General features: G+C 38.9%; 1 long non-coding RNA gene and 1 other non-coding gene across 3 annotated transcripts; both read left to right on the top strand.

Moving 5' to 3' along the window:
* Positions 1-27,811: 27,811 nt before the first annotated feature.
* Positions 27,812-27,918, top strand: LOC127098965 (small nucleolar RNA R71). The gene has a single exon (XR_007793645.1). It is a non-coding gene; the product is annotated as a small nucleolar RNA R71 (small nucleolar RNA).
* Positions 27,919-61,717: 33,799 nt separating this feature from the next.
* Positions 61,718-63,678, top strand: LOC127097792 (uncharacterized). Of its 2 annotated transcripts, none has more exons than XR_007793175.1 (4): positions 61,718-62,115; positions 62,537-62,681; positions 62,758-62,871; positions 63,414-63,678. It is a non-coding gene; the product is annotated as an uncharacterized LOC127097792 (long non-coding RNA). The 2 variants fall into 2 exon arrangements; XR_007793176.1 differs by lacking the exon at positions 63,414-63,678 and adding an exon at positions 63,118-63,403.
* Positions 63,679-72,089: the final 8,411 nt, after the last annotated feature.

Genomic DNA, 72,089 nt, shown 5'->3' with positions numbered 1-72,089 from the left:
TGGGCCAAATATTGAACTGGATAAGGATGACACGGTTTATGCCTTGTGTTCAATATAGACATAAGGGCAAAAGTGTAATTGTACACATAAGTATTATCATAAAAGGATTTGTCAGATCATATGATATTTTCGTGTCTTGGATAGCAGTGATGTGTTGCTAGATACCGCTCACTGTTTATTATGTTAAATATATGATTTAATATAATTGCTAATGTCGCGAAAACCTACAGGGTCACACACAAAAAGATGGATTGATGAGAGTTAGAGTAACTAAGGAACACCGTAAGGTACGATGTACTTAAATAGAATACGAAATATGGTAAGGTACCACACGCTTAAGTGATTTTGGCATATCATAAAATATGGGCCACATACACTTAAGTGGGTTTTTTAGCTTATAGCCCACGCAAGTGGTTCTATAAATAGAACCCTTGTGTAGAAGCATTTGTGCAGTTGTAATTTCGTTTCTCTCTCTCTCTCTCTCTCTCTCTCTCTCTCTCTCACTCACTCAAAGCCTTCATTCGTAGCAGCTAGCACTGAGATTGAAGGAATCTATTCGTGTGGACTGAGTAGAGGCGTTATCACCATTCAACGTTCGTGATCGCTCCATAGATCTGCATCAAAGGTTTCAATCGCAACAAGAGGTAATGATTCTATCACTGATCATGTCCATTCGTAAGGATCACTAAAGGAGATTTTTTTTTAAAATTTCGCTGCGTTTTGGATCGCTATTCTCCTTCAGTGGTATCAGAGCCACTTACGAAACCATGCATCTGATAGTTGTTTATTTTCTGTATTTTTTGTATTAATACGATTAAAAGACAGAATGAATCAAAGAATAAACGAGTAATTAAATTTGGCATCATGTGTGTACAATTTGGATGATTGATGTTGACTATACTTCGGAATCCGACGTTAGTATGGTGAAGCAACGATACATCAATCGTCCATAGGTTACGCAATTGAGATTGATAAAGTTATATATATGATATAAGTAATCCTGATGCAAAATACAATATATATGATATACTATTTCTGTTTCGTTCATTCAAACACTTAATGGTTGTTTTCCTTTGAGCGATCAATGGTCATTTGCTTCTTGATCCGACATTAGTATGGTGAAGCAATGACGTGTTGATCAATCATACTGAATTAACAATCGAGGTGTGTTTGACGGTCTGAAATTGGTGCATTAGGAATCATGACGGTACAAGGGTTGTGCTGTCAATGAGTTATGCAATTAGGGTTGTGACTGCGTAAGAGTTGTGCTTCAAAGTATCAATTGTTTATGCGAAAATCGACGTCGATTTCAAATGAATTATTCATTAAAGTTTTGCATCGGGGCGCTGCCCCCTTGACCCTCGTCCGCTAAACTATCAGCGGAACCACCGTCCGCTGACCGGGCAGCGGAACCCCCGACTAACTCTGCATAGTGTGATCAGTCGCCGAAATTTAATTTGGTTTATTTAATTAACAGAATTTAAATTAATAATAATAATGTGTTTATTATTATTGTCTTGTGGTGATCGGTTATGGCCTTAGTTTTTCTTTTTTTTTTAGATTTTAAAATACGACCTGAGTGTCGTGCCTCTCTTTTAATCTCTTAATGTAACTTCTTTTCTCATCTCACTCCCTCTTATGTAAAACGAGTTTCTTTTATGTAACGTAATGTTATGAAGAAAGAGAAGAATACAATATCAAAGGAGGACAACCTTGAAGATCTTGCTTGGAGAAACTTAGATCGTTATTAGGTCAGCTTAGGTTCTCTCATTGGCTTGGGAGAACAATTGCGCTAGCGGCCATAACTATTTCATTTAGTATGTATGTTGATGCATGTGAATGTATGTTGATGCATGTGAGAGACGATTTATATGATAAATAAGCCGACGAGATCAAAATAATTGCAAATTCCCTCAAATTAAATATTAAGTTTATGCTTTCCAAGTTTTAGCACTCATCAAGACTAGTATCGAATAATGTAGGTTTCGCCTACGCGAGGTGCATATTCTATATTAGTAAGGCACGATGGGATAATTGTAATATCCAATTTCTAAAACAATGGGTCAAACTTAACTAAACAAATTATAATAAGATTATATATGTTTAGAAGCAAGAGTTGGAAATGATCCATATGATGGATTAGAATAAGGAGTTATTCACCCAACTAAAATATTCGAGAGTTGTATTAGATACAATTGGAAGGAGTTCCTACCTAAATAACTTAGTTTTGTGTAATCCGCCTACACGGACTTAAAACAAAGTGAAATGTGGATCTCGATCCACTAGAAAATCTTCCAACGGGATTTTCCAAATCAAATGGTGAGGGTCATTTGTTTTGAGTAAAATAGTGGGAGCATATTTAATTAAATGCCTAATTAAATATGTTATTGATACTTATATTTTCATTATTTTCATGTAGATTACCATGACAGCAAACACCTCTAACAACATTTCGCGATCAATCCTTGATAAGGAAAAATTGTCTGGGACAAATTTTCTGGATTGACATCGAAATCTGAGGATTATCCTCAAACATGATAGAAAGTTGTATGTCTTGGAGAAACCTGTTCCTGAAGAGGAACCTCCTAGTTCTACGCTTAAGGAAGAAAGAGATGCTTATAAGAAGCATGTCGATGATGCCAATGAAACTGCTTGCCTCATGCTTGCTACCATGAACTCAGAGTTGCAAAAGTAACATGAGAACATGGCAGCGTTCGATATTATCAAACACCTGAAGATGCTCTATTAAGAGCAGGCAAGGCATGAAAGGTTTGATGTTTCAAAAGCCCTTTTTCAAGGAAAGTTAGCTGAGGTAGCCCCTGTAGGTCCCCATGTGCTCAAGATGATTGGGTATGTGGAGAACCTTGAAAGGTTTGGTTTTCCCCTCAGAAAGGAACTTGTGACTGATATGATCTTGCAATCGTTGCCAGATAGATTCAGTCAATTTGTCCTTAATTTCAATATGAATGATATGGAAAAATCTCTTCCTGAACTGCTAGCAATGTTAAGAACTACTGAGCAGAATCTGAAATCAAAAGGATAGTCCATTCTGATGATCGGAAATGGAAAGAGACAGAACAAAAGACCCACCAAGCAGGGTGATAAAGGGAAAGGCAAGGAAGTTGCCAAACCCAAACCCATTGCTCCTTCTTTGAAGCCTAGTGGAGGCATAGCAAAGGAAGGCACTTACTTCCATTGCGGTAAGACCGGACACTGGAAGAGAAACTACCCAAAGTACCTGGAAGATAAGAAGAATGGAGTAGAGACTTCAACTTCAGGTATTTTTGTTATTGAAATTAATTTATCTACTTCTGCATCATGGGTATTAGATACTGAATGCGGTTCTCACATTCGTACCAATGTGTAGGGGCTAAAAAGGAGTAGAGATTTGATAAAAGGTGAAGTTGACCTACGAGTTGGCAATGGATCAAAGGTTGTTGCTTTAGCCGTAGGAACTTATGTATTGACTTTACCTAGTGGTTTAATAATTCAGTTAGAGAAATGTTATTATGTACCTGCAATTAGCAGGAATATTATTTCCGTTTCTTGTTTGGACAAGTTTGGTTTTTCATTTATAATAAAGAACAATTGTTGCTCCATTTATTTGAATGATATATTCAATGCTACTGCACAAATGAACAATGGACTATATGTCCTTGATCTTGAAATGCCTATTTATAACATTAATACTAAAAGGATGAAACCTAATGAGTTAAATCCAATTTACCTTTGGTATTGTCGATTAGGCCACATAAATGAGAAACGCATTTCCTAACTCCATAAAGATGGACTCTTGGACTCTTTTGATTATGAATCATATGAGACATGCAAATCTTGTTTAATTGGAGAGTTGACAAAGTCTCCATTCACAGGAAAATGTGAAAGAGCTAATGGTCTTTTGGACCTCATACATACTGATGTATATGGACCATTGAGCATACCATTCGGATGAGGTTTTCAGTACTTCATCACATTTACTGATGATTTCAGTAGATATGGTTATGTGTACTTAATAAACACAAATCAGAGTCCTTTGAAAAGTTCAAGGAATTCAAGAATGAAGTACAAAACCAAATAGGTAAGAATATTAAAACTCTTCGATCAGATCGAGATGGTGAGTATTTAAGCCTAAAGTTTGATGACCATCTGAAAGAGTGTGGGATTATATCCTAACTCACTCCTACTGGAACACCCCAATGGAATGATGTATCTGAGAGAAGAAAGTGAACCTTGTTAGACATGGTCCAATCCATGATGAGTCACGCCGATCTTCCAAACTCCTTTTGGGGACATGCACTATTGACAGCAACTTACACACTTAATCGTGTTCCATCCAAAAAGGTTGAGAAGATACCATATGAGATATGGAGTGGTAAGAAACCACATATGTCTTACATGAAGATTTGGGGTTGCGAAGTTTATGTGAAACGACAAATTTCAACTAAGCTTGAGCCCAAATTTGACAAATGCTTATTTGTGGGATATCCTAAAGAAACAAGAGGGTATTACTTCTATAATCCTTCTGAGGGCAAAGTGTTTGTCACTCAAACTAGAGTTTTCCTAGAAAAGGATTTCATTTCAAAAGGAATCAGTGGGAGGAAAGTAGAACTTGAAGAAATTCAAGAATCACAAAGCATTGATACACCTATGGAGGAATTAGAGCAGGAAACACAAGTAATTGTGGAAGAGTAACCTGCTCAAGTAGAACAAGACCAACGTAGGTCAATCAGGATATGTCACCTACCTGAGAGATATGGATATCTCATAACTAATCAAGGTGATGTATTACTCATGGATCAAGATGAGCCTGTGACCTACCAAGAGGCCATAACTGGTCCCGAGTCTGATAAGTGGCTAGAAGCCATGAAACCTGAAATGGATTCCATGTACACAAACCAGGTTTGGACCTTGGTAGAGCCTCATGTAGGAGTTAACCCTATAAGATGCAAGTGGGTCTTCAAAAAGAAAACTGACGTGGATGGTAAGGTACATACCTATAAGGTAAGACTGGTTGTAAAAGGATATAAACAAATTCATGGGGTTGACTATGATGAAACCTTTTCACCAGTTGCAATGCTTAAATCTGTTCAGATTTTACTTGCTATCGTTGCATATCATGGTTATGAAATATGGCAGATGGATGTTAAAACTGCTTTCCTTAATGGGAATCTTCTTGAGGATGTGTACATGACACAACCTGGAGGATTTGACATACCAGAAGAAGTCCAAAAGATATGTAAGTTACAATGATCAATCTATGGATTGAAGCAAGCTTCCAGAAGCTAGAATCTTCGTTTTGATGAAACAGTAAAACAATATGGATTCATCAAGAATGAAGATGAGCCTTGTATATACAAGAAGGCTAGTAGGAGCATGATCGTCTTCTTGGTATTATATGTAGATGACATATTACTCGTTGGAAACGATGTCCCTACCCTACAACAAGTAAAGTCTTGGTTGGGGAAATGCTTTTCTATGAAGGACCTGGATGAAGCAGCCTATATATTAGGAATCAGGATCTATAGAGATAGATCATAAAAACTGCTTGGTCTAAGTCAGAGTACATACATAGACAAAGTGCTGAGACGCTTTAATATGCATGATTCCAAGAAAGGATTCATACATATGCAACATGGCCTGTGTCTATCAAAAACACAATCCCCTTCAACTAAGGAAGAAAGGGATCACATGAATAAGATTCCATATGCACCTGCAATAGGATCTATCATGTATGCCATGTTATGTACTCGACCAAATGTCTCGTATGCTTTAAGTACAACGAGTAGGTACCAATCTGATCCTGGTGATGCTCATTAGGTAGCTGTCAAGAATATCCTTAAGTATTTGAGAAGGACTAAGGACTAATTCTTGATATATGGAGGTCAGGAAGAGATTGTTGTAATTGGATACACTGATGCTAGCTTTCAGACAGATAAGGATGACTTTAGATCGCAATCTAGTTATGTGTTTTGCTTAAATGCTGGCGCTGTGAGCTGGAAAAGTTCAAAGCAAGATACAATTCCTGATTCTACAATCAAGGCCGAGTATGTTGTTGCCTCAAGTGCAGCAAAGGAAGCTGTTTGGATCAAAAAGTTCATTAGTGAACTTGGCATAGTTTCTAACATTGTGGATCTCATTGGTCTCTATTGTGATAACAATGGTGCTATCGCACAAGCTAAGGAGCCTAGATCTCACCAACGATCCAAACACATACTTAGGCAGTATCACCTTATTCGAAAGATAATAAATATAGGAGATATGAAAATATGCAGAGTATCTACACTTGACAATATTGCTTACCCACTGACAAAGCCTCTTGCGCAGCAGAAGCATGATGGCCATACTAGATCTATGGGCATTAGGGGTGTGCCTGATTGGCTCTAGTGCTAGTGGGAGATTGTTGGTGTAAGCCCTAGAGGCCAATACTTTTGCTACCTGTATCGAATTATTTATTAATAATAAAAGGCTTTTTCTTTATTATGTTTGTTTAATAAAGTCCCTAGAATAGCTAGTCCATTTAATGTATCAAGTGTGACTTAATCATGAGATCCCATTAAACATAAGGACATTATTCTTAAAGTATCCGTAGTCGAGCTTTATTATGAAGTGGGATAACATTAAAACATTAAAATTATTATGTATATAGACTGATGATCACATTTCATGGATTATGGATAAGGAGTTATCAAGTCTTAAACAGAGGTATGAATATTAAGAGTAATATTTATACTAGATTGACCCGCTATGAGAATACTATATAGAATGTTATGCAAAGTGTCATAAGTTATTCTCATGGTGATAATGGTGTATACCACCCTTCGACCTGAAACCACTATGGACCCTAGATGTAGAGTCGAGTGCCTTATTGCTGATCAAACATTGTCTGTAACTGGATGACCATAAAGACAATTGATGGGTACTCCACGAAGCATGTTGAGGGACATGGGTAACCTAGATGGAATTTGCCCATCCTGCATAACAGGATAGATGTCTACGGGCCCAATATTGAACTGGACAAGGATGACACGGTCTATGCCTTGTGTTCAATATAGACATAAGGGCAAAAGGGTAATTGTAAACATAAGTATTATCACAAAAGGATTTGTCAAATCACATGACATTTTCGTGTCTTGGATAGCAGTGTTGTGTTGCTAGATACCGCTCACTGTTTATCATGTTAAATACGTGATTTAATATAATTGCTAATGTCACGAAAACCGACAGGGTCACACACAAAAGAACGGATTGATGAGAGATATAGTAACTAAGGAATACCGTAAGGTACGGTGTACTTAAGTGAATTATAGAACATCGTAAGGTACAATGTACTTAAGTAGAATATGAAATATGGTAAGGTACCACACGCTTAAGTGATTTTGGCATATCATAATATATGGACCACATACACTTAAGTGGGCTTTTTAGCTTGCAGCCCACACAAGTGGTTCTATAAATAGAACCCTTGTGTAGAAGCATTTGTGCATTTGTAATTTCGTTTCTCTCTCTCTCTCTCTCTCTCTCTCTCTCTCTCTCTCTCTCTCTCTCTCTCTCACTCACTTAAAGCTTTCATTCGTAGCAGCTGGCACTGAGATTGAAGGAATCTGTTCGCGTGGACTAAGTAGAGGCGTTGTCACCATTCAACGTTCGTGATCGCTCCGTAGATCTGCATCAAAGGTTTCAATCGCCACAAGAGCTAACGATTATATCACTGATCATGCTCATTCGTAAGGATCACTAAAGGAGAATTTTTTTAAAATTCCGTTGCATTTTGGACCGCAATTCTCCTTCACAGACAACATAATATAACATTCTTTATTCTCACTAATCAACTTATTTTGTATGTACATCTTGATAGTGTTTGTTGCATTACCTCGAAATTGAATGTTCAATGGATCTAAGAAACAATATTTTTTAATTTTCTTTCAACACACATCTCATGAAAGACCCTAATTAAAAGTTAATGCAAAAGTCAAATATTTATTTTAAAGTATGAGAACAATGAATATAAATTGAAATCACCATAAAAATTATACTTACGAGCCCCGTAATTGTATTACGGATATGTCCAGCCAATCATTTGCCTTCAAAAATTCCATAAGACAACTCTTATGAAGTATAAAAGATTGTTGTGGTTCATGTTTTAATTTAAACTCTGAGAGTTCTGGAATATCGTATATCATCAGTCTTTGAGTGTTATCTACTTGAGGTGGTGTGATCTCAATAGTTGATCGTTGTGTTTGCAAGTGCACGAATCGCGTCAGAGTAATATAAAAGAATATTGATCCCACAGAGACCAAATCATCAATCTATCGATTATTATCGTTACGGTGTTTATCTAAGACGGTATGAAAGAGGTATTCATGTTGCAAAATAACAGCAAATAAAGGAAGTAATAAATACGGTGCAGATAAAGACAGGTTTGAATGTATTTCATGCCAGTTAAGCGATGTTTTGATTGTCTAAATAGAACTACTTATGGGGCAATATTTTCTACTCTTGAAAAGAATCCATTTAACAGGAACTGTCGCTTTCGCATATTCAAAACCGAGTTTACCCTTAAATTAAGGCCTTTTATTGTCACTTATAAAAGGTGCGTAGAACGCTAAAGTAGTAAACTTATTTTTAAGAAATAAGACTCGTAAACTTAGTTGAAAAATGATTTTGATTTGGAAAGTTTTACCCAAGGAGTTTCCTGATTTTAAATCTATCAACGCATCCGAAAACAGTTCCAAAAATCGTTTTTCTTTAAAGTGATAAAAATTCCTAGTTAACTAAGCCATAGTGCTTTCGCACTCCTTGGATAGTTAAAACTAACCAAGTTTGTTTCAGAAAACTCAAGTTAAAAATCAAAACAGCCTTTAAAGCATTTCTACAGATTCAATATGTGAAACATATCTTTAACCGCGATCCTTACATTCTAACCTTCGAAAGATTTACCCAGACATGGTAATACAAATAAACACAACGATATTGATCATGATGAAAAGTTGTTTTAGAATGTAAGCCGTAAAGAACGAGTAAAGCGTGGACAGAAATTAAATAAAGTAAACTGTGGACAGAAATTAAATAAAGTAAAGCGTGGACAGAAATTAAATAAAGTAAAGCGTGGGCAGAAATTAAATAAAGTAAAGCGTGGACAGAAATTAAATAAAGTAAAGCATGACAAGTAAAATAAATAAAAGCGATTAAATAAGAACTTGCTCCAAACAGAGGCTTTAAATCTGGTACAAGGAAAATAAACCTTCGACTCTGAAGATAAAGACGACAACAAATCGAAGTGCTCCAACTCAATCTCACTAAGGTGCGATAACCCCCCAATGTGACGGATTGCCGCTTTTACATATGATAAATATAGTCTTAGTGTTGTAAACTAAGTTGGATGATTTGGAAATGAAAATGGAACGACCTATTTATAGAGGAGTTCAGCAGTTTGTAAAGACCATGATGCCCTTCAACTTCTCCTTAGTGGGAATGTGAATTGCAAAGGCGGCGCCCGCCACCCCTTCATGGCGCCCGCCATGTGTGGAAATGGGAAAGTTCATGGGAACGTGGCGGTTACCTCCTGGTTGAGGGCTGATGAGTCATGGCTTCTCCTATAGCGGTCGCCATGTGTACAATATTTGCCGAAAAACCCTAATTTTTTGGTCTTTTTGCTTCATTTCTTCTAAAAGGGTCCCAAAAGAGCTAAATATCTGAAAACAACATAAAAGAGAGCATAACACAAGCAAAATGATAATAAAGACCTAATAAACATGTGAAATCCGAGTCAAAAACGCGGTGGGATTCAGTGTGATCAAATTCTCCCACACTTAAACCTTTGTTTGTCCTCAAGCAAAACTCTTTATAGTTTATGTAAGAAAAACAGTATCAACCAGAGTTAATTCAAGGCAAAAAGACTTATAAGTTCATTCAAGGAATGTATCGATAGGTACTAACGAATCGAACTAAGGATATTGTAGTGACACTTCCCGTAAATGCGGTCATAGACTTCGTTCCTATACAAATCAATCCACATCACCCCACCATACCTAGGCCTTCTTTTCGTCTTCTTCAAGTCCTTTTCATTCAGGTGCAATCACATTAAGCCTGTTATCCGTACATACTCGTAGTAAGGTGACCGGTTAGTGATTATGATCTTAAGCATGGGGCTCTGGTACATAAGTTGGTGTAACCCCTTTATTTAACCCAATTTGCAGTTGTGGGGGATTGGATCGTAATCCACCCTACCAAGTTCAGCACCAGATACCTCTGAACCAACCAACAATAGGCATATTCTTATATATATTTTTTATTTTTCTTCTGCATGTTTCGCATATGTCTTTATTTTGCTGGGTTAAATGACCGTGTGAGAGTCACCTAGCCCGGATTTTCATATGACTTGAGAACAAAGCAGGAACTTTTGGGATCATTCACTTATATTCATCGGTCCCCTACTTAGAGCATGCATAAGCCGGAGCTGACTGCAAGGATACACTACTTAAGGACTTATTTGGAGCAAAAATTAGGGCCACAACATATGGGGTATCGGGATCGACTCTTTTAATCATGAAGCCTACGGTGTTAAGACAATATCGATTTTTAGAAAAAGTCTTCCCAAGTCTTTTACATCCCGTCATAAACCTGTCTTATAGCCTGAATATTCAAGATGCACTATTGTCTTGGCTCACAATTTTTTTTTGGTAAGGTTAAAGAAATGGGAGAAATACGGATACACTACACAGATGACTCGTCAAACACATGTTATTTATTGAAAGAAAAAGCAAACAACTAAAACGCACAAAACATACTAAAAATAAAGGAAAGCGATAAAAATCTCCTCCCACACTTAAACCGAACATTGTCCTCAATGTTTCGATATGAGATAGGGTAGGAGTAACCTGGAAGAGAGGGAGAGAGAACTATGGGTGATCACCGGTACCGCCATCGTCACCGCCCTGGTCAGGATGCCTGGGTCGACGATGTCTGCTACGAGTACTAAGGCCTTCCTGCAGCTGCCTAGAGCGACCTAAGAGAGACCCTTGGGTGGCCTTAACAAGTGCGAAGTGACGCTTAGTAGCCTGTCGCTGGCGATGCTTCTCATTAGTGATCGCAAGTAAGGACTCAGTGATAGTCCGATGTGCTTGCTCACTACACTGCTGGGAGGCTACCATAAAACTCATAGTAACTGTCAGTTGTTGGTTTATGGTATTCAGAAGGGTGGCACGCCTTTCCTCACGAGCCAGGTGCTCGCGCCACATCTCCTCGGTGATGTAAAAAGCGGGAGTGGTACCTGCAAAATGGTCAGGAGAAGAAGGTGTAGTGTGTGCAGGTGATGCAGTAGGAATATCATGAGCAGGTGACTGGTCGTGCCGGTCATACTCATCATCGGTCCCTTGCTCATCGTCCATAGGAACGTTAGGTGGCAAAGGACCGGTAAAAGGTGGAGCGTCGAGATCATACGTCCAGTTCCTTGCATGTCGCACATCTGTACGCTGAGAGCAAGGTAAAACAACACTGGGTATAGCTACACCATGGATCATGAGGTGAAAACCACCTGCTCGCCGCACCTTGCATAATTTCATATCCTTAAAAAATTTTAAGTTAATGGTGCGGTGAGGGAGTGGTTCTAAGGTGGCTAACTCAACGTTGAGATTTAACGCTCTAGCAATAGAGGTAATTAAACCACCGAAAGAAATGGTTCCTCCCTTTTTAAGAATGGTGGACATATGGGCAAGCATAAAAGGAACATGATTGATCCTTCTATTAGTGAGGCAACCCTGTAAAAATAGCAACTCTCGGGCATTTACTTTGTTAGAATTTTCCCGACCAAATATAGTACATGCCAAAAGATATCGAAAAATACGTATGGCCGGGTTATGAATATCGGAAGCTAAAATTCCTTCAAAGGAAGTGACAGCCACATTTGATAATCTACTCCAAAAAGTAAATGCTTTGAGTGCCCGTTCAACATCTAAGGGTGTCTCACAGATGGCACCCTTGTTGTAAGGCATTCCTAACAAACTTGTTAAGGCATCGGTAGTGTACTCGTATTCCACATTAAACATTCTAAAACAAACGGTACCAACCGTGCTAGCAGTGCCAGGGTAAACAGTGTAAATTAGGGAACTCAAAAATTCCATAGTCAGCCTATCATAGGTGGGTGCTTTATTAGCAAAAATATCGTGTAATCCTAAAGTATCAAGCATATGGAAAACACTATGGTATGTCCCTAAAGTATACAAACAATCTTCGTCTACATACCTGGTAGCGAGGATCTCCCGTGATTGCAATTTTTGTAAAATCTTGTTTTGTCGCTCTCCGGGTTTTCCTCCGCGAAGAATGACGTTGTTGGACTCCACTCCGGCCATTAATGGTGAGTGAAAAGAAAAATGGGTGTTTATGGAAAGGAAGTGAAAAATGGAGTTTTTGTGGGTTTGGTGGAGAAATGGATGAGTGAAGTTTGGAAATGGTAATGACTTGGAGTTAAGTTGAGGAAGTTGGGATTTTTGGTGGACTTTGGTGGAGTTGGGAGGAGGAGAAAATGGGTTTGGAGAGGTTGAAGAAGGTGAAAATGGTGAAATTAGGGATTCTGTCCCGTTAAGTGTTCAGACATCATGGCGCCCACCATGAGGCTTATGGCGCCCGCCATGGCTTCAGAATTGGTTGGGCCGGATTTGTTCATTGCTTCTTGGGCCGCAACTTTTTGTCTTCATTTTTGCAAGAAGGGGGGTGCACATAGGTTTCTATGGTATGCTATTTTTTTGATTAAGCTTGACAAAAAAAAGTAAAGTGAGATAAAATAAAATAAAATAAAACGGACATAAAAAACATAATAATAATAATGCATATACATATATATATATATATATATATATATATATATATATATATATATATATATATATATATATATGTATATATACATATATATGTATACATATATATATATATACATATATATATATATATATATATATATATATATATATATATATATATATATATATATATATATATATATATATATATATATATATATATATATATATATATATATATATATATATATATATATATATATATATATATATATATATGAAGAGTTAGTAATAAGTCATGGGACGAGAGACCCTAGGAAAGAAAAAGCAAACATAAAGTCAAAGGGAACAATAAAAACAAGCATAAATAATAAACAATGGGAAATAGGGAAATCAAACGGCATCTTTCGGTCGGTGATAGCATCAATGCTCAGGGTATAGTGGAGTCTCCTCGACTTCGTATCCTCAAAGCTCTGTGATCTGGTGTCGGAGGTCGGCGATCTCATCATTCAGTATATCGGTTTCAGTGGCATGTGTGGTGACTGATACTTCAACCTGCAAAGCAACATCAGCGAGCTCCTGGAGAAGCTGGGCTATCTCCACACGGAGCTTAACTAGCTCAGACTGCATGCTTGGGCTCTGAAGATTTGGATTATTGGTGAGCATTTTTATTCTGGTAGGTGTGACTCTCTGCTCGTTGACTGTCTTGCCTTGGCCTTCTATGGCATAGGCCCAGTTGGCCTGATCAATAACACAAGTTACCCGAGGGTCCGGTAAAGTAAAGTAGTGAATGGTCTCACCCTCGATCAAGAGCCTGTATTGATCCGGTTGGAAGGAAAATCTCCTCATGAGGCCACGGTCCAGACAAAAGTCAATATCCATCAAGGTGTAGCTACAGTAAGACGTCAGGTGAAATAGTCTTCTATCAAGTCCTATGGAGGAGGCTATATGAGTCACTGTGCCTCCAACGTGTATAAGGTTCATAGCAGAGCGAGCATTAAGATAGAGACTCTCGATCAGAAAAGCTCCACAATCTACTAGGTGTGACTGAGTGGTACAGTACATGAAGAAAATCTCTTCAGCACTTACATGTGTATCAGGGTCACTCTTCCCCAAGAAGGTATGGGCAATAATCATCTGAAAGTATCTGAAAGCAGAATTATGAATCTTGTTAGAGATTTGAGTGGAAGGGTCAGGGCTACCTCCACATGTAATGTCACTCCAAAACTTCTCAACGTCTCTACTCAAGTAATAGCTCATGGGGAGCTCAGATGAGGCATCATAAGCAGTCTGAAATCCAAGTAAGTCACCGAAACGCTTGTGGTTGAAGGTGTATTTTGTCCCAAACAACCTGAAATTAATGTAGCCATCATCACTAGCGTGACCAACATAGGGTTCGTAGGTCAGCGAGCTCAAGAACTCCAAAGTGAGGTTCCTGTAAGTCACATGCATCGCATCAATATACTCATCCCATTGCAACTGGTTGCACAAATGCCTGGCACTAGGGTCAATTCCTAATGCCTCCATGCAGCTTGAATTAGGATATCTGGTGGGCAGCATTGGGCGCTGGGAAAGCATAGCGTAGCGCTACTCCTGAACTGGGTCACGAAAGATTACTAGCATAGTGTCGAAATTCTCCATCCTGAAAAGTTAGGTTAAAAATAGAGGACACCTGAAATCGCAAATATTGTAAATGTTAGTCTACACATAGATACACATATATATAAAACAAATGAAAATGTACATTGAAATAGTAAAAGTAAAGCAAAGGAAAAGAAATCATGGGTTGCCTCCCATGCAGCGCTTGTTTAATGTAGTTAGCTTGACGATTCGAACTTTATATATCAGAGGTAGGAACTGGAGGGTCGATCAGAGTATGGCCAGGGAATTCTGTGGGGATGTCACCTCCTTGATATTGCTTCAGTCTTTGTCCATTTACCACAAATGGATTACAGGAATTGTTCCGGATTTCAACTGCTCCAGATTTTAGGGTTTTGGAAACCTTAAAGGGGCTTGTCCATACCTGGAAAAAGTCGTAATCTCGAATTGAAAAGGAGAACAAAGTCGCCTACATTAAAATCCTTTTTCACAATCCTTTTGTCATGCCATGCTTTGGTTCTTTCTTTGTATATAATGGCATTCTCGTAAGCGTTCTGGCGGAGTTTGTAACACCCCGATAATAATAAAATAATTATTTAAATTGAGTTAATAATTTATTTATTAATTTAGTTAAATAATTGGAAATTTTATTATTATTTTTGGATTATTATTATTATTCGGAAAAATATATATATGTTGGAAACAAGAGAAAGAATCCCATTTGGTAAAAAGAAAGTTTCACGTGAAAACAGAGAACGATCGTGAAAGAGGAAAAGGGCAAAGAGACAGAGCAAGGGCTGAAGGTTGAAGAGAGAAAAGCTTGGAGCTCAAAGATTTGCCAGATTAATCAGGTAAGGGGGGTTTATCGTCGATTAATGGGTATTATGGGATAATATGTGATGGGTAGTGATAAGCCGTTATTTGACCCTAATTGGGATTGGTGAATGCTGGAATTACGTTGGTTAAACTGTGTTAAAAACTGAAATTGAATCCGTGATTGTATGTGTCGTGATTTTCCGATAGTGTAGCTTTTTACGGAATTGGAATCGGAGGTCCGGAAGTCCTCCAACGGCGGAAAATGCGGAGGATTCTGCATTCTGCCTTGTGTTAGCGCAGGAACTGTTGTTTTGTCTGCGTTAACCGGTTAACCCAGGACGTTAACCGGTTAACACTGTTATGATTTGTGAAAATGTACTGTTTTGCCTGCGTTAACCGGTTAACCCAGGGCGTTAACCGGTTAACACTGTTACGTTTTGCCAGAAAATATGTTTTTGCCTGCGTTAACCGGTTAACCCAGGGCGTTAACCGGTTAACACTGTTGCAGAGTGGAAAAATTAGCTTTTTAATGTTGTGTACATAACTGAGAGTTAGCCTATGTTGGCGTATGATGTAATAGGGATTATATCCCGCTGTTTTGAGCAGTATAGGTATTAGTAGAGTGTGCTAATACTGTGATTAATTATTTGACATGACATAATATTTTGATACATGTGTTGAGGAATGTATGATTGTATGCATAATGCTATGAATGTATCAGTTGTGTATGCATTTGTGAATAGACTGTTTTGTGGCTTAGAGTGTGAGCATATGTCTATTCTTGAATTGTTGTGGATATTGCATTGCTAGGTGATTAGCATGCATATTGTGGCCTTTATGGTGGTAGCTAATTCCCGTGGTGAGGAATTAGTGATGTTAGTCATTTTGGACTGTTGTTGGTGTTTGCATGCTAGGTGAGTTAGCGTGCATAGCATGGCCCTTGGGGTGGTAGCTAATTCCCATAGTGAGGAATTAGTGATGTGAGTCACTAGGTCTCAAATGAGTGGGACTAGTGAGCTTGGTAGCCGTACCTGGATTGGTCGGTGAAGTTGAACTATATGTTCACGAATAGTCGGTACCGCATGTGTGGAGTCTCATTGCATAATGTATGTATGGCGTATAATATGAATGGATGTATTCCAATATTATACGTGTGTTTGTGATATTTTGGAGTATGATTTGAGATTATACTTGTGATTTATGTTGGTGTGAGTATGATGTCGAGCTATGTGCTGTTACTGATTGTATGTTGTGATTAGGGTGATTAATGTGTTATTTACTTAGCATTACATGATATTTCATAATGCTTATTATATTGATTGAGGAACTCACCCTTACAACTATTTTTCAGGTAACGAGAAATGAGTTGAGTAGAAGCGAATGCTTGGAGTCTAGTGTAGTCTCCTTAGTGGGTCGTGCTCTGATAGATGTAACATCGGGATGGGATGTTTTATGTTGTTGAATAATTTACATGTGAATGTTACATGTTTTACATGATTGAGGAGATCTCTATCTGCTGCGTTTTATGCAAATATTTATGTTTTGGATTAATAAAAGAGCATGACTGTTATATTGCTGAATGGTGTGAATGATTGTGTGACATCCTTGAATGGCATAATTACTCTGATTGTTATATGTTTATTATTTTAATTAAATAATTGGGGTATTTTAGAAGGGTGTTACATTAGTGGTATCAGAGCATAGTCGGTCGAGTCGAGTCGTAATTATTCTGTTTCCCCTGTACGGGATAGGTGTTGTGTAACCCTATCAGTACTCATTGTTTTAGTTGTTGGGTTTTCAGAATAGAGATGACTGGAAGAGGTAGAGATGATGCTGCGATTGCTGAGGCTCTGGGTATGCTAGCTGGAGTACTTGGAGGGAATCCGAATGTTGTGGGAATGGGAGCTGCTCGTCAATTGAGTGAGTTCCAGAAGAACAATCCTCAAATGTTCAAGGGAGCATACGATCCAGATGGCACTCAGAAGTGGTTGAAGGAGATAGAGAGAATCTTCCGAGTGACTGAGTGTGCCGATAACCAGAAGGTCAGGTTCGGTACGCATATGCTGTCAGAAGAAGCTGATGATTGGTGGGTTGCTACCCGCACTGAGTTGGAAAATGATGGGAATGCTGAGATCACTTGGGCTGTGTTCAGAGAGAGATTTCTGAGGAAATACTTTCCAGAGGATGTTAGAGGAAAGAAAGAGATAGAGTTCTTGGAATTGAAGCAGGGTAACAAGTCTGTTACTGAGTATGCTGCTAAGTTCACAGAGCTGTCAAAGTATTATACTCCCTATAATGAGGCTGCTGGAGAATTTTCGAAATGTGTGAAGTTTGAGAACGGGTTACGTCCCGAGATCAAGCAGGCTATTGGATACCAACGGATCAGAGTGTTTTCTGACTTGGTTGACTGTTGCAGGATTTTTGAACAGGATTCCAAAGCCAGAGCAGAGAGCTATCAACAGAGAGTTGATAGGAAAGGCAAGAATCAGAATGATCGTGGGAAACCGTATGCAGCTGGCAAAGGTTTCCAGAAGCAGAGTGGGATGAAGAGGCCTAGTGGGGGAGACTCTAGTGCCCCTGCTAAATGTTACAGATGTGGTCAGGCGGGACATCGTTTCCATGAGTGTGCTAGTGTTGAGAAGAAGTGTTTCAAGTGTGGTAAAGGTGGTCATTTGGCTGCAGAGTGCCGGTTGAAGACTCTGACTTGCTTCAACTGTGGAGAGGTGGGTCATATCAGTCCACAGTGTCCTAAGCCGAAGAAAGAGAATCAGTCAGGAGGCAAGGTCTTTGCTTTATCGGGTTCTGAGACTTCTGCAGATGATCGTTTGATCCGAGGTACGTGTTATATTAATGGCTTTCCTCTTGTAGCTATTATTGACACCGGTGCTACTCATTCCTTTATATCTTTGGATTGTGCTGTGAAACTTAAGTTAGAGATATCTGAGATGCTTGGAAGTATGGTGATTGATACTCCTGCGAAGGGTTCAGTGACTACTACTTCAGTTTGTTTGAATTGTCCTTTGAGTATTTTTGGTAGAGATTTTGGGATAGACCTTGTGTGTCTTCCACTAGTGCAGATTGACGTTATCTTGGGTATGAACTGGTTGGTGTTTAACCGAGTTTCTATCAATTGTTTTGATAAGACTGTGATATTTCCTGAGATTGAGGAAGGAAAGAGTTTGTTTCTATCAGCCAGGCAGGTGAATGAGGAAGTAGCAGATGGGGCAGAGTTGTTTATGCTGTTAGCGACTTTGGAAGCTAAAGATAAACTGGTGATTTGTGATCTGGCTGTGGTGTGTGATTTTCCTGATGTGTTTCCCGAAGAAGTGAATGAATTACCGCCAGAGCGTGAAGTTGAGTTCTCGATTGATTTGGTACCTGGTACTAGACCGATATCGATGGCTCCGTACCGTATGTCTGCTGTTGAGTTAGCTGAATTGAAGAGCCAGCTGGAAGATCTGTTGGATAAGAAATTTATTCGCCCGAGTGTGTCACCGTGGGGTGCACCAGTGTTGTTGGTTAAGAAGAAAGAAGGTACGATGAGGTTGTGTGTGGACTACAGGCAACTGAATAAAGTGACTATCAAGAATCGGTATCCTTTGCCGAGGATTGATGATTTGATGGATCAGTTGGTTGGTGCGAGTGTGTTCAGCAAAATAGATTTGAGATCTGGGTATCATCAGATACGTGTGAAAACTGAGGATATTCAGAAGACTGCTTTCAGAACAAGGTATGGACATTATGAGTATTCGGTGATGCCTTTTGGTGTGACTAATGCGCCTGGAGTATTTATGGAGTATATGAATAGGATTTTCCATCCGTACCTAGATAAGTTTGTTGTGGTGTTTATTGACGATATTTTGGTGTATTCGAAATCTGAAGATGAGCATGCTGAGCATTTGAGAGTGGTTTTAGAAGTTCTACGAGAAAAGAAGTTATTTGCTAAACTCTCTAAATATGAATTTTGGTTGGAAGAGGTTAGTTTTCTTGGTCATGTGATTTCAAGAGGCGGTGTTGCTGTTGATCCTTCTAAGATAGAAGCGGTATCTAAGTGGGAAGCTCCGAAGTCAGTTTCTGAGATAAGGAGTTTTCTTGGACTTGCAGGGTATTATAGGAAGTTCATTGAGGGATTTTCTAAGTTGGCGTTACCGTTGACGATGTTGACTAGAAAGGGACAAGCGTTTGTTTGGGACTCGAAATGTGAAGAAGGTTTCCAAGAGTTAAAGAGAAGGTTAACTAGTGCTCCTATTCTGATATTACCGAGTTCGTCGGAACCATTTGAGGTTTACTGTGATGCTTCATTGTTGGGCTTGGGTGGTGTGTTGATGCAGAATAAGCAGGTTATAGCCTATGCTTCGAGACAGCTGAGGGTCCATGAGAGGAACTATCCGACGCACGATTTAGAGTTGGCAGCTGTGGTATTTGTTCTGAAGTTATGGAGACATTACTTGTATGGATCAAGATTTGAGGTTTTCAGTGACCATAAAAGTTTAAAATATTTGTTTGATCAGAAAGAGCTGAATATGAGACAGAGGAGATGGTTAGAATTTCTGAAGGATTATGACTTTGGTTTGAATTACCATCCGGGTAAAGCAAACGTAGTGGCTGATGCGTTGAGTCGGAAATCATTGCATATGTCTATGTTAATGGTTAAGGAATTGGATTTAATTGAGCAGTTTAGAGATTTGAGTTTGGTGTGTGAGAGTACTCACAATAGTGTTAAATTGGGAATGTTGAAGTTAACAAGTGGTATTCTGGATGAGATCAGAGAGGGTCAGAAATCCGATGTGTTTTTGGTTGATAAGTTGACTTTAGTGAATCAAGACCAAGGTGGTGAATTCAGAGTTGATGAGAATGGTGTTTTGAAATTTGGTAATCGGGTGTGTATTCCGGATGTTGCCGAACTTAAGAAGAGTATTCTTGAAGAAGGACATCGTAGTGGCCTGAGTATTCATCCTGGAGCTACTAAGATGTATCATGATTTGAAAAAGTTATTTTGGTGGCCGGGAATGAAAAGAGAAATTGCGAGTTTTGTTTATTCCTGTTTGACTTGTCAGAAGTCGAAGATTGAGCATCAGAAGCCGTCTGGGCTAATGCAACCGTTGGCTATTCCGGAGTGGAAGTGGGATAGTATCAGTATGGATTTTGTTTCTGGTTTGCCGAGGACAAATAAGAATTTTGAAGCTATTTGGGTGATTGTTGATAGATTGACGAAATCGGCTCATTTCATTCCGATCAGAATGGATTATCCGTTAGAGAGATTAGCCGAGTTGTATATTGAGAAGATTGTAAGTTTGCATGGTATTCCGTCAAGTATTGTTTCGGACAGAGATCCTAGATTTACATCGAAGTTCTGGGAAGGTTTGCAGAGGGCTTTGGGAACTAAGCTGAGATTGAGTTCTGCATATCATCCGCAGACTGATGGTCAGACTGAGAGGACGATTCAGTCGCTAGAGGATCTTTTGAGGGCTTGTGTTTTGGAAAAGGGAGGTGCTTGGGATTGTTATTTGCCTTTGATTGAGTTTACCTACAACAATAGTTTTCATTCGAGCATTGGTATGGCACCGTTTGAAGCTTTGTATGGTAGGAGATGTCGGACACCGTTATGTTGGTATGAGTCCGGTGAGAGTGCCGTGGTTGGACCGGAGATTGTTCAACAGACTACGGAAAAGATTAAGATGATTCAGGAGAAGATGAGAATTGCTCAGAGTCGTCAGAAGAGTTATCATGATAAGAGGAGGAAGTCACTTGAGTTCCAAGAGGGAGATCATGTGTTTCTTCGTGTTACTCCGATAACTGGTGTTGGTCGAGCTTTGAAGTCGAAGAAGTTGACACCTCGATTTATTGGTCCTTATCAGATTTTGGAGAGGATAGGGGAGGTAGCCTATCGTATCGCTTTACCGCCGTCGCTTGCGAATTTGCATGAGGTTTTTCATGTGTCTCAGTTGAGGAGGTACATTCATGATCCGTCGCATGTAGTCCAAGTAGATGATGTACAGGTGAGAGATAACCTGACTGTTGAAACATCACCTATGAGGATCGAGGATCGAGAGTTGAAGCAGTTGCGGGGTAAAGAGATTGCCTTGGTGAAGGTAGCTTGGGGAGGACCAGCAGGTGGCAATGTGACTTGGGAACTTGAGAGTAAGATGAAGGAGTCTTACCCAGAGTTGTTCGCTTGAGGTATGTTTTCGAGGACGAAAACTCTTTTAGTGGGGGAGAGTTGTAACACCCCGATAATAATAAAATAATTATTTAAATTGAGTTAATAATTTATTTATTAATTTAGTTAAATAATTGGAAATTTTATTATTATTTTTGGATTATTATTATTATTCGGAAAAATATATATATGTTGGAAACAAGAGAAAGAATCCCATTTGGTAAAAAGAAAGTTTCACGTGAAAACAGAGAACGATCGTGAAAGAGGAAAAGGGCAAAGAGACAGAGCAAGGGCTGAAGGTTGAAGAGAGAAAAGCTTGGAGCTCAAAGATTTGCCAGATTAATCAGGTAAGGGGGGTTTATCGTCGATTAATGGGTATTATGGGATAATATGTGATGGGTAGTGATAAGCCGTTATTTGATCCTAATTGGGATTGGTGAATGCTGGAATTACGTTGGTTAAACTGTGTTAAAAACTGAAATTGAATCCGTGATTGTATGTGTCGTGATTTTCCGATAGTGTAGCTTTTTACGGAATTGGAATCGGAGGTCCGGAAGTCCTCCAACGGCGGAAAATGCGGAGGATTCTGCATTCTGCCTTGTGTTAGCGCAGGAACTGTTGTTTTGTCTGCGTTAACCGGTTAACCCAGGACGTTAACCGGTTAACACTGTTATGATTTGTGAAAATGTACTGTTTTGCCTGCGTTAACCGGTTAACCCAGGGCGTTAACCGGTTAACACTGTTACGTTTTGCCAGAAAATATGTTTTTGCCTGCGTTAACCGGTTAACCCAGGGCGTTAACCGGTTAACACTGTTGCAGAGTGGAAAAATTAGCTTTTTAATGTTGTGTACATAACTGAGAGTTAGCCTATGTTGGCGTATGATGTAATAGGGATTATATCCCGCTGTTTTGAGCAGTATAGGTATTAGTAGAGTGTGCTAATACTGTGATTAATTATTTGACATGACATAATGTTTTGATACATGTGTTGAGGAATGTATGATTGTATGCATAATGCTATGAATGTATCAGTTGTGTATGCATTTGTGAATAGACTGTTTTGTGGCTTAGAGTGTGAGCATATGTCTATTCTTGAATTGTTGTGGATATTGCATTGCTAGGTGATTAGCATGCATATTGTGGCCTTTATGGTGGTAGCTAATTCCCGTGGTGAGGAATTAGTGATGTTAGTCATTTTGGACTGTTGTTGGTGTTTGCATGCTAGGTGAGTTAGCGTGCATAGCATGGCCCTTGGGGTGGTAGCTAATTCCCATAGTGAGGAATTAGTGATGTGAGTCACTAGGTCTCAAATGAGTGGGACTAGTGAGCTTGGTAGCCGTACCTGGATTGGTCGGTGAAGTTGAACTATATGTTCACGAATAGTCGGTACCGCATGTGTGGAGTCTCATTGCATAATGTATGTATGGCGTATAATATGAATGGATGTATTCCAATATTATACGTGTGTTTGTGATATTTTGGAGTATGATTTGAGATTATACTTGTGATTTATGTTGGTGTGAGTATGATGTCGAGCTATGTGCTGTTACTGATTGTATGTTGTGATTAGGGTGATTAATGTGTTATTTACTTAGCATTACATGATATTTCATAATGCTTATTATATTGATTGAGGAACTCACCCTTACAACTATTTTTCAGGTAACGAGAAATGAGTTGAGTAGAAGCGAATGCTTGGAGTCTAGTGTAGTCTCCTTAGTGGGTCGTGCTCTGATAGATGTAACATCGGGATGGGATGTTTTATGTTGTTGAATAATTTACATGTGAATGTTACATGTTTTACATGATTGAGGAGATCTCTATCTGCTGCGTTTTATGCAAATATTTATGTTTTGGATTAATAAAAGAGCATGACTGTTATATTGCTGAATGGTGTGAATGATTGTGTGACATCCTTGAATGGCATAATTACTCTGATTGTTATATGTTTATTATTTTAATTAAATAATTGGGGTATTTTAGAAGGGTGTTACAGAGTTCCTCCAATTTGTCGATATCGAGGATCACTTCTCGCCAGATGCTAGGTAATCCAAATTCATGGTCTTGATGGCCCAATATGCCTTGTGCTTGAGTTCAAAAGGTAAGTGGCATGACTTCCCGTAGACTAACTGGTATGGTGTAGTTCCAATAGGGGTTTTGTAAGCAGTTCTGTAAGCCCACAATGCTTCTGTAAGCTTTTCAGACCAATCTTTTCTGGATATTGAAACCGTTTTTTCCAAGATTTGCTTAATCTCTCTGTTAGAAACTTCCACTTGACCATTAATCTGGGGATGATATGGTGTTGCTACTCTGTGTTTTACTCCATACTTTCTTAAGAGTTTATCAAATATCCTGGATATAAAATGTGATCCACCATCACTTATGACAAGTCGTGGTACTCCAAATCTGGAAAAAATGTTATTTTTAAACATCTTGATGACTACTCTTGTGTCGTTAATGGGTGGGGCTATAGCTTTTATCCATTTGGACACATAGTCAACGGCTACCAAAATGTCCTTGTTTCCCATCGAAGATGGAAAAGGTCCCATGAAATCAATACCCCAAACGTCAAATAATTCCACTTCTTGGATGTTTTTCAAAGGCATTTCATCGCGTCTTGAGGTGTTTCCAGCGTGCTAGCACCGGTCACATTGGACAATATAAGTATGGACATCACACCATAGTGTTGGCCAATAAAGACCAGCTTGAAGGATCTTAGCGTATGTCTTGGATGTGCTTGAATGTCCACCATAGGGCGAAGAGTGTCAATGCTCTATGATATTTCTGACTTCTTCTTCCGAGACGCAACGTCAGAAGATGTTATTTGTTCCTCTTTTAAAAATGAGTGGTTCATCCCAGTAGAAATGTCTTATATCTTTAAAGAATTTCTTCTTTTGTTGATAATTGAGGTCAGGTGGTATGATATCAACGGCTAGATAATTCACAAAATCAGCGTACCATGGTACTCTGCTAATTTCTGAAATTGTCCCAAAGTTGTCTCTATCAGGTTCAAGGGGAACGGTATCTACCTTAGCTATCAATTTGTAATAGGTGAAATCATCATTTATAGGTAAATGGTCTGGCTTCAAATGCTCTAGTCTGGAAAGATGGTCAGCAACTACGTTTTCTGTTCCTTTTTTGTCTCGAATATCTAAGTCGAACTCTTGTAGCAAAAGGATCCATCTAAGTAATCTAGGTTTCACATCCTTTTTTCTTAGAAGGTAACAAATAGCTGCATGGTCTGTATAGACTATAATCTTAGATCCGACAAGATAAGACCTAAATTTATCGATTGCGAAAACTACAACTAGGAGTTCCTTCTCTGTGGTTGTATAATTTAGTTGAGCGGCATCTAGGGTTCTACTAGCGTAATATATTACATGTAATTTCTTATCTTTTCTTTGCCCTAAAACAGCTCCTATAGCGAAATCGCTAGCATCACACATTATTTCGAAGGGTTTAGTCCAATCCGGAGTTTGTAAAATGGGTGCTGAAATTAGTGCTTATTTTAACTGATTAAAGGCTTTGATACATTTTTCATCGAAAATGAATTTAATGTCTTTCATCAGAAGGCCGGTCAGGGGTTTTGTTATTTTAGAGAAATATTTGATGAAGCGTCGGTAGAAACCGGCGTGTCCAAGAAAACTACAGACTTCTCTAACTGTCTTAGGAGGGTTAAGGTTTTCTATAACTTCTATCTTTGCTTGGTTGACCTCAATGCCTCTTTCAGATATTATATGTCCTAACACTATGCCTTCTTTAACCATAAAGTGGCACTTCTCCTAGTTTAACACAAGGTTAACTTCTACGCATCTCTCTAGGATTTTCTCAAGATTAATGAGGCAATTCTCAAAGTCGAACCCACACACTGAGAAATCATCCATAAATACTTCCATAATTCCATTGAGATAATCTGCGAAGATTGACATCATACAACATTGGAAAGTAGCTGGCGCATTGCAGAGTCCAAACGACATTCGTCTGTAAGCAAAAGTTCCGTAAGGACAGGTGAAGGTTGTTTTTTCTTGATCCTAGGGGTGTATAGGTATTTGGAAAAATCCAGAATATCCATCCAAATAACAAAAGTAAGAGTGTCTGGCAAGACACTCAAGCATTTGATCTATGAATGGAAGGGGGAAATGGTCTTTCCTAGTTGCCTTATTGAGCTTCCTATAATCTATGCACATACGCCATCCTCATTCTATACGTTTAGCTACATGCTCGCCCTTCTCATTCTGTACGACTGTGATGCCTCCCTTTTTGGGTACCACATGTATAAGACTTACCCATTTACTATCAGAGATTTGATAAATTATACCAGCCTCTAGCAGTCTAAGGACTTCCTTCTTGACCACCTCACTCATTACAGGGTTGATTCTTCTCTGATGTTCTCTGCAAGGTTTTGAATCCTCCTCTAGCGAGATCCTGTGCATACACACGGATGGGCTTATACCTTTTAAATCAGATATTTTGTATCCTAAGGAAGAGGAGTATCTTTGTAAAACATTCAAGAGTTGGTTTGTCTCATTTTGGTTTAAGGTGGCACTAACTATTATTGGGCGGTTCATTTCTTTATCCAGAAACGCATATCTTAGGTTCTTGGGCAATTCCTTAAGTTCTTGAGTTGGTTTTTGAGAATTTGGTGAAAGGTCTGGAGTAAGATCCAAACATTCGTTAGTGTGAGGTTTCGTTTCCTCTAGCTCATCATCCTTTTCATTCGGGTTTGAAAATGGTTCGATCACGGGTTCTTCTCGATCAAACTCCCTTATGCATTCATCTATGATATCGATCGCGTAACATGCGTCGCCTATGATTGGTGTCATCAGGAACTTTGAAAGAATAAACTCTATCTTTTCATCCCCTACTTCGAAAGTTAATTTTCCTCTTTTAACATCTATTATGGCTCCGGCTGTTGATAAGAATGGTCTACCTAAAAGGATAGGGATATCGTCGTCTTCCTTGATATCCATGACCACAAAGTCTGTTGGGATATAAAGTTGACCAATCCTAACTGGGATGTCTTCTAAAATTCCCACAGGGTACTTAACAGACCTATCGGATAATTGGAGGGACATCTTAGTTGGTTGTAATTCTCCTAAGTTTAACCTTTTACATGCAGCTAAGGGCATTAAACTCACACTAGCGCCTAAGTCTAGGAAAGCCTTGTCGATCACATGAATCCCTAAAATGCAAGGTATAGAAAAACTACCAGGGTCTTTCTCCTTCTTAGCAAGTTTATTCTTGGAAATAAAGTTGCATTCCAAGGGTTTGGGATCATCAAGCCTACGCTTGTTGGTTAAGATGTCTTTGAGAAATTTGGCGTAAGATGGAATTTGGGTGATGGCTTCGGTGAAAGGAATCTCTACATGAAGCTTCTATATTACTTTTATAAATTTTTGGTATTGACTATTTATTTTAGTTTGTTTAAGTCTTTGCGGATATGGGATTGGTGGTTTGTACGGGGGTGGTGGTTTGTAAGTTTTATCCTTGGCTTCTCCTTCTTGGTCGGTTTGTTTTTCGGGTTCTACCAGTTCCTCTTCTTGGTTGGTAGGTATATTTTCTTTAGAAGTTTTGGACTCACTCATTGCTGGGTTATGAGGCCCTTCGTAAGCGGTCGCACTTCGTAATGAGATAGCGTTAACTTGCCCTCGAGGGTTTGGTTGAGGTTGTCCAGGAAATTGTCCTCCAGGTGTAGTTTGTGGGGCTTGGTTTTTCGCTACCTGTGAGATCTGGGTCTCCAGCATCTTGTTGTGAGTGATTATCTAATCAACCTTGGTCCCTAATTGCGTTATCAGTTCATTTACGTGAATGTTCTAGTTTAGGAATTCTTTATTTTGCTGAGTCTGGCCTGATATAAAGCTCCCCATGATCTTCTCAAGGTTAGACTTCTGAGACACAACTTGCATATGTTGATTTGGTTTTTGGGCTTGATAACCTTGTGGTCTTTGAGGTGCATAATTTTGGATAGGGTTCTAGTTTTTATATGAAAAATTTGGGTGATTCTTCCGTCCAGGGTTGTAGGTGTTTGAAAATGGGTTACCTTGGGCGTAATTCACTTGGTCGGTGTTCAGGTTGTTTAAAAGGTTACACTCTGCCGATTCGTGTCCTTTAGATCCACAAAGTTCACAGTCTGTGTGGACTACCGCTGCGGTGTTAGTGTTTGTAGACATATGTTCGACCTTAAGGGCTAAAGCGTCCATTTTCGCCCGCATCATGTCCATAGAGCTTATCTCATGTATTCCACCTTGGGTCTCCTTTTTCTCTATTGATGCTCGTTCAGTTCCCCATTGGTAATGGTTTTAGGCCATATCCTCAATTAGGTCACAAGCTTCAGGATAAGGTTTGTTCATCAACGTGCCACCAGCGACAGTATCGATGCTCATCTTTGTGTTATAATGGAGTCCATTGTAGAAGGTATGAACGATCAGCCATTGTTCTAGGCCATGGTATGGACAAACTCTTAATAGCTCTTTGTATCTCTCCCAAGCTTCAAAGAGTGATTCTCTTTGGTTTTGAGTAAATCTAGTTATTTGGTTTCGAAGAACAACAGTCTTACTAGGGGAAAATATCTAGCAAGGAATACTCTTCTAAGGTCTTCCCAGTGTAGCGGTGTATTCGTTACCATTGGAGATATTGACTAAATCCAAGGTAAATTATACAAAGTCGAGTCGCCACCGCACTTCTATTTATCTAAAGGAATGGTTAGAAAGCGAATAAAAACCTAAAGAGTTTTACAAACAAAACTAGTAAAAGACAGAGATCTGGGTAAGGGGGTTGGTTATGTCATGGGAAGGTGTTAGGCACCCAAAACATCCTAGGTACTCCTAGGGAGCCCTTTTCACACTTGTTGCAAAAGGTTATTGTTTATGAAATTAATTTGTGCAAATATGATTGAAGAGATGAGAAAAGAATATACAAGTTTATTTACATTTTGTGTTTGGATGGATAAACCCATTTCCTACGTACCTTCTCATGAAAGATAAGGATCAAAACCCCGTAGTTCGGGTAAAAAATTTCAAAACAAGTGAGTGGATTGATTTTAAACAAAAGCCTTAAGGTCTTTCGTTATCAAAGGGAGAAAACTCGACCTAAACCAACAATCCACCATGTGAGGAAGGCTTCGACATACTAGTGAGGGGTTAACCCTATAATAAGTATGGAAGGCTTACAATCCAACCACTAAGGATGCGGTGAGATTTACATCAACCACTGAGATAACTCAAACCTATGGCTAATGCATAAAAAATTTGATTAAGAAGTGGACATATGGACCACAAAAGCAATTGGAAGTGAGTTGAATTTACCAATTAGAAGTATGTACAAAGATGGTCAAAGTTGACTTAAAGATTCAATTCAAAATGAGTATTATGAAAAGAAAATTTGAAAATCAAAGGCATAAGGCCTAGGTTTCTAATGTTGAAAACAAGTGAAAATGTTTGCACAAAAGTTTTTGGTTTGGGTTAAGGATGAAAAAGGATCAAGGTTAAGCATGCAAGAGGTGGGAAATAAAGGAATGCAAACACAAGTAGGGTTGCTCTCTTGAGATCATATGGATGATCCAAGTAAGTCCCATCCTTTGGAATAAGGCAACACAAGGTATAAACAATAAGCAAGTCTCATAAGAGAACCACAGAAAGAGGAAATAAAATGCCAATCAATGGACTTATATCCAACTCCTCAAAACAAAACAGGAAACAAAATGCCAATATATGGACTTACATCCAACTCCTCAACAACAAACAGGAAGCATAATGCCAATATATGGACTTACATCCAACTCCTCAAAACAAACAGGAAACAGAATGCCAATATATGGACTTACTCCCGACTCCTCAAAACAAACATCAAAAGCAAACACATACAAAGCAAGTATCACACACTATATACATACAAGGTGGCTCAAGCAATGGGTGGGCTTTAGTCAAGAGGGGTCATATCGACCTCGACAAACAAGCCAAACTATAATGGTAAGCTGGAGCTCTTAACCACTAACATTGAGAGTTAGGGTGAAGCTGATCAAATGGAAATGAGGATGAGACCTCATGCTCTTAACCCTGGCCTGGGTGAGCTCATGATAAAGAAAGCGTGGGGATCCAGAAAGAGGGATCCTATTCCACTTGACAGACTCTAAACAAGATCTTGGGTATATGTTCTAGAGCATCAGCACGTAGTGCGAGCATAAAGAACGACTCACTGAATAACAGGGGATTGATTGCAAATCCCTTCTATCTGTCAATTGCCTCTTCACTTAGGAGGACTTATCAAGTAACATGCCTCATTTAGAGGTCTTTGGCACAAATGTAAACACACACAAACAGAGCCTCATAAGGAGGACTTCAGCCAAAATGCCTGCCAAAAAGGTGACAGGACTTCCAGACTACATGGAGTAAGAGAGTAGCTACCTAAGTGGTGTGTCAACCACAATCCAAAGCTCAAGCAAGAGCTAAAAGCAAGCAACTAATGTACCTGTACAAAAGCTTAAACAGTTAGTATTTCAGTCAGAAAACCAACAGACAAACAGTGGAACATCAATTAGAACCTACAAAATAACAAGAGTTAGTACTCAAAGGCATTTGTATCTCACAAAGTGAGATCAAACCAACCATCAATGCTAAATGTCCAAACCTGAAACACAAAGCACAATTAGTTTATTTACAAAACACTAGTACAAAGACCAGGTTCAAAACCAAACCAAATGATTAAAACAGAAGTCAATCTTTTGCATAATGCACATTCAAACATGTCACAAGATGTCCTCAAAAGGACCAACATCAATTCACAAGGCAAAGGCATCAAATGATTAATGCTATGCAAAGACCAACAAATGAGCACAAAGTGGACATCCAAATTAAAAAATCCAAATCAAAATAGAAAAGCATCCAATGACCTTGAAATTTTTTATACAAGTTACTCATGTTATGAACAAGCAATGTGAAAAATATCAAATCCAGAAGAGTTCAAATGATAGATGAATAAAAATGCACAAATGCAAGGCAAAAAATGTGACACAAATTGTCACACTACATCTTCATGTGTCAAAAACAGTGATAGCATATGATAAAAACTCCAAACCAATGCTCCAAAATCAAATCACATGTGAAGATCAAGCATACAAAAATTTAGATCAATTGGATCAAAGATGAAGATACCACAAAGCAATGAACATAACATATCAATTTAACACAAGGTTCAATCAAAAATTCCAAAATAAAAATCCAGAAACAAACAAATCATGAAATAAATGCTATAAAAAACTAGAGATTAAAACAAGAATATGAAAAAAAATTGGAGTCAATTTGGAGCAATTTACTATTTTTTATGATTTTTAGAAGATGAGCAAATAAAATGAAATATGCATGGCAATTTGGAGGGAAATGAATATTTGAATAAAACAGAAATTATGTAAGCCATCAGATCAAGCGCGCAAAAGCATCTAATGGTCCAGATTTAAAAATCAAAATGCACAGCATCATTAATGCGTTGGCAACACACATCAGCGAGGTCAAACATACATGGCACGATCAAACAAATGAGGACCAACCAAAACGCTACGCTAGCACACACATCAGCAACACGCAAGCAAAGTGAAACGCAACGTTTCACTTAATGATATGGAAAGCATACTCAGTACAGTCAACAACACGTAAGCAGGTCAAAGAAAGCATGGCCAATGGAATGGACAGGTAAGCTCTAACGTGGAGAACACCTGGACAAAACCCTAGGCAGTTGCAGAAGGTGGAAACAACCGTCTTCTCCGGCCAACCAGGCGGCATAACTCCATCAAAATTTCCAGAATCGAGCAAATCTTATATCAATCGAAAGATCTTTCAACCAGGAGTCCAAATATCATGCTCAAATCAATTAATTCATGCTAGGTTTTATGGATCGAGCAAAAACATTTTCAACATCAAAACTTACATCTCATCATACATACTCAATATTCATCCATTTTCAAATATAAACATATCAGCATGCTCCAGGCTACAGGATCTACACAACTATAACAAGAAATTGGCAAAAGGAGATGATGAAATTTTCACCTACTTGAAATGCAGTGCTATGAACTCGTGTCCTCAGGCTCTCACAATCTCCAGATCTATTCCTCTATGCTTGACTAGAAGCTTTGTGCAAGAAACAGCAACTGAAACCACCTAGATTCACTTCAATTTCAGAAATCCATTGATATGTAAGTGCACTTGTTCTGCTCGAAACTGGACTGAATTCTTCAAAGTAAGGGATGGATCTTGCTCAGTGATGCTCCATGATCAAGAATATGTAAGAGCTTTGATGATTTGTGTGAAGAAATTTGAGTTTCGAAGAGAGAGAAAAATGGAGGGAATTTGAGATTTTGGATCTGAATTCTGTTATCCTTTAAAATGCAGTTAGGGTTTTCCTTTTATATGGTGTGTTAATCATGCTGCTAATCCAATTAGGCTTGTGCTAATCAAGACTAAGGAGAATCAAGTGAAATGCAAAAATGCAAATATGAGCTTAGCATGCACATGCCACACGTGAACAGTACCCATGCAAGGCTTGAAACCACTTAAAATTAACCAATAATCAACATGAAATTGGTAATTTGCTTGAATCTTGAACCAAATTCAAATTATGAATTTTCCCTCCAAAATGAACATGGATGAAATGACGATCATATAAGCTTCTCACATGCATGGCAATGATTCATTTGAAAAGTATTGGTCATGAGGAGAATTTTGCAAAAAGAATGGACCAATTTGGAGTTTTGAATCAAAAGTTATGCCATTTTGAATTCCATGTATACTTTGTGATCATTTGGCCATAACTTCTCAACCAAACATCAGATGGACATTATATAGGACTTTTTGAAAAGGGGAGAGAAAGATCTTCAACTTTCATGTTCACCAAAAATCCATTTGAAGCTTATTTGATGTTGAAAAGTCAAGTTAAATGTGGACCAAAAACTTGCCATTTTTGGAAACTTGAAATTACATGTCACTTTCCATTTTTGGAAACTTTTGCCATGACTTCAAAATCTTCAAGATAGATGTTTAACATGGTGAATAGGCCTTGTTTGAACATGATTGAGATGTTTCAAATCATTTCCCCCACCTCAAAGCCCTCAGTTGACTGCACAGTTGATTATTTGGTCCTCAGATGACCTTGACATGCTTTGATGAACTTGAGCCTTTACCACTTGGGGATATTGCTTCAAAATGAAACCTAGATCATATAAGCTCCATATAATGATCATGTGATCCTCATCTCAAGGAAATACTTCATCTCAATGCACAAAGGAATTCCTTGAAGATCTTGACCTGATGATTGCTTCATTTGCAAAACAAATGTTAGTGACATATTTTTGTGCTTTTGGTTAGTGATTAAAACAAGAAAAGCAATGATATATAATGCAAGCATGCCTGGTGATCTCAAACCACTCACAAGAGATCCTAACCCAAAGGAAAAGGAAGCCAAGATGCTCAAGTGATCCTTGAGGCTATGCACTACAATGCTATGATGCCATGAGGGATCTTAGGGACAAAATTGGGGTCTTACACCCAAGTAGTTATTGAGTTAGCTGGAAATAAATCCAACCATGAACGTGCTCTATCCCTGAGGGAGAAAGGAAATAATCTCAAACGGATCGCAGCAGGTGAAGCACCGTTGGATTTAAAGGTGTTGGCCAGTTGGATAAAGACTTTTAAATGTTGATATGGGTTCTCAGTAGCGAGACCCGCGAATTGGTTCTGCTGCACTAATTGCAGTAAAGATGGTTTTAGTTCGAAATAATTGGCAGGAATGAGGGGGTTTGCTCTACTAGAACTAGGTTCCTCGTCAGAGGGTTGGGCAAATTCCTTAAGATGTCTCCGGTCGCGATTCTCGGCCATAGCTTTCTTAATTCGGATGAGTAAGAGGTGTGTACGAGTGTAACGTTTGGGTTCCGCTAAAGGATCTACTAAATTTCCGGTACTACGGGTTCTTCGCATTTACCGACTAATAATGCCTTAGTCTAGACGGTGTAACAACAGGATACGAAATTTGGCGAAGTTGGTCCCCGGTGTCGCATTACGCGAAAAACCGGCGGGAAAAGAAACACAGAGCCGCCATCGTGCGTTATTTATCCCAAAGGCGGGAAAGGAAACACTCGAAGTAAACCTGGAAAGGAATGGTCTCACGACCAGAGATTGATAGGATCGGGAGTCGGTTATGCGAAGGGAAGGTATTAGCACCCCTACGCATCCGTCGTACTCGACGGGATCCACGCTCAGAAAGAATAGAAAAAAGGTTGCTAAATAACTGCTCAAACACTGCACACACGCTGGAAGGAAACACAGATGAAAGACGGAAGAAGCGGACTCGGCAGGATATCGCATCCTGGGCCTACGTAGCCGGTCAGACACAGACATCAAAGTCGACGTAGTTCGGGGAAATGGGAACGTGCTCGCTAGGGGGTCGCATCCTATGCATACGTATCTTCTCTAACCAGAGGAAGAATCAGAGCACTCGTAGCTCGGCTAACGCACGCCAAACAAAACACAAACAGGAAACTGACTGCCAATAGCTGGACTTACGTCAGACTCCACACAAACAAACCACACACAGGAAACCGACTGCCAATCGCTGGACTTACGTCAGACTCCGAGCATACACACAAGAAGAAGAAGGGTCTCGATTGCAACTAGGGCAAGAGAAAGGGAAGGTCTCAATCGCAACGGGGGCGAGAGAAAAGAATCAAAGTTAGTTGTCAGTCAAACTCGACGAGACATCGCATCTCGTGCCTACGTATCTCATCTGAACATGAGAATCAGAGTTGCCGTAGTTCGGCTAGGCTATTTCAGTTGGTTTGTGTTTTTTTAAGTGGACAACGTCGCTACGCAATCTACCGGATGCTCGACCTTTGGAGACTTACTCACCTGTAGTAGAAGGAGTTAACGTGTCCTTAAGAGGGGATAATGTTTGTCTGTGTTTTAGGAAAGCTCACGCAAGAAAGGAAGTCCTAGACGAAGGAACCGTGCTACCTTAATTGACATGCAAACGAGAGACTACGCGGAGTCTAGCAAATCTAGGGAATACAATCACACCACACAAACTCATACAGCATGAAGTAAACACACCAACAAGGGGCTCAAACATCAAGGCTGGGCTTTAGTCAAGGGGTCATATCAACCTCGACAACCAAGCCAACTAGAAAGGTATCTGGGGGCTCTTAACCAATGACATTGACCGTCAGGGTGAGCAGATGAAAGGTGATGAGGGTAAGACCTCATAGCTCTTAACTCGGGCCTGGGTGAGCTTGACTCAATGAAAGTGTGGGGATCCAGAATGAGGGACCCTACTCCACATGACTGACTCTGGACAATGATCTTGGGTGTTTATTCAAAGTGCATCAGCACGTAGTGCGAGCAAGATGAATGACTCAACTGACTAGCAGGGGATGAATTGCACATCCCTTCTATCTGCCAATTGCCTTTTCACTTAGGAGGACTTGAAATGCAAGGCACAAAGATAAACAAGCACAAACATTGCCTCTTAAGGAGGGATTCAGATAGGTGCCTGCCAAAGATAGCAGGTCTTCCAGACTACATGAAGTCAAAGGTCATTACCTGGGTGGTATGCCAACCACAAGCAAAGCAAAGTTCAAATAATGAACTTAAAGCAGCTAATGTACCTGTGTAAACAACCAAACAATCAGTATAGTATTCAGACAAAATAATCAGAAAGTCCAACAGTGAGACAACCAATCATCAGACAACATCAATGCAAGGCCTAAGATGCAAGCAAACTAAATTATTTCATCACCCACAAGACCTACAAAACAGTAAGGTTAGTCAACCAAAATAGCTTGTATCTCAAGTGATGAGATCATATCAACCAATGTGGCTAAATGCTTGAAACCTGAAACACAAATTCCAAAGGATGAAAACAAACCACTAGCTCAAAGGCTAGGGTCAAAGGTGGGGTAAAAAGTCAAAACAGAAGCTAAAACTCAACATGAATCACATTTGATCAAGTAAGGACAAGTCCTAAAAAGGACCAAATCAAAATCATCCAGCAAAGTCATGTGGTGAATAAAATATGGCAAGGGCACACAACATGATCATCAATTGGACATACAAGTGAGAAAATGCACATTAAATCAGAAATGACTCAAACAATTTTGGAAATTTTCATGAGCATACAACAAGTCCAATACAATCATCATACCAAAAATTGTAAACAGAAGAGATCAATTGGTCTATCAATGAAAATGATCAAATAGGACATCCAATTGTGTGACATGCATTGTCACACCATATTAACATGTACATAAAACAGGGATGGAACATGAGAAAAATATCAAACCAAGCCTCAAATGTCAATCAACATGTTAAGAGTCAACACACAAAATTTTATGGCCATTGGATTGTTTTTGAGCATTTTATGATAGAAAGAATGAAGCAAGGTACAAATGTACACATGTTCACATAACTCAACACAATTCAAAATCCAAAAAGGATAAAAACATGAAATCCATACCAAAAAATAAAGGACATTCCAAGGATCATTTAGCAAAAAGAATGGAATTACTTGGATGATTTTTCAATCAGTTATGAATTTTTGAAGTTGGAAGAAAATAATTGAAATAATGTTGAATTAATTGGAAATGGTATTAAAACTGGAAATGGAAAAGTGCTGCAGGTGGGAATCGAATGGGGGGCGTATCAAAACGCGGTGTTTCACTAAAACACGCTGGCGTCCCACTCAACAGGTCTAGCGTATGCGTGGCCAAGTCAACGCAACAAGGACCTATCATTCTGCTAGGTAAGCGCTTGCGTGGCACGAATGGGACAAAAACCCTAACAAAAAAAACCAGAGCCGCCTGGTACTGTAGCGCACGGCCAGGCTTGGGAGGAAACAACCGTCTCCTTCATGGAGACGGCGGGTGAACAGTGATGACCTAGCAATTTTTTTCCAGAATTCAAAAACCAATACACTAATCGCAAGCTTAGATCACGTAGGCTCCAAATCCATCATCCATTTAGTCCAATTCCTCATAAATCAAGAGAATCGAAGGGAAATATTTGGATCTACAAAACTTCTATCAAGCATAACTTAGCCAATACTCAACCATTTTAAAAAATATTCATATCAGTATGATCAGGGAATCAAGCTCTACAATAATATGGCAATAAAAACGAGAAATAGGAGGTTCGATTTCCAACCTTCTTGGAGAGTAGTGGATGAAAACAGTGGTTTCCAGAGCTAGCAATCTCCAGATTCACCTCCTTTGAGCTCCACTGAAATTATATGCAAGAAACAGCACGTGAAAAGACCAGAATCAAGCTTAATTTGGAACTTCCATTAATGCATTCAAGCTTGTGGTATGCACGAATCTGAGCTGAAATTCACCAAATGCACATTGAATCTTGCTTAACAACACTCCATGTTCATGATTATGCAAGAAAATTACAGGTTTATGTGCAAATTTTTGGAAAACCAATGAAGAGAAAATTGAGAGTGAAGAGGGATTTCTAGATCTGAAACTTGGTATCCTCAGCAATACAGTTACCATTAAGCCTTTATACCCTCTGTTAATTAATCTGAAATTAATTTTAAGCCATGGTTAATTGAGATTATGAAGATATAAGGTGTGTGCACAAATTGCCATTTTCACCTCATGCATGGAATGGCTACGTGAACAGTGCACAAAGAGTGCCCAAATTCATTCAAAATCAGCCGATGCACACATTGGCATTGGAATTATATGCATGTGATCAACCAATTTTGATTTTGGCAATTTCCCTTCAAAAATAGCATGCATGAGCAAATGGTTGTGTGAATGAATTTCATGCCATGTAATGAATTATTTGAAAAATTCATGTCATGAGAAGAACAATGCAAAAAGGAGCACTCAAATTGGAGTCTTGGTTCAAAAGATATGGCCTTTTGAAGTTTCATGCACACTTTGCAATGATTTGATCATAACTCCTTAACTATTCGTCCTAAATTCATGATCTTGGACTTTTTGGAAATGGGAAAGAAAGATCTTCAACTTTCATGTTGGACAAAATTTCATTTGAAGCTTATTTGATGTTGGAAAGTTGAGTTGAAGTTGGTCCAAAAACGCCATTTTTGGGAACTTTCAAATTACAAGTCATTTTCAATTTTTGGAAACTTTTGACCTGGCTTCAAAATATTCAATGTAGACACTTGTCATGATGAATAAACCTCTTTGGGACATGAATGAAGTGTCTCAAACCATTTCTCCACCTCCTAGCCCTCAGTTGACTTTCATTTGACTTTTATGGGCCTCAGATGACCTGGACATGTACTGATGACTTCTGAGCCTCTGATATTGGTCAAGTTGCTTCAAACTGAACCTTGACTCATATAAGCTCTCTAGGATACTCATGTTTCTTTTTCCTCAAGAAAAACCTTGGTCTCTTGCACAGATGAATCCTCTTGATGCCAGTTACAGTTGACTGAATACAATGCAATGTGCCATGTGAATGTAATGTGATGTCAATGACCTAAAAATAAAAATGTATGCATGAATGGGGGGTGCAAATTTGAGGTGCTACAGGTGCCCCTATTCAATCGGCTGGGAACCTGAACGGATGAGAGCAACGACTGTCAGACCTTCAAGGTACATAGGGATTGGATACCAAAAGAACCGGAAAATTTGCACTCTGCGGGGGATGAATCCCAGAAACACAAGGCCATTTATCGATGGCGACTGCACAATAAAAATACCTCAGGAAAGCGAGGCCATTTACCGATGGCGGCTTTACTGGAAACTTGATATTTACCGATATCAACGTCAGCGAGACCATTTACCGATGGCTGCTGGCGAACAGATGTCACAGAAAGTGAGGCCATTTACCGATGGCGGCTAAGCTGGGCATTCGATATTTACCGATATCGAAGAAAGCGAGGCCATTTACCGATGGCGGCTTCAAAACAGTCGACTTGATATACACTGATATCAAGGAAAGCGGGGCCATTTACCGATGGCAGCTCCAACTGGGGAGAAAAAGGGTATTTACAACTGGAACCAGACAAGACGTTTATCGACGACTCTACTGGGGGTTTGATATTTATCAACGCATAGATACATGACCAGACATTTACCGATGACTGGGAAAAAGATACACAACCAGACATTTATCGATGACTGGGAAAAAGATACACAACCAGACATTTACCGATGACTGGGAAAAACTCGATGTTTACCGACATCGAAAGATGATGTTTACTGACATCAGAAAAAGATGACCAGACATTTACCGATGACTGGGGTGAGACTCGATGTTTACCGACATTGAAAGAGGATGTTTACCGGCATCAAAAAGGATGACCAGACATTTACCGATGACTGGGAAAAACTCGATGTTTACCGACATCAAAAAGGATGACCAGACATTTACCGATGACTGGGAAAAACTCGATGTTTACCGACATCAAAAAGGATGACCAGACATTTACCGATGACTGGGAAAAACTCGATGTTTACCGACATCAAAAAGGATGACCAGACATTTACCGATGACTGGGAAAAACTCGATGTTTACCGACATCGAAAGATGATGTTTACCGACATCAGAAAAAGAACACACACGGGTGTTGACATGACACGTACCGGTATCACAAGGATGACATCTACATATCCTAAGGCAAGGCCAAACACTTGCCGGGGACCTTACTGGGGAGAATCAAACTTTCCTTTCACGGACGGGTGAGGAAATAAACCTCTCTGAGGATTATCAATTCCGAATGCTGTCAGGAGCAACCGCTGCAAATGTTGAGAAATGATCCGCCTCTGCTGGGGATTTGATCCAATCTGGTTTAACACATGTATGCATATGTTTGAGTTTTTTCATGGCGTAATGCTCCATATCGAATGGAAATGCTACGCGATTTGAGGATGCAAATGCAAATGATAATTACTATATGCAAGGTGCAAAGGGAGGAAAACTCCTGCTGGGAAAGCACACGATCGCTTCCGAGCGAACAAATCTGATTTGATCTCCCAACTTTGTGGGGAAAGCATAACAATTCTGCTGCGAATACCTGCTGATATGACATTCTGGGAACGACAGAGAAACCAACTCAACTGGGGAGTCATCTGTTGAGCGAAACACCCACCTCTCAATCATGTTGGGGAATAGCACTGCTGCTGGGGGAACAGATCCTCGCTGGGGATGACCTCTACTGAACCCGATCCGCTTAGGGATTCCGCTGGGGATAACTGCCAACTTCAGATTTGCTGGGGAAAACATTCACAACCCTGCTGGGGAAAGGCGCTCATAACCTTACCGGGGATTACAGCATTTCATACCTGACTGCTGAGGAACAAACTACCCATAGATACCTTCGCTGGGGAAATAGTAACATTCAGGCTCGCTGGGGAACTAACAATCCTCATACCTGCTGGGGGAAAGTGTAACCTTTAAACCATCCTCAACCCTGCTGGGGATTGCAATCAACTTCAGGCCTGACTGCTGAGGCAACACTGATCTTGGCCTTGCTGGGGAGACAAACCCTGAACTTGCTTTGGACAACCCAACTTCTCACACTACTGGATAATGTTAAACAAACTTTGAACGAACTGTGGCTCACCTGCTTTAGCCAGCAATCAAAGATATTAACCTGCAAAACAACAAGACATACATGCCCCAGGGGATTGTACGGACAAAATACACCCACGTGTACTCAACATTCAAAATGATTTTCAAATGTTTTATCTTTCGGCACATTATTGTCTAGCCTTCATGTTTTTTATATGCAATGTTTATCAAAAATTCGGACGTTTTTGCAAACAAAACAGTAAAATAAAAAACAAGAGAGCAATTTATCTGAATAACGACTTTTATTGATTGAAAATGGGCCTATAAAGGCGAATACATCAGGAAGCAATTCCTAGGAAGAGGTAATTGCGCCAAAACAGGAAATAAACTATCCTATTGGCAATGTGAACACGGCATCCACTATTTTCAAATTCTGTTATGACTCGTATGTCCTCAATTTCCCCCAACTTCCTTGCTTTCTGAGAAGAACGATTGGACCGATCATATCCCTCAAGACGGTAGACACTGAAGCGTGATGAAGTACAGATAACTCAGACTGTAGTCTTCGCTTTAATCCCTCTTTTGCCTGTATCGCCCTTTCAGGTTTTCAATCCACCGGGATACCCATTTTTGCCTAAGCCGCCCTTGCGGGTTTTCGACTTACCGGGTGTACATATTCTTTTTTATTCTTTATCCCTAACTTTTGCCCGAACCTTTTCTTTCATTTTTTTTGGTTCACCGGGATGCCCTTTTTTTCCTGGACTCCTTTATTCTTTTCGTCCAGCGGGTCAATTTATGCGAAGTATTTTTTGACTACATCTGAGTTCACAGGGGAAGGAAAATCTTCACCATCCATAGTTGTAAGCATCAAGGTTCCACCAGAGAAAACCTTTTTAACAACATACGGACCTTCATAATTCGGAGTCCACTTGCCCCTGTTATCTGTACCGGGAGGAAGGATCCTCTTCAAAACCAAATCACCTGTCTGATAGCTTCGAGGACGCACTTTCTGATCAAAGGCTTTCTTCATCCTTCTCTGATACAGTTGCCCATGGCACACAGCTGCTAACCGCCTCTCTTCGATAAGGCTCAACTCGTTAAACCTGGTCCGGATCCACTCAGCTTCGTCTAGCTTGACATCCAACAAGACTCCCAGAGAAGGGATCTCCACTTCAACAGGTAGGACTGCTTCCATACCATACACAAGGGAGTAAGGGGTTGCCCCGGTCGACGTACGTACTGAGGTACGATACCCATGCAAAGCGAAAGGCAACATCTCATGCCAATCCTTGTACGTAACGACCATCTTCTGCACAATCTTCTTAATATTCTTGTTTGCCGCCTCTACAACACCATTCATCTTTGGTCTGTAAGGAGAAGAATTGTGATGTTCAATCTTGAAATCTCTACAAAGCTCCTTCATCATCTTGTTATTGAGATTCAAACCATTATCGGTAATGATTCTCTCCGGAACCCCATAACGACAAATAATCTCCTTCTTAATGAATCGGGCAACCACTTGCTTGGTAACGTTGGCATAGGAAGCTGCTTCCACCCACTTGGTGAAATAATCAATCGCGACCAAGATGAAGCGATGCCCACTAGAAGCAATAGGTTCAATCTTCCCAATCATATCGATGCCCCACATCGCGAATGGCCAAGGCGAATTCATAACATTCAGAGGGCTTGGTGGCACATGCACTTTATCTGCATAAATCTGACATTTATGGCACTTCCGAGCGTATCTGAAACAGTCGGATTCCATAGTCATCCAGTAATAACCGGCTCTTAACAACTTCTTGGCCATTGCATGACCACCGACATGGGTACCGAACGAACCCTCGTGTACTTCTTGCATCAACATGTCTGCTTCGTGTCTATCCACGCATCTGAGCAGAACCATGTTGAAGTTCCTCTTGTACAACACATCATCCTGATTCAAATAAAAGCTTCCAGCTAGCCTTCTCAGGGTTTTCTTGTCATTCTTTGACGTTCCTTCAGGATACTCATGGCTCTTGAGGAAATTCTTAATGTCAAAGTACCACGACTTCTCATCAACAACAGACTCGGCTGCAAACACATACGCAGGCCTCTCGAGTCGATTCACAGCAACATGTGGCACATGATTCCACCAATGGACTTTGATCATAGAAGACAAAGTAGCCAGGGCATCAGCCATCTGATTTTCATCTCGGGGGACATGATATAACTTCACTATCTTGAAGAACGTCAAGATCCTTCTGGTGTAATCTCGATAAGGAATCAAATGCGGCTGATGAGTATTCCAGTCTCCATTGACTTGGTTAATCACTACAGTGGAATCTCCATAAATGTCCAGAGTTTTGATCCTTAGATCGATGGCTTCTTCAATACCCATGATACAAGCCTCATACTCAGCCTCGTTGTTGGTTACATCAAAAGTCAGTCTGGCAGAAAAAGGTATGTGTGCACCTTTAGGATTGATAAGTACTGCCCCAACACCGTTGCCATTCATATTTACCACCCCATCAAACATCAATGTCCACTTGTCATCAGAATCCGGTCCTTCCTCGACAAAAGGCTCCTCACAATCTTTCATCTTTAGATACATGATGTCTTCATCGGGGAATTCAAACATCATTGGTTGATAGTCATCGATTGGTTGCTCGGCAAGGTAGTCTGACAGAATACTACCCTTGATGGCCTTCTGCGACGTGTACTGGATATCATACTCCGTTAAAATCATCTGCCAACGAGCAACACACCCGGTGAGAGCCGGCTTCTCAAAGATGTACTTCACTGGATCCATCTTAGAAATCAACAAAGTAGTATGGTTCAACATATACTGTCTCAGTCGGCGAGCAGCCCAGGCCAAAGCACAACAAGTTTTCTCGAGCTGCGAATATCTTATTTCATAGTCGGTAAACTTTTTGCTAAGGTAGTATATAGCATGCTCTTTTCGACCAGACTCGTCATGCTGTCCCAATACACACCCCATCGAATTCTCAGTCACTGACATGTACATTATTAGAGGCCTCCCAGGAACTGGAGGTACAAGGATTGGAGGTTTATGCAAATACTCTTTTATCTTATCAAAAGCTTTTTGACAGTCATCATTCCACCTGATTGCTTAATCTTTTCTTAGCAATTTGAAAATCGGTTCGCACGTAGCGATTAGGTGAGATATGAACCGTGCAATGTAATTCAGTCTCCCTAAAAACCCACAGACCTGCTTTTCCGTTTTTGGTTCAGGCATTTCTTGAATAGCTTTTACTTTCGCTGGATTAACCTCAATCCCTTTCTCACTGACAATGAAGCCTAACAGTTTTCCAGATCTCACTCTAAACGTACACTTGTTTGGATTCAGCCTCAGTTTGAAGTTTCTCAGCCTTTCAAACAACTTCTGCAGGTTTACCAAGTGCTCCTCTTCTGTTTGAGACTTTGCAATCATATCATCCACGTACACTTCGATTTCTTTGTGCATCATGTCATGAAAGAGAGTCGTCATAGCCCTCTGATAGGTAGCACCGACATTCTTCAGCCCAAATGGCATCACCTTATAGCAGAATGTGCCCTAAGGAGTAATGAATGTCGTCTTTTCCATGTCTTCTGGCACCATCTTAATCTGATTATAGCCAGAAAATCCATCCATGAAAGAGAAAACTGAGGATTGAGCAGTGTTATCAACCACTACATCAATGTGAGGTAATGGGAAGTCATCTTTCGGACTGGCTCTGTTTAAATCTCGGTAATCGACACACATCCTGACTTTACCATCCTTCTTCGGCACAGGTACGATGTTGGCCACCCACGGGGGATAATTGGTCACTGCCAAAAAACCCGCATCCAACTGCTTCTGAACCTCTTCTTTGATCTTAACAGCCATGTCGGGACTAGTTCTACGAAGCTTCTGCTTTACCGAAGGACAATCTTCTCTGAGAGGTAGCCTGTGCACCACGATATCTGTATCCAAACCAGGCATATCTTGATACGACCATGCGAATATCTCCACATATTCTCTCAGCATCTCAATTAGCCCTCTCTTGACATCTTCCTTCAAAGCAGCCCCGATCTTGATCTCTCTCTTGGCGTCCTCAATACCCAAGTTAATAATCTCCAACTCTTCCTGATGAGGTTGGATGACCCTTTCCTCCTGTTTCAATAATCTGACCAATTCTTTGGGGAGTTCACAGTCTTCCTCACTCTCCTCTTCAGCTTGGTAAATGGGATTATCGAAATCATACTGAGCCATAACATAACTGTTTTTAGTGGATTCCGCAAGATCGATTATGCATGTTTAATGCTTTATTTTAGACAAAGAGTTCAAGAAAGTCACAAAAACAAAAAACATTGCCATTTTTATTGTTTTGGAAAATGAAAATACAAACAGAAAGACAGTGAGCACAAATTTGTTTGCAAAACGTCCTTTATTAATGATAATCATTTCAAACATGATGAGGCCCTACAATGAACCATTACGCCCCGGGCAGAACGTAGGGTTTTTGTACAGAATGAAAAAACAAAAGAAAATTACTCTGTCTGAAGAGTAACTTGGACCATTTCTTCAGCCGTCCAATTGTTGATCGACTCCCCTGGAGCACACGGGCGCACCCAGTTGTCCACATCACAATCACTGTCCCCGTCTTCACCACCTACTGCAAAGACGTCACCATGGTTCATCAACCCAGCGTTGGTGAAGGTGCTCGGCCCTTTCTGATCTTGCTCTGCCTGAAGAGGCTGATAACCGATACCGAATTTGTCTTCCTTCACGGGAAAGTCAACCATCTTGCCCCAGCCTTTTGCATTTCCAGACTTGACAACCTCCACAGCTTGCTTGTAGGATGCAATTGAGGCACCTGACTTCTTCTGCTCCACAACAGCCACCTTTTCAAGAGCAACGGTCTCAAACGCTTGGCACAGAGTTTCATGGATCTCGCCATCCACCTCCACATACTTGAAAGAGGATAAATGACTCACCAGAATGTCCTCCTCGCCGCACACAGTTACAATCTGCCCATTCCATACATACTTCAGCTTTTGATGGAGAGTTGACGACACTGATCCAGCCCCATGTATCCAGGGACGCCCCAATAAGCAACTATATGTTGGTTGAATATCCATCACATAGAAGACAACATCAAATACCTCTGGGCCAATCTTCACTGGCAACGTGACTTCACCAAAAACTGATCGTTTGGATCCATCAAAAGCACGAACAATGAGATCACTCGGAGTGAGGACAACCCCTTCAACATCAATCTTGCTTAAAATCTTCTTGGGCAACACATTCAAGGAAGAGCCAGTATCCACCAACACATGTGACAACACTGCACCTTTGCACTCCATGGTGATGTGTAGAGCTTTGTTGTGATTACGACCTTCAGGTGTCAAATCCAGGTCTGTGAACCCTAACCCATGTCTTGTGCTCACATTCGCAATGACACCCTCAAGTTGATTAACAGAAATCTCCTGAGGCACGTAAGCCAGATTCAACATCTTCAGCAAGACATTACGGTGTGCCTCAGAGCACAATAACAGCGAGAGTATAGAGATCTTCGACGGAGTTTGATTCAGCTGGTCCACGATCTTATAATCACTTTTCTTAATGATCTTCATGAACTCCTCCACATCTTTCTCAAAAGACCCCTCAGGCGCCTCCTTCTGTACAAGTTCTTCTTCTACCACAACTTGTTTACCTTTTGCCTTAGCAAGAGCCTCGGCGTTGCTATCTCTCAAAGTCTGTGGTGCAAACAGACGACCGCTCCTAGTAAAACCCCCAGGTCCTCCTACATTGTCCACAACCGGACCAACAGTTACAGGAGCTTTAACTGGCACACCAATGGTCACCGGAGCCTGATTCACTGGTCTGGTCTGATTCTCTGACCTTCTGTTGTTACGGTAAGCATTGTCATATTTCCAAGGAACGACCCTACTATTCTCAACAGGTCTTCTATCAGAAGCAACAATGGTAGTAGGAGTACCAACAGTTACTGGCGCAGATATGGTCATCGGAGTACCAACAGTTGCGGGCACATTAACAATTCTTGGGGCACGTCCAGGACCCTCGGACGGCTTGAAATAAATGGTGACAGTTGAGACTACCCCACGACCTTTCTCAGCCCGACTAAACTGCAGGCAACCTTCATCAATCAGACCCTGGATACCGCTTCTCAGCTTTTCACAACCATTCTCTGAATCATCACAGTCTGAGCAACTCTCTTCACAGCCCGGGAACACTCCCCCTTTCAGCAGACGTTCTTTCACAACACACAGCGAAGTCTGAACCTCATCAACATCAACCACCAAATCTACAGTCTCCTCATCTTCCACATTATTCACCCTATGCCCACCGTGCTGAGGCATAGGATTATTCACAACATTTGGAACAGGAGCAAAGTTGATTGTCTTGGCATCAATCAGATCCTGGACCTTATGATGAAACGCCCTACAATTCTCAATATGGTTCCCTGGTGCACCGGAATGGAAGTCACAATGGACATTGGCATCATACCCAACAGGTATCTTTGTCAACGGAGCCATGGTGCGTAATTCAACAAACCCCAACCTGAGCAATTCAGGAAGCAATTCAGCGTATGTCATCGGCAACGGGTCGAAACGACGATCCGACATTCTCTGTCTCGGCTGAAATGGACGTTGTTGTTGTTGTTGTTGTGGTTGAGGTGCTGGGATAGTTACAGCAGCAACCTGACGATACTGCCCTCTGTTTATATTCCTTCTGTGATGTACAACATTAGTCTCCCCCTCCCTCCTTCGGGGTGCCCCAGAAAATGGCTTCTTAGAACTGGAAGATGAAGAACCAGCATCTTGAATCTTCCCTGCTTTAATAAGGCTCTCAGTCCTCTCTCCGCAGATAACCACATCAGAGAAACTACCGAACGAGCAACTCCCCATTCGGTCCATGAACACACCCTGCAGTGTTCCAATAAACATGCCAGTCAGCTCTCTCTCCAACATCGGAGGTTGCACCCTTGCAGCTAACTCACGCCATCTCTGGGCGTACTCCTTGAAGCTTTCACCAGATTTTTGGAACAAGCTCTGCAGTTGGGTTCTGCTGGGGGCCATGTCCATATTATGTTTATACTGCCTCAAGAAGGCTTCACCCAGATCTCTCCAACTTCTAACGGATTCTCTTTTCAACTCCATGTACCAGTCCAAGGACGCTCCAGACAAGCTGTCCTGGAAAAAATACATCCACATCTTTTCATCGTCTGTATAGGCGGAGATCTTTCTGAAATAAGCCTGAACGTGAGTACGAGGACAAGAAGTGCCATTATATTTGTCAAAGGAAAGCGCCTTGAATTTGTAAGGAATTCTCAGCCCATCAACCAATCCCATGTTGGTCACATCAAATCCCAAAGAGTTCTAACACTCCATGGCACGGATTTTCTCAGCTAGGGCGTCAACTTTCCTATCCCTCTCTTCAGTCCTTCCCACTTCGTCATCATCACTCAGGAGAGTGAACATATCTTCCTGTCTGTCAACTAACGGAGCAGGCTGACGAACTGGAGCACGGGTCACTCTGGCATTAGCAGTCTCTGGAGCAATAGGTTGTCCATTGATTCTGATACCCCTCAACTCATCACCCATAACATAGTTGTTGATGGGAATAGCAGCAGTAACGTTGTCATTGATTGGGCCTCCCTCTGGCAAAGTATGGTTGACGGGTGGAATTGCAGCTTCCTGTCTCTGAACCAGGGCTCGAAGTTCCTCTTGCCCTTGCGCAACCCCTTGCATCATATTCATAAACTGGGCCATGTTAGCCCTCATCTCTGCTAACTCAGCTTGAACTTGATCCATACCTCTCTGTTGATTCAACCTCGTAGCGTAGCGGTGCGGACGACGATCAACAATCCTGCCTGAAACAGGAACCAGAATGAGAAGTCTTCTTCAAAGATACCTGTAATGCAAGAATGATATGTGTATGATGCACATGATGCGTATGATGCATATGATATGTTTTATCATTTCTCAGGCGTTCAAGAGCCTTATTCACTTCGGAAAAATAGCAACCTGCAACAAAAACATCAAAGAAGCAACCTACACAAGACAAGGAGCAAAAGGTGAAACATCAACAATCTCATCTATAGATCATGAGCAAAAAGATCATACAAACATAGTTAAATCACAAACTCAAATCATCAGAGTAGAACAAGGAATCCCATCCAACAATCCTGGAGGTGATTCTCAAAATAAACAACAAGATAAACTAAGAAAGTCGTCCTCCCGGAATAAGAGTCTTCAGGTACTGGCACTGATCAACCAACCGGTCACACTCTAAACACTCGGGTAAAGGGGTGATCTTCTCCTTCAATTGCCTTCTGAGCTCCACAACCTCTTCTCCAAGCTGGCTCTCTGATGCATGCTTTAGGTCTACCTCCTTCTTCAACTGAATGTCTTTGTCTTTAAGCTGCTTTTCCAAGTCTCGTATCTTCTTCTGGTAATTGGCTTCCGCTCTTTGCAACCTCAAATGCTCACGGTGTTCTCCATCCAACATTGCTTCTATCTCCTCATAGGACCTCTTTTTGCTTCCCAATCTACTAGCGCTCTCACCCTGCACTCCTTTGAGTTTATGGGCCAGACTCAACTTATCAGCTTTGGCTTTGTAAAGCTCCATCTGGATATCTTGTTCCTTCTCTTTCAACCGACGATTCTCCATTAAGGCTTGTTTATAATACTCAGCAGACACATTCTCAGAAAGGATCAAAGGCGGTTGCTTTTGCAATGGTTCCATCCTATCATAGGGTAACAACAAAGTCTCAACTCTCTCCTTGACCCACTCAATGTATGCGGGCATAACAATGGCAAACTTCTTCCCTAACACAGATCCATCTTTGACACCAATAGTCTTCCAAGCCTTTCCCACTTGCTCCAATCTAGCTGGGTCACTCCGCTTCTCAAAATACACACTTTTAGCTATCTCAACATCTAACGGTCTTCCATTCATAACAAACCCCAACTGACGGAGAGAAAGAACTGGGTTATAATTGATGCAACCCTTGGTTCCTATGAGTGGAACATTACAAAACCCTCCACAACTCATAATGACATTGCGCACATTCATCCGGTAAGCTTGCCACTTGATATCATAGGAGGTGAGTGACATAATCCTCTGAGTCCACTTATGAGTGTTCTGAGTATCCACAAAAGGTCCACTGATTGGTAGAAAAGACAAGAACCATCTGAGTAGCAAAGGGAGACAACACCTGATAGCCCCACCCTTACCATGCCTGCTGTGTATAGCATAATAAGTGTCAGCTAACAAGGTAGCAACCGGGTTTCCTCCAATGAAAATAATGACTGCAGCAAGATCCACAAAATTAGGCATGCTAGGATACAACACAACTCCATAGATCATGATAGCCAACTGAGCGTTGAAAGCTTCCCAATTACCTCTCTTTGCTTCTTCCTTAGCCATTCTCACCAAGAACTTCAAAGGCAAACCCACAACATCACCACTTGACTTCCAATTGTCACTCACTTCTTTGACACTCAAATAAAGAGTCTTAGCAACAACCTTGAAATCAACCTCCTTTGGAACATCCAAGAAGGGCACCTGATATCTGATCGGGACATTCATCAGGATGGAATACTCTTCAAGAGTGGGGGCCAACTGATAATCCTGAAAGGTGAAACAACGGAGCTTTGGATCATAGAACTGTAGGAGAGTCTACAGAGGTACTGGGTCAACCACCATCTTCAACAACATCAGAATATCCCCATACTGATCATCAAACATCTTCTGATTACAACCGGTCACCAGATTACTCAACTCTGCCAAAGATGTCAACGACTCACGATAGAAACTGTAGGTGCAAGTCTTCCTCTTCAACTCTAGAATGGTTACCATCTCTCACAGTGAACAGACTCCTGAATGAACCTGAGAAATGATATGCATGTACAAGTTAGTTTTTTTCTTTTTTCTTTTTTTCATTTTTTTATATCATTTTTTTGAAAATAAACATGCTATGATGCAATTATGACTAGTTGGCTGTGTATCACGGAGCACAGGATCAGAACTTCGGCATCGGAACCGGAAGCCACAAACCAAGGTCATCTGAAACCCATACTTCTGAACCAAGTTACCATCAGGACCAAACAGAAGTCACCACCAGAATACAGTCACCAACAAATCAAGTCACCAACGGTACCTGTAATGATTCAATCCCTCCCCACTCGCGGGTGTCATCTAGGCCAGGGTAAGGTCAAGAGAAATGCAGGACAAACAACCCTTTCAAGAATATCATCATATGCACACCAGATGTATGCAACGATAATACCCCATCAGAATCTGAATTGCTCGTGATATCATGTTCCGCTAAGTGGCGCCATACCACCCGCTTCCCATGAATCACTCTATTCCTAGGTGTCCTAAAGTTCACTCATAACCTGGGTATTGGGCCTTTTACCTCTTGTAACTCCCACCCCACAGAGAGACAGATACACAACCAACATAGTGAAAGTATGATGCATGCAAACATAGATGCAAACATATATGCAAACATATACAATCACAACATGATAATAAATGCAATAAATAAAACAGTAAAAGCAACCAAACCCTATCCTAAAGAGCGCTAGGATTGACTCGCTTAGGGAAGATGGACCAGCGATAGGTCAACTTCTCGGGATATTCCCCAGCAGAGTCGCCAGCTGTCGCATTACGCGAAAAACCGGCGGGAAAAGAAACACAGAGCCGCCACCGTGCATTATTTATCCCAAAGGCGGGAAAGGAAACGCTCGAAGTAAACCTGGAAAAGAATGGTCTCACGACCAGAGATTGATAGGATCGGGAGTCGGTTATGCGAAGGGAAGGTATTATCACCCCTACGCATCCGTCGTACTCGACGGGATCCACACTCAGAAAGAATAGAAGAAAGGTTGCTAAATAACTGCTCAAACACTGCACACACGCTGGAAGGAAACACAGATGAAAGACGGAAGAAGCGGACTCGGCAGGATATCGCATCCTGGGCCTACGTAGCCGGTCAGACACAGACATCAGAGTCGACGTAGTTCGGGGAAATGGGAACGTGCTCGCTAGGGGGTCGCATCCTATGCATACATATCTTCTCTAACTAGAGGAAGAATCAGAGCACTCGTAGCTCGGCTAACGCACGCCAAATAAAACACAAACAGGAAACTGACTGCCAATAGCTGGACTTACGTCAGACTCCACACAAACAAACCACACACAGGAAACCGACTGCCAATCGCTGGACTTACGTCAGACTCCAAGCACACACACAAGAAGAAGAAGGGTCTCGATTGCAACTAGGGCAAGAGAAAGGGAAGGTCTCAATCGCAACAGGGGCGAGAGAAAAGAATCAAAGTTAGTTGTCAGTCAAACTCGACAAGACATCGCATCTCGTGCCTACGTATCTCATCTGAACATGAGAATCAGAGTTGCCGTAGTTCGGCTAGGCTATTTCTGTTGGTTTGTGTTTTTTTAAGTGGACAACGTCGCTACGCAATCTACCGGATGCTCGACCTTTGGAGACTTACTCACCTGTAGTAGAAGGAGTTAACGTGTCCATAAGAGGGGATAATGTTTGTTTGTGTTTTAGGAAAGCTCACGCAAGAAAGGAAGTCCTAGACGAAGGAACCGTGCTACCTTAATTGACATGCAAACGAGAGACTACGCGGAGTCTAGCAAACCTAGGGAATACAATCACACCACACAAACTCATACAGCATGAAGTAAACACACCAACAAGGGGCTCAAACATCAAGGCTGGGCTTTAGTCAAGGGGTCATATCAACCTCGACAACCAAGCCAACTGGAAAGGTATCTGGGGGCTCTTAACCAATGACATTGACCGTCAGGGTGAGCAGATGAAAGGTGATGAGGGTAAGACCTCATAGCTCTTAACCCGGGCCTGGGTGAGCTTGACTCAATGAAAGTGTGGGGATCCAGAATGAGGGACCCTACTCCACATGACTGACTCTGGACAATGATCTTGGGTGTTTATTCAAAGTGCATCAACACGTAGTGCGAGCAAGATGAATGACTCAACTGACTAGCAGGGGATGGATTAAACATCCCTTCTATCTGCCAATTGCCTCTTCACTTAGGAGGACTTGAAATGCAAGGCACAAAGATAAACAAGCACAAACATTGCCTCTTAAGGAGGGCTTCAGACAGGTGCCTGCCAAAGATAGCAGGTTTTCCAGACTATATGAAGTCAAAGGTCATTACCTGGGTGGTATGCCAACCACAAGCAAAGCAAAGTTCAAATAATGAACTTAAAGCAGCTAATGTACCTGTGTAAACAACCAAACAATCAGTATAGTATTCAGACAAAACAATCAGAAAGTCCAACAGTGAGACAACCAATCATCAGACAACATCAATGCAAGGCCTAAGATGCAAGCAAACTAAATTATTTCATCACCCACAAGACCTACAAAACAGTAAGGTTAGTCAACCAAAATAGCTTGTATCTCAAGTGATGAGATCATTTCAACCAATGTGGCTAAATGCTTGAAACCTGAAACACAAAGTCCAAAGGATGAGAACAAACCACTAGCTCAAAGGCTAGGGTCAAAGGTGGGGTAAAAAGTCAAAACAGAAGCTAAAACTCAACATGAATCACATTTGATCAAGTAAGGACAAGCCCTAAAAAGGACCAAATCAAAATCATCCAGCAAAGTCATGTGGTGAACAAAATATGGCAAGGGCACACAACATGATCATCAATTGGACATACAAGTGAGAAAATGCACATTAAATCAGAAATGACTCAAACAATTTTGGAAATTTTCATGAGTATACAAAAAGTCCAATACAATCATCATACCAAAAATTGTAAACAGAAGAGATCAATTGGTCTATCAATGAAAATGATCAAATAGGACATCCAATTGTGTGACATGCATTGTCACACCATATTAACATGTACATAAAATAGGGATGGAACATGAGAAAAATATCAAACCAAGCCTCAAATGTCAATCAACATGTTAAGAGTCAACACACAAAATTTCATGGCCATTGGATTATTTTTGAGCATTTTATGATAGAAAGAATGAAGCAAGGTCCAAATGTACACATGTTCACATAACTCAACACAATTCAAAATCCAAAAAGGATAAAAACATGAAATCCACACCAAAAAATAAAGGACATTCCAAGGATCATTTAGCAAAAAGAATGGAATTACTTGGATGATTTTTCAATCAGTTATGAATTTTTGAAGTTGGAAGAAAATAATTGAAATAATGTTGAAATAATTGGAAATGGTATTAAAACTGGAAATGGAAAAGTGCTGCAGGTGGGAATCGAATGGGGGGCGTATCAAAACGCGGTGTTTCACTAAAACACGCTGGCGTCCCACTCAACAGGTCTAGCGTATGCGTGGCCAAGTCAACGCAACGAGGGCCTATCATTCTGCTAGGTAAGCGCTTGCGTGGCACGAATGGGACAAAAACCCTAACAAGAAAAACCAGAGCCGCCTGGTACTGTAGCGCACGGCCAGGCTTGGGAGGAAACAACCGTCTCCTTCTTGGAGACGGCGGGTGAACAATGATGACCTAGCAAATTTTTTCCAGAATTCAAAAACCAATACACTAATCGCAAGCTTAGATCACGTAGGCTCCAAATCCATCATCCATTTAGTCCAATTCCTCATAAATCAAGAGAATCGAAGGGAAATATTTGGATCTACAAAACTTCTATCAAGCATAACTTAGCCAATACTCAACCATTTTAAAAAATATTCATATCAGTATGATCAGGGAATCAAGCTCTACAATAATATGGCAATAAAAACGAGAAATAGGAGGTTCGATTTCCAACCTTCTTGGAGAGTAGTGGATGAAAACAGTGGTTTCCAGAGCTAGCAATCTCCAGATTCACCTCCTTTGAGCTCCACTGAAATTATATGCAAGAAACAGCACGTGAAAAGACCAGAATCAAGCTTAATTTGGAACTTCCATTAATGCATTCAAGCTTGTGGTATGCACGAATCTGAGCTGAAATTCACCAAATGCACATTGAATCTTGCTTAACAACACTCCATGTTCATGATTATGCAAGAAAATTCCAGGTTTATGTGCAAATTTTTGGAAAACCAATGAAGAGAAAATTGAGAGTGAAGAGGGATTTCTAGATCTGAAACTTGGTATCCTCAGCAATACAGTTACCATTAAGCCTTTATACCCTCTGTTAATTAATCTGAAATTAATTTTAAGCCATGGTTAATTGAGATTATGAAGATATAAGGTGTGTGCACAAATTGCCATTTTCACCTCATGCATGGAATGGCTACGTGAACAGTGCACAAAGAGTGCCCAAATTCATTCAAAATCAGCCCATGCACACATTGGCATTGGAATTATATGCATGTGATCAACCAATTTTGATTTTGGCAATTTCCCTTCAAAAATAGCATGCATGAGCAAATGGTTGTGTGAATGAATTTCATGCCATGTAATGAATTATTTGAAAAATTCATGTCATGAGAAGAACAATGCAAAAAGGAGCACTCAAATTGGAGTCTTGGTTCAAAAGATATGGCCTTTTGAAGTTTCATGCACACTTTGCAATGATTTGATCATAACTCCTTAACTATTCGTCCTAAATTCATGATCTTGGACTTTTTGGAAATGGGAAAGAAAGATCTTCAACTTTCATGTTGGACAAAATTTCATTTGAAGCTTATTTGATGTTGGAAAGTTGAGTTGAAGTTGGTCCAAAAACGCCATTTTTGGGAACTTTCAAATTACAAGTCATTTTCAATTTTTGGAAACTTTTGACCTGGCTTCAAAATATTCAATGTAGACACTTGTCATGATGAATAGACCTCTTTGGGACATGAATGAAGTGTCTCAAACCATTTCTCCACCTCCTAGCCCTCAGTTGACTTTCAGTTGACTTTTATGGGCCTCAGATGACCTGGACATGTACTGATGACTTCTGAGCCTCTGATATTGGTCAAGTTGCTTCAAACTGAACCTTGACTCATATAAGCTCTCTAGGATACTCATGTTGCTTTTGCCTCAAGAAAAACCTTGGTCTCTTGCACAGATGAATCCTCTTGATGCCAGTTACAGTTGACTGAATACAATGCAATGTGCCATGTGAATGTAATGTGATGTCAATGACCTAAAAATGAAAATGTATGAATGAATGGGGGGTGCAAATTTGAGGTGCTACACCCGGCAACGGCGCCAAAAACTTGATCGCTGTGTTCGTAAGTGCACGAATCGCGTCAGAGTAATATAAAAGAATATTGATCCCACAGAGACCAAATCGTCAATCTATCGATTACTATCGTTACGGTGTTTATCTAAGGCGGTATGAAAGAGGTATTGATGTTGCAAAATAACAGCAAATAAAGGAAGTAATAAATACAGTGCAGATAAAGACATGTTTGAATGTACTTCACGCCAGTTAAACGATATTTCAATTGTCTAAATAGAACTATTTATGGGGCAATATTTTCTACTCTTGAAAAGAATCCATTTAATAGGAACTGTTGCTTTCGCGTATTCAAAATCGAGTTTACCGTTAAATTAAGACCTTTTATTGTCACTTATAAAAGGTGCGCAAAACGCTAAAGTATTAAACTTATTTTTAAGAAATAAGACTCGTAAACTTAGTTGAAAAGTGATTTTGATTTGGAAAGTTTTATCCAAGGAGTTTCCTGGTTTTAAATCTATCAACGCGTCCGAAAACAGTTTCAAAAATCGTTTTTCTTTAAAGTGATAAAAATTCCTAGTTAACTAAGCCAGGGTGCTTTCGCACTCCTTGAATAGTTAAAACTAACCAAGTTTGTTTCAGAAAACTCAAGTTAAAAATCAAAACAACCTTTAAAGCATTTCTACAGATTCAATATGTGAAACATCTCTTTAACCGCGATCCTTACATTCTAACCTTCGAAAGATTAACCCATACATGGTAATACAAACAAACACAACGATATTGATCATGATGAAAAATTGTTTTAGAATGTAAGCCGTAAAGAACGAGTAAAGCGTGGACAAAAATTAAATAAAGTAAAGCGTGGACAGAAATTAAATAAAGTAAAGCGTGGACAGAAATTAAATAAAGTAAAGCGTGAGCAGAAATTAAATAAAGTAAAGCGTGACAAGTAAAATAAATAAAAGCGATTAAATAAGAACCTGCTCCAAACAGAGGCTTTAAATCTGGTACAAGGAAAATAAACCTTCGACTCTAAAGATAAAGACGACAACAAATCAAGTGCTCCAACTCAATCTCACTAAGGTGCGATAACCCCACGATGTGACGAATTACCACTTTTACATATGATAAATATAGTCTTAGTATTGTAAACTAAGTTGGATGATTTGGAAATGAAAATGGAATGACCTATTTATAGAGGAGTTCAGCAGTTTGTAAAGACCATGATGCCTTTCAACTTCTCCTTAGTAGGAACGTGAATTGCAAAGGTGGCGCCCGCTGCCCCTTCGTGGCGCCCGCCATGTGTGGAAATGAGAAAGTTCATGGGAATGTGGCGGTTACCTCCTGGTTGAGGGCTGATGAGTCATGGTTTCTCCTATAGCGGCTGCCATGTGTAACGCCATGTGTACAATATTTGCCGAAAAACCCTAATTTTTGGTCTTTTTGCTTCGTTTCTTCTAAAAGGGTCCCAAAAGAGCTAAATATCTGAAAACAACATAAAAGAGAGTATAACACAAGCAAAATGATAATAAAGACCTAATAAACATGTGAAATCCGAGTAAAAAATGCGGTGTGATTTAGTATGATTAATAGTGTGATGTGAGGCAAAACAACTATCTTTCGTACTTGCACCACCCATTATGTTGAGAAAGTAATTGACAAGTTCAAACACTTACATTTCAAGAAAGTGAATACTCCATTTGATCCTAGTGTAAAACTTCAAAAGAATGATGGAAGAGTTGTGTCTCAATTGGAATATGCAAGTGCATACAATGTACTAGACCTGACATCGCATTTGCAATTATAAAATGAGTAGATTTTACTAGCAATCCAAATGGTGAGCACTGGAAGGCCATCGTTAGAATTTTTGGCTATCTTATGAAAACCAAAAACCTTGGTCTCTATTATGGTATATTTCCTATCATATTAGAAGGATATACCGATGCGTGTTAGATATCAAGTGTTGAATATCATAAATCTGCATTTGATATTTACACTAGCCAGGGTTCAATTTTTTGGAAGAGCATGAAACAAATATGGATCACTCTCTCAACCATTGACTAAAGACAATGTTTCAAAGGCGTTGATGCATTGCGGTAGTCAAGTCACTTTACCTAGAGCATACAAATACTATATAACAGAAAGTCTAGTTAAGTAAGACTTAGACATTCTTTTGTGAGAAAATTGATTAAGGGTATAATCATTTCATTCATATACAATTAAGCTATAATTTTCTTGATCCATTTATTAAAACACTGACCAGAGATTTAGTAAAGACTACCTCAAGAGGTATGTGATTTAAACACCTTGAATAAGGGTTCCAACAACAGTAGCATCCTAATATGAAGTTAACAAACCTTAACATGAGATTCAATGGGTAACAACAAGTCGTTAATTTTGATGTTTATGCAACATTCTGTGACAATGTTGACTATTACATTTTGAGGGTTGATCTTTTTCAAACTCTTAATGAAGTTATATATCGAGGATATGCATCTCAATAAATAGATATAAAATGAACTTCACATATATGAATTTCGAGACGGTGTTGTCTCAAAGTGAGAGTTGGAGTTTCTCTCATGAAAAATTAACGGAAACAGGAAAAGCACATGGCCATAAATAGTGTTAGGCGAGAGATGTAGGTAAAGAACCATTAAAGAATGTGTGTAAGATAATGCCGTTATAATTACAAGGGATAACAGTTCAAAGTATAACTACCTAACATTCTGATTAAACTTTGTGTTATCCATTTACTAAAACACTGACCAGAGATTTAGTAAAGATTACCTCGAGAGGCATGTGATTGAAACTCCTTGAATAAGGGTTCCAACAACAGTAGCATCCCAATATGAAGTTAGCTAACCTTAACCTGAGATTCAATGGGTAACAACAAGTCGTTGATTTTGATGTTTACACAACATTATGTGACAAGGTTGACTATTACATTTTGAGGGTTGAGCTTTTTCAAACTTTTAATGAAGTTTTATATCGAGAATATGTATCTCAAGAAATAGATATAAAATGAACTTCACATATATGAATTTCGAGATGGCGTTGTCTCAAAGTGAGAGTTGGAGTTTCTCTCATGAAAAATTCACGGAAATAGGAAAAGCATATGGTTATAAATAGTGCTAGGCGAGAGATGTAGGCAAAGAACCATTAAAGAATGCGTGTGAGGTAACACCGATATAATTATAAGGTATAACAGTTCAAAGCATAGATACCTAACATTCCGATTAAACTTAGCGTTATCCTTACTAAGGATAAGTTCAAATAGAAAGATACTTAATTGTATTAACATTCTTTTCCTCTCTTTTTCTGAATTGGTCTTGTCATTATTAGAACAAGTGGGGGATTGTTGTAAATTATTAAAAATTAATAATTTTGAATGTGTTCCAAAATGACAATAAAATATTCAAGTGAAGATTGATTTTTGAATTCATAAATATGCAACATTTGTGAAGTGTTGCAGTAGGTTTAAATTCAGAAATAGGCAACACTTGTGAAGTGTTGCAGTAGGCTTGAAGTCTGAAATAGGCAACCTTTGAAAACTGTTATTGTAGGCGAAATAATGAACATTTAAAAAGCGCTGCTATAGGCGAAACAATGCAACATATTTAAAAAGTGTTGCTATATGCGAAACAATACAACATTTAGCATAAGTGTTTTTGAAAGTGTGTGTTTCATCGAGGGTCGCAACCTTATGAAACAACACAAGTTTGACCTATAAGTTGAGCATTTCGAATTCAGAAAAACACATTTAAAAAGTCTATCTTCTTCACACAAAATTTCGGATTTCATCTTCCCTACATTCGAGTTTTTATCGATCTTGTACAAACTCGAGTATAGGCTGAATTATCCTGGGTATTCCTGCATAGAAACTCTAAGACAATCTGAGAGTGTTTGAAATACTATAAAGAAAGTGATTCATTCACGATTCTAGACTCGATCCATTTGATTTATAATTTAATTTTCTAACAATCTTATAGTATTGCGAATAATGGATAGCAAGGCTTCTGTTTCAAACATCAAATAGAGGAACTCAGCGCATAACACAAAATAATCGGTATTATGAATCCAGCTAAGTTCTTATTGTTTCTCATAAAAATTAGAGCATCGCGAAAATCATAAAATGAAGATCAAATATAAAATTTCTAACACTTGATATCAAAGTCTTGATTATTTAGATTGTGATTTTCTAATAATAATTAATTGATATAAAATTATAATTAAAAATAATAAATTATATATATCAATGTGATTCATTTTGTCATGCGTTTTTTCATTTCGAAAGTCATTATGATTTGTAATGTAATTTTCTATATTTCTACGTTAAAGGATATGAAAATTTTCATTTTGGCAAATCATACTTAATAGATATGCATTTTAGTATTAAAAAGTTTTTAAATGAAAAGTTAATGATACTTTTCACGGGAAAGAAAAACATCAATTCTTAGAATTTAATTGTATTTCTCAGCAATGAATCTTTCATATTTTCCATGCTTAGTGATGCATATCAATTATATTATGTACTGAAACGATTGGTTCTGATGCACTATATTTATAATCATACCAAAATATATATATATATATATATATATATATATATATATATATATATATATATATATATATATATATATAAACATTTGGTTCATATAAATTTCTCATAAGATCAAAATAATTTTCAAAGCAAATGTTTATCATAAATTATAAACATATTTATGTATGCATAGTAACCAATTCTAAACTCATACATATATAATGAAAATGTGGTATTGGTGTGAGTAAAAGTAATCATGATCGTGATACACTGTAAGTGAATACTATTATACATACTTAGATCAAAGTCTTTTTCCATGAACATGGATATGTGATAACATACTTCTACGGCAATGAATTTGGTATGACCAACACTGCACAAAATATATTTTTTATTAATAAATTGTACTTTGAAATTAATTTTAAAATTGAGTTTGTTAATATCAAAGTGGTCAAATTCATAAAAATTCTATGATTTTTTAAATGATAATTGAACTTTGATTCATATACTATGTGAGTTGTTTGTGTTCGATGATATATATATATTATTCAAATATAGATTATTACTTATATAGATCTTTGAATTTGGGGTAACTATTAAATTTTGAGATGTGGAATTCTTTGTGAACCTAATCATAGAGGATAAGGAATTCGAGATTTTCACAAATGAAGAACCTCGTGAGGAAGGTTCTCCACAAATTGTTGAAACACAAATTGAAAGTTCATCACTAATGAAGAATCTCGTGAGGAACATTCTTCATGGACTGTTGAAAAACAACTCAAACTTAGAATAATCAAGAGAGTCTGAAAGGTTAAGGATCTAGGACCGAACAAAATTGATAGTCAATTTACTTCTTTTATCCAATGAAAGGAAATAGTAAGAATTTTATTTGTAAGGTTCCTATTCTTCAAGTGGCAGACGATCCTAAGACTTATAAGGAAACAATAGCTTCAAAGGACTTCGCTTTTTAGAAGGATGTTATCCAAGACGAAATGGATTCAACAATGTCAACCATACTTGAGAACTTGTCGATCTACCTAAAGGATCAAAACCTATTGGATGCAAGTGGATTTTTAGAAGGAAGTATCATAGTGATGATACACTAAACACCTACAATGATAGATTAATATTCAAGGGTTTAGACAAAAGGAATGTGTTGATTATTTCAACACATATGCACCACTAGCAAGGACGACAACAATTAGAAGTATTATTTGCATGACCTTATAGTTCATCAAATACATTCCAAAATGTAAGGTTCATGGTGCATAATTTGAATCATGATTGACAAGTGTTGATACAAAACATTTGTTATGCTTGAATAGTAGTTCAGTCTGTCTGCAGTGTATGACTTGTACTGACTTGAGATGTGAAGTCTTGAACTTGAATTGATGTCTTGATATCCAATGCAACTTCAGTACGAGGGACTAGCCTTATCAAGTGATCAATGGTCTTTTGATCACTTGTATAGACTGAGGGAATGATCACAAGTCAAAGAATTTAGTTGATCAAAACAACTTTGATCAATTTAATCAATAGGGATATAATCATTTGTGAAATTATGTACAAGGGATTAATAACCTAAAAATCTTAATGAATTAATCAAATTACATTAATCATAATTCTAGAAATAACCTAAAATTAAGGGAACATGCTAGTGATGCATTGGTTATCAATTATCTACAATAATTAAATCTAAAAAAGAATCAAAATTCTAATCAACTTCACAAACATGATTAAACTCAATTAATTCAAAAATTTAAGAACTATTATCATTAATTCTAAAAAAGAACAATTAATTCTAAAAAAATGAATTAAAAAAATTGTTTATTTTCTAACTATTTTATTCGTCAAAACAAATGCTAAAAATATAATAATAAAAAAATAAAAAAAACAAAAATACAAGAAATTAAAAACATGGGGTATCACTGAAAGATAGGGTGCAGGGATGAAATGGGCGCATGACCCACGTATGAGGCCCATATGCCATTCAACTTGTGAACAGGGGAGGTGCAAGGAACTAACTGGGTGCGAAAAGAAAATAATTGGGCCTTAGGGGGTTTTGAGCCCATTACGGAAATGTAAGGGAAAGGAAAGCTCAACTTCAACTATAGAGCATGTGGTTCACATGTTTCTCAGTTTTAACATGTTCAAGCTATCATCACTATAACATGAGCAGCTCCGCCACACTGAAGCTCACCACTGGCGACGGCGGAGCACCAAATGCATAACCAAATATACCAAATCAATCCATTTCCTAAGCCCTAACCAAATCACAAATCAATTTCTACCAATTCTTCATAACAACCCCGAATCGAGCAGAAAATCTCTAAGAACCCTAACCAAAGATTCAAAAATTTAACTCTTATATGGAGGAATCAAAGTCCTTGAGTTTAGGGCTTTAATTCCCCGACATCTCCCCTACATGGTGGTAACTAGAACAATGCCTGAAGATGATGAAATGGCACCTACCTGCCGGAGAAATGAAGTTTGAGCTCGGAGCAAACGAAGGTCTTGATAGTGATTGTTTTAGGTACGAGTCTTCACTTCTTGAACTTCTTATTCTTCTACTCCAATCCTTCTTCTTCTTACTTCTGCTATGATTTGAGTCTTCTTCTTCTCCTGCGTGTGAGTTGTGCGAGTGAAAGAGTGAATTGAGAAATGTGTGGTTGAAAGGATTTGAGATTGAGAGAGTTTTCAATTTCTGGGAAAATGAAAGGTGAACCGAAAAATGAAGAGTGAATCGTGATTTTATAGTGAGGGAGAGAGTTAAAAGAGTTAACTCTCTTAACTTGATCAAGGTGAAAAGTTGTTAGAAGTGAGTTCACTCTGTTATTTATAGGGTATTTGGATTTTCAATTAGGAACTATTTTTAGTTAATCTCCACTTTTGAAGTTAGTTATTTAGTTAGATTTTAAATTCAGTTAGTAATCAAATGTGTCTGGTTAATGCAGGTGATGGTTGAATGAAGCGTGTCAAGTGTTGGGGATTATAAATGGTGATGACCTGCCAAACAGGTTTTGTTGTAGGGGACAGTTGCTTGACAAATGCAGGTCGTGTTTAATTTGTAGGTTACAGGTTGATGACCTGCAGGAGCAGGTAATGTTTCAACAGGTTTTGGTTAATTGATTGGCAAATGCAGGTTTGTTAGGCTAATGATGACCTATTGATGCAGGTTTAGTTGTAACTCAAATGCAAGGCAAGGTAATGCAAAAACTGGTTGAATGGTTAGGTGTTAGGAGCAACTTAATGGATGAGCAATGTTGTCGCATTCATGCTGCAGGTCAAGGTATTGTGATGCATACTTTCCTCTTCGATTCAATTTATGTTGAACTCATAGTTGCACATGTTGAGATTGTTATGAAATATGGTTAAATGTTGTTAGTAACTAAGTCAATTAGGTAGAAATTGAACCTGTAAACTTGGCTTCTATATGGTTTTATATGCAATGCACCATGTTGATATTGGTTGGTACAATTCGCTTAATGAATGTGTGTTTTGCTGCTGACTATTTGAATGTCACTTTCTTTACTAGGTTAACATGGTAGCTGCTTATGAATGGTTGTAAGTATTAGTATGCATCATGTTAGGTTAGGATCATGCATTGTATCAGGTTGTAGCAGGGCATGACATGTAGTATGTCTATTTGCACTTAATGTTTGTGTTTGATTCATGTCTCTAAGCCTTAGATACTTGTTTGCAAATGTATGTTTGTAGTTAAATGTTGGATTATGTATGTGTGTGTGCCTTGAATCATGTATGTATATTTATTGGATTGCTAAATGACATGTTGAGTTCAAGGCTGGCATGGCAATTTTGATGGCAAATAAGGCTTGGTGCAAAATGTGGTTTTCTTGTTCATGAATAAACTTGGTAATGGAATCACATGGAAATATTGGAAATGACATAGACTTCATGTAGAAATTAAGGTTAGGTCATTGGAATAGGTCAGTTGACTTTGGTCAACTGGTTGACTAAAAAGTCAATAGTTGACCAAAAGTCAATTGTAGGTCAAACTTGACATTTTTGTAATTTTCTTGTATGAACCATGTAAATGACAATCTTATGATTGAATGAACAATATTTTGAATGGAAATGGTCTTTTGGATTCTAAGAAACAATGCCTTATTTTTCAAGTTATCATTTTGCCTTCCAAATTCCAAGTTTGAAACAACTTTGAAATGAATCATGATCACTTGAACAAATGGTTATGATTGCATGATGACATATGAACCAACAGACTAGAACAAGTGGACTATGAATGCACCTTGAATCAAAGATTAATGGACTAAGGAGGCATAGTGAACCGTGCGAACAATGGACCAAGAATGCCCTATGAAACAATGAAATCAATGGACTAGGAGATCATGAGCCAATGAACTATGAAGCATGGGTCTATGGACGTGAATGCACTATAGACCTAGAATCAATGGACTTGAATGGAAAAATAGAATGCAACATGACTTGGATGAAAGCTTGAACAAGGCCTTAGATCAGATGGGTCATCAAGCATGTAGATATATAAATCCAATGGTCAACTTGATGAATGATTCCCAAGAACAATAACACACTTGGTGATTGATGATGCAGACCATAGTCATCAAGAACCACACTCTAATGAATTAGGGTTTCAGTCAATCACAAGACCAATAGTCACGCTATACTGTCCCCAAATGCCAAATATCCATGATTAGGGTTTCAAGATGCAAACCACCTAATCAAAAACCTCAAACCAAGCACAAGGCTCCACAATCAAATCTCCAACAAATGGCCCCCAAGGTTAAGGTTTGGTGATCAAACACAAGCTCACATGTTCCTGTTGGTGTAAGCCCTAGAGGCCAATACTTTTGGTACTTGTATCGAATTATTTAAAGGCATTTTCTTTATTATGGTTGATTAATAAAGTCCCTGGAATAGATAGTCCGTTTAATGTATTAAGTGTGACTTAATCATGAGAACACATTAAACATAAGGACACTATTCTTAAAGTATTCGTAGTCGAGCTTTAATGTGAAGTGGGATAACATTAAAGCATTAAGACTATTATGCTTGTAGACTGATGATCACATCTCATGGATCATGGATAAAGAGTTATCAAGTCTTAAACATAGGTATGAATATTAGGAGTAATATTTATACCGGATTGACCCGCTATGAGAATACTATATAGAAAGTTATGCAAAGTGTCATAAGTTATTCTCATGGTGATAATAGTGTATACCACTCTTCGACCTGAAACCACTATGGATCCTAGATGTAGAGTCGAGTGCTTTATTGCTGATCCAACGTTGTCCGTAACTGGATAACCATAAAGACAGTTGATGGGTACTCCACAAAGCATGCTGAGGGACATGAGTGTCCTAGATGGAATTTGCCCATCCTGCGTAACAGGATAAATGTCTATGGGCCCAATATTGAACTGGACAAGGGTGACACGGTCTATACCTTGTGTTCAATATAGACATAAGGGCAAAGGGGTAATTATACACATAATTATTATCACAGGAGGTTTTGTCAGATCACATGACATTTTCGTGACTTGGGTAGCAGTGATGTGTTGCTAGATACCGCTCACTGTTTATTATGTTAAATGGGTGATTTAATATAATTGCCAACGTCGCGAAAACCTATAGGGTCACACACAAAGGACGGATTGATGAGAGATAGAATAATTAAGGAACATCGTAAGGTACGGTGTACTTAAGAAGAATACGAAGTATGGTAAGGTACCAAATACTTAAGTGATTTTGGCATATTATGAGATATGGGCCAAAATACATTTAAGTGGCCTTTTTGGCTTGAAGCCCACACAAGTGGTTCTATAAATAGAGCTCTTGTGCAGAAGCTTTGTATGGGAATACAACACAACTAAAGAGTTGGAATTTCGTATCTCTCTCTCACTCAAAGCCTTCATTCATAACAGCTAGCACTGCGATTGAAGGAATCTGTTCGTGTGGACTGAGTAGAGACGTTGTCATCGTTCAACGTTCGTGATCGCCCCGTGGATTAGTATCCAAGGTTTTGGTCGTTTCAAGAGATCTGCACCAAAGGTTTGAATCGCCACAAGAGGTAACGATTCTATCACTGATCATGCCCATTCGTAAGGATCACTAAATGGAGAAATTTTTAAATTCCGCTGCGCCTTGGATGGCAATTCTCCTACAGTTCCATGGTACCAAAGACCAAGAATTAGGGTTTTATGCATAAGTGAATACCATGATTGCAAACTTTGTGAATCAAGGCCCAAGCAACAAGAATTAGGGTTTCACCCTTTGATTGAACACCAAATGATTGGCTTTCCACATTGAATGCACCTTCAGAATTTCTAGGGCTTGATTCTCAAGAAAACCCTAGCTTTTTTTAGATATAAATAACCACAAACTTTGAATCTATGATGATTGTTTGAAAGTGCTATTATGAATGGATGATGCACATGCATTTGGTATGAATGTGGGCAGATGAATCTTAAGCCAAAAGTCAGATGAAAAGTGAAAAAAGGAGGGGAAATTTTGGGGTATGACAGGCGTCAGCATCCCACAGGGAAGTTAGAAAGTGTTAGTTATGCTTTCCCAAAAATACAAGGAAGCGACCAACATATTCTTGCAGTAGGCAGGACCAGTCCGTGATAGTTGTATAAGGTCAAAAAGTACCCTTTATTTCCAGAATTCCCCTTCTTTCCCTCGACTTTGTTCAGCCAGAGGATGTAATCCTCGTTTTTCTTAGTGGGGGGAGATGAACGAAAGACGTGCAAAATGGTGGTCATATATTCTAAATTCAAAGGTCCTGGAATGCTAACTAAGGGTTTTGTCCTATGGTAAGTAGGGAAAAATCTTTGATATTGGTAAGATCTGTATAGGGGTCATACGTAAGACCCATAAGAGCATAAGTTTTCTCAGAGATAGAGTAAGGGATTATTACCTAAGACTTGTAAATACATAACTTTTCCTCATAATTAGGAGGTTCGGGAACATACTCTTGGTTTCCAATCACATGAGCGCAGAAGAGCATGCTGTCCATGGGGAGAAAGTCTTTGGAAGCCTTAATGCTCTTAGATTTGGAGGTGGAAGGCATTGCTGTGATTTTGAGTTTTCTGAGAAGTTTTAGACTGGGAAATTTAAAGTGGGAATTTCGAGGAACAATGAAGGAAAAGAGAAGAAAACTAAAGGAAATTGTATTTATAATGAAGAAGAAAAGGACTATTCAGTATTTGCAATTGACAAATGGCGTGAATTAGGTGGCATGTGGCATCTTCTTAGAGGAGGAACGAAATGATTTGATGTACATAGACACGCCACCTTACGAAATTAGAGTCATGACGATGGAAGTCATGGGATACTGGTGTAGCGGGGTATTCTTTACCATTAGAGATATTGGCTAAATCCAAGATAAATCATACAAGTCGAGTCGCCACCGCACTTCTATTTATCCAAAGGAATGGTTAGAAAGCGAACAAAAACCTAAAAGTTTTATCGAATCAAAAACTAGTAAAAGAGAGTCAGAGATCTGGGTAAGGGGATTGGTTATGCAATGGGAAGGTGTTAGGCACCAAAAACATCCTAGGTACTCCTAGGGAGCCCTTTTCATACTTGTTGTATGGTTGGTATTTTTGTGAAAATTTATTTGTGCAAACATGATTGAAGAGATGAGAAAAGAATATACAAGTTATTTACATTTTGTGTTTGGATGGACAAACCCATTGCCTACGTACCATCTTAAAAAGATTAGGATCAAAACCTCGTAGTTCGGGGTAAAAATCTCAAAACAAGTTTTTGAATTGATTGGTCCAAAAGCCTTAAGGTCTTTTGTTATCCAATGGAGAAAACTCAACCTAAAACGACAAATCCACCATGTGAGGATAGCTTCAACATGCTAGTGAGGGGTTAACCCTATAATAAGCATGGAAGACTCATTGTCCATCACTAAGGATAAAGGTGAGTATTACATCTACCTCAAGGATAACTCAAACCTAATAGCTAAAGGTTATAAAAAAATTGATTAAGAAAGTGGCATTTGAAACCACAAAAAAATTATTTGAATGGGTTATATTTACCAATGAAAGGTATTTACAAAATGGCCAAAGTTGACTTAAAGATTCAATTCAAAATAAGTGTTATGAAGAGAAAGTTTGAAAATCAAAAGCATAAGGCTTAGGTTTCTAATGTTGAAAACAAATGTTAAATGTTTGCACAAAAGTTTTGGCTTGGGTTAGAATGGAGGGAAGAAGAAGAATGGCTAAGATCCTAAACAATGCAAAAGGTGAGGGATAAGAAACAAAACCACAAAAGGAGTTCCTCTCTTGAGATCGGATGATCCAAGTAGCTCCCATCCTTTGGAATAAGCAATCACATAAGCATAAACTCAAGCAATCAACAATCAAATGAGGCTCTTGGAAAGTTCCTCAAGGTGCCTTGTATCCCTCTCTCTTTGATGCTCATGGTAATGGTTCCTCAATTTGGCTCAAGTGGGAATCCCTAGCACAAAGAAACACACACATCAAAAGGTTCTATTTACAAATCAAAGAATGGACAAGAGGGAGTTTAGAATATGGTCCTTTCAATGTTCATCTTCAAGCTTTAAGCATTCTAAAGGCATGAGGCCTAATTGCTCTTTGACATTTTAAGCACTCTAAAGGCATGAGGCCTAGTTGCTCTTTGACTCCATTTGCTTGGGTAAGGTCCTAAAGTCTAAGTCCTTTTTGTCCAATTCTTCACATTTGGTTCACAACAAACAGACAAACACAAGCACACAAGATATATATATATATATATATATATATATATATATATATATATATATATATATATATATATATATATATATATATATATATATATATATATATATATATATATATATATATATATATATATATATATATATATATATATATATATATATAATAATTATATGCTCAAGTGAGCAAAAGGCAAATGGCATTAACATAAACATGTGCTCCAATGAGCAAAGGAAAAAGCAAATGAATAATATGTACAAGAATAGTAAATTGCATAAAAGTAAAGAGCAAAAGTAAATGTTAATGGTTAATAGTTAGTGTTAGTAGTTAGTGTGCCATAAGGCAAATTTAGCGCTATGTTAAGCAATCGTAATTGGACTTATGTAGAAGTCACAACTATCTGAGACCGGTCAATAATAATGTAGGCAACAACACAAGTTAGAAGTCTTGATTAGTGAACCAAGTTCCAACAACTTGTCATGCCAAAAGAAAAAGAGAATTGATCTTGTATTGATTTAAGTTTTTTGCATGATTTAGGAAACAACCTATCCTTAATGCAAAGTCATTCACTTGATCAATTGATCAAGATGAATTAGATTTGGATCAAAGAAGATTAAGTCTCCCTAATCAATGCTAACTTATCAACCTTCAACTCATTGATCAAAAAGAAAAAAAAGAAGGAGAAGGAGATGAATAATGGAAATGGAAAAGGAAAGATTAAAGTGCATTAAATGAAATGGAATGTACCAATCAACATGTGTTGACCAATGACATTGAGGATCATGGTCAAACAATCAAAAACAGAAGTGAGATGAAGATTGGAAGTCAAGAAATGAACAAAATATTTTTAGGCATTTTTAATATTAAAATAAACTTGAATTAAAATATTGAAGAAAGGTCAAACTTCAAAATAACTTCAAATCAACTTTGAAAAGTCCAAGTGATTTATCCTCAGTTCAACAAGGTCAAACAAAGTTTGACAAAAAAATTCAGCATTTTTAAAAGTCAGAAACTATTTTTAATCAATTAAAAATGAATAAAAATAACCTAATTGAACTAAAATCTCAAATAAATCTCAAATCAATTAGAAAATTGATGAGAATATTTTTCATAGATCCATCATCATTCAAATAGGTTAGGAAAATATTTTTGTATTTTTTGAATATCAAAAACTAATTAAAATGAATTAAAAATAATCAGAAAAGAGATAATTCACAAAAAAATATCAAATGACAAAATAAAAAATATTAAAAATCATTTTTAGAGACTAGAATTTATTTGGAGAAGAATGCAATTGGTCCCATATTTTTTGGATTAAAAATAAAGAAGCTATGATTTTTTGAAAATAATGGAAATAAAAGAAATTAAAATCAGAAATTAGAAAATAAGGAAAATCAGGAAGCGTTGGATTGAAACTCATTAATTGACGTGACGCATCAGAGGGTTGGGAGACGCGCGCGCATGGTGTTCTTGAGTCAACAACATCACACATGGCATTAAATGAAGTCAATCAAATGGAGCACTGAGATTAGATCAGAGTCAAAGGATCCAATGGCCATGAACTCATCCACGTGGGGACGGTGGTGGAAACCACCGTCTTCTCCGGTGAGACTCACCGTCTGGCCAGAATTTGCAGGTTTTTAAAACTCAATTAAAATGCACGATCCATACATCATTGGAAAGCTGGGGTGATGTACATCACCCCTGTACCATTGGTTTCTCCTCCAGATCCTCATAGAGAGAGAAATCAGAGAGAGAAAATCATGGTGTTCATGCTGAACTTCATGGATTTCAACAATTGAGCACTCAAAACAATTTCCTTTATGAAGAGGACTTCAGACAACACAATAGCCAAGCAAATGGATCAAGAAATAGTGAGATTCGAAGAAAAAACCAGTTGAAGAGAACCTTTGAATTGTGGAGATCTGAGCTTGCTTCCTTGCTTCCTTTGGCCAAACAGAAGTTCAATGGATTGTATGAGAGAGGTCTAGGAACTTTGGATCTAGAATTTCAATCGAGGAGATCAAAATTCAGATCTGAAATTTTGAGAGAAAATTGAGATTGTTCCTTTAGTGAGAGGTTGGGGAATCACTTCAGCAGGGTTTCAGGCGCCATTAGGTTGGTTTTCAAGTGAAGCAAGCAAGTGTATTTATAGCAAGAGCTGATGCAATGCATGATCAAACTCGTGTGCATGTGAATTGGATCCTCCATGCATGGGCCTGTACAGGCGCATGTGAGGCCCAAAATCCATTGCAAATGCAATCTGAAATGAATGTGAGGTGGTTTGGACGTGTAGTTTGGAATGAATTGGCTTGTGCATGGAGTTTTGATGTGTTATGCATAATTGAACCAAAAACTTCTCCTCTTCGAAAATGCCATTTGCCAAATCCAAACTGAGCATGTGAGTAATGGTTGGAAAGGTCTTGATGTAAGGAGAAAATGTTATGTTGGGAAAAAATCCATTTGAAGTGTGGAAATTAGAGAATTTTGAATTTAAAGTGTAAGGTGCAAAACATGTAAAGGTGAGGTTTCCAAATTTGGCCAATGTTCAAGCCCCTCTGTTTTGATGATGCAAACTTCAAATGAGAAAACCTCCAACATCCAAGTTGTAGATCTTTTCAAGACAATCAAAATGGACTTAAGTTTTGCATCATTTGGATTTTTGATGAAAGAGTTATAGGCACTTGAAGTTGGACTTTTTTGCCTTTCAATGCATTTGGTCCAAAGTGACCTATAATGTTTTGCATTATCAAATGTATTTAATTTGAGATTTTGAAATTTTGTTCAACATAACATTTGAAATTGACATATTAAGCTTTCCAATGCATTTGATCCCACATCAAAATCATAAAAAATGAATGAGTTATGTTCTTGGGAAGTTGACCCAAAATTAGGGTTTCAGTCAAAATGACCTATAATGTCTTGGAATGGATGATGACCTTCCAAGCTTCAAATCAATTTTTGATGAACATGAACGTTGTTCATATTGTCCTTAATAACATTTTTTCTTTTGGGATCATCTCCATTTGACCAACACCTAAAAAGTTAGGTCTCAGTGTATTTCAAAATAGTAAGATGAATTGACTGATCAACTTCTCAAGTCTACAACTCATATCTTGATGAATTGATGATTGAGGACACTCAAATAAGTTCAAATATGCATGAAATGATGGATTAAAGGACTTCTCTTGGTTGTATTTGATAATGGGCTGAGGTTGCTTCAAGAGCAAGGCATTGTGGATGATCTGATGAACTAGGGTTTCCTTGGGGAACAAACCCCAAACCCTTTGACTTGCTTTGATCAAAATGATGAATTGAGATGCTAGGGAGGCATATTTGATGGATGAGAGCTTTGGGAACCATTACCATGCTTGTTTTCATCTTCTCTTGGCCATATCTCTGCACAAAGGATTTCCTTGAAGCTCTTGACCTTGTGATTGCTCAAGCTGTAAACAAGAAATGTTAGTGACATATTTTTGTGCTTTTGGTTAGTAAGCAAAATAAGAAAAGAAATGATATACAATTCACACATGCTTGGTGATCTCAAACCACTCACAAGAGGTCCCACCCAAAGGTAAGGGGAACCAAGATGCTTATGATCCTTGAGGCAATGCAAATGCAATGTTATGATGCCATGAGGGATCTTAGGGACAAAATTGGGGTCTTACAACTGGGAAGCGCATGTTTCAAAATGACAGTTGATAGAAAAGTCATGATGATCGTGACTTCAGCTTATTAGCTGGATAATGGCAATGAAAGGTCAAAAAATCCCT

This window comes from Lathyrus oleraceus, chromosome 6 (genome assembly GCF_024323335.1).
Source record: "Lathyrus oleraceus cultivar Zhongwan6 chromosome 6, CAAS_Psat_ZW6_1.0, whole genome shotgun sequence".
NCBI classification, from domain to species: Eukaryota; Viridiplantae; Streptophyta; class Magnoliopsida; order Fabales; family Fabaceae; genus Lathyrus; species Lathyrus oleraceus.
Note: the sequence above shows the minus strand (reverse complement) of the source record. Positions and strands in the feature narration are given on the sequence as shown.